This window comes from Pholcus phalangioides, unplaced genomic scaffold, assembly GCF_987345545.1.
Source record: "Pholcus phalangioides strain wild (caught in Gottingen) unplaced genomic scaffold, Ppha-v1.0 ptg000030l_1, whole genome shotgun sequence".
Taxonomy (NCBI): Eukaryota; Metazoa; Arthropoda; class Arachnida; order Araneae; family Pholcidae; genus Pholcus; species Pholcus phalangioides.
The window spans coordinates 7,673,160-7,729,119 of NW_028301620.1; the positions used below are offsets into that span (position 1 = coordinate 7,673,160).

The following is a 55,960-nucleotide window of genomic DNA, read 5'->3' on the forward strand; positions in this document are numbered from 1 at the left end:
AAATTGATAATGATAACTTACAAGGGAATAAATGAGTCTGGTTCAACCTCAGCTACAAAATACGCAAAAAAAACTTGATAACATATATGTATAAACCAAAATCGTGAACTATGAACAAATTTTTTCCCATATTATGATATTGGTCAGTCCCATACTTAACCAAATTGATAACATTATCTGTGACTCTAATAAGTAGTGTCTATTATATGTAGTATTCTAATTTTTTTTACTTCTCTTTCAAGGATTCCTTTGTGCTCGCTGATCAATAATTACCTGATTCAACTGGCTCCCAAATTTCCAGAAACAAAATTCCTAAAGAGCGTATCTGATACGTGCATCCCGAATTTCCCAGACAGGAATTTGCCTTCCATTTTCATTTATCGTGGCGGTCAAATGAAAAAACAGTTTGTCGGACCAGATGAACTTGGAGGTCTAAATCTTAAATTTGATGGTATGCGTGTGTCTTCTTTTTTGGCATACTTAAAACAATGTTTCTAAAACAATGCATGTATTTATGCCACCCCTGGGAAAAACGTTTTTAAAAATGGGACAAGGAAACAAAAATTATGAATGGTTTATTGTGAAACTTTGGTTTACAAACATAATTTGTGCCGTGAATGCAGTTTGTTTCTCGCATGGACTGATTCTTAATAACTTATCCATATATAAGAATTGCATTAAGAATCAAGCTCCGAATGGAACTATGATGCAATTCTTAAATGTAATTCTTAATTTATACAAAAATTGCCACGTTTTTAAGACAAATAAATTACACTGGTCGAATGGTCGACGCGTTTCGGCTCTTCAATGGAGAGCCAAAACTCGTCGACCATTCGAATTTATTTGTCTTAAAAACGTGGCAATTTTTGTATAAATTAAAACCAGGCAAAGTTACTCATTTTTTTGTGATAAGTAATTCTTAAGGTCACGTGGCGATGAACATGCTGAAAAATCCTTTTGGGAAATTTCGCCACTGACCAATCAATGCCCAGTTAAAAATTAACATTAGAATGACACTAGCCTGAAAAAATGGCAGAGTTTATTTAAGGAAATGTAAATGTGTGGTTAAGAAAAAATGATAAATACATACTTTTTGAGCCATGTTGCAGTAAAAATGATAACATACTTATCCAATACGATTTATAAGATTTTTCCCACTTTCACTGGGATGGAACCCTGTCACTCTCCATGAAGGAGATCATGTTATATATCTTACAGTGAAAGTGATTAAGAGCTGTTATTATGAGTAATCACCGGCCACTTGATAAATCTTGCATTTGTAGGTCATTAAGCATAATCGTCGAAGATGGTGAATGCGATAAATGAGTTATTGTTGTTATATTATGTATTTAAGTAAAGCTAGTAATACAAAACTAACAATAGTTTTTATAGTATGCTTCACATTTACTTAAATTAGTTTTCAGACGTACCAACTTTTAAAATCCAGAAATTCTCCCGAGGGGGGTCTCTCCTCCCCCCCTGTACTCATCGACTCAATCAAAAGAAACTACACAAAAAAAAATTTCATAATTTTTTTTTTTTTTTAATCAATTAGAAAAAGGTCCCCCCCCCAATGCAGGTTCTGTATTGCCCGAGCAGAATATAATTCCATGTCAGTCTTTCCATGGAGAATAGAGAAAGAAATCATCTGTGCATAAAACATAAGTGTTTCCTTTCGTGGATGCTATCAGTGATCGATAATCTTGGGCTTTTCCCTGTAGTTTGTATTTAAATAAATAAATATATGAACTCAAAAGCTTTATATAGCTTAAAGTTTTATATTTTCTTTCTGAATACATTTAATAGGAGGAAACAATTTAAAAAATTTAAAAATACAAAGCTGCTGACTTGTGTTTATCGGACGACTGCCGATGGAATACAATAAAGATTATACATGAATTTCAGCAACAAAGGTCATGCCTCTGATAAATGATTGCTGATAAACGCTACGTAAACAAAGTCATTTTGCCAGTTGCTTAAATACGGTTACCAAGACTTTTTTACAGCTGCTCTCGACGGAAATGATCACGGCTATGCTCTAGGGGTGTTTTAGCGTAGTTAGAGGATAGCCATCAAAGCTTGCGAAAAATCTAAACTTCATCGGAAGGATGAAAAATCCAGTCTCCCGCCTAAATCCGGAGAGTTGGCAGGTCTGAGTTTTTATGGTAAAATGCACATGGTACTGTACATGTATCACATAGCTGCTTCGTGGTCAAATAAAAATAATAGTAATATTAAAAATTGGCATTGCTTCTGTAATATTGGTTTTTTTTAAATATACATTGAAGTGTGTGAAAAAAACAAATGCAGCAGCAGGTTAATAATGATTTTTATATTTATGTACAATTATATTTTGGCCGATTAGATCTTTCTCACATATTTTGTGGGGGAAATTCAATTTTCTCTCAAGTTTTAAACAAACAAATTGTCAGAGCTACAAGTTCCCATAATATAAAAAAGTTGAAGCATTTACGACCCTGCAATCATATTTATGGATTGAAAATTTGAGAATCACTTGTGATGAATGTAGCAAAATTCATCAAACTTTATTGGGATGATCTAATATTTTATATCACTATTACCAACATATATGTTTGCTGTATAGACTCCAACACAATCTTCAGATATCTTTCCGATAACTTAAAAAGTTGAACAAATTCCTTATTCAACAATAAAAATGCATGTTAAATATGATTGTAAACTTTTTTATAGCACTTTCAGTATCCTATAACATTGACTCCTAGTCAAAGCAAAATGATGGTTACACAAACAATTTTTGGCCTAAACAGTACACTACAACCACAGATAATTTTCTGTTCTCACAATATAAAAATTTTTTTAAGCCTTTCACAGTCCAATCTGCCAACTCTCTTCGGCAATGCACAGCAAATTATGAAGGTTTGTAAGACTTTCAAGAATGACTCCAAGACTACTTTCAAAAGCACAGAGCAAAATGTTAAATTACAAGCTCAGAGATGTTAATTTACATCGGAGGTCAAGGTGAACTGGATGGTTTTACTGCGTTGTCATCCTTTTTTAAAGGGATTTGTTTACATTTCACTGTTCAATACCAGTGTAATCATTTTTGAAAAATGAAGCTCATTTCTAGCTTTTTGCTGAGTATTGTATACATTGTTTATGCCTCTGCACATGCCCAAAAAATACAGAAGACAATGGAATGCTATTGGGTAGTATCAGAATCATGAAACCTAGAATAGGTTTATGTATTCAACTTTGTAATGCAAACTGTTGTTTCACCTATACACAAAATGTGCACCATAATTTTGAATGACGACTACTAGTCACTGTCCAAGACCACGAAAAATAAATGCAAAGTTATTTTTCCATCCAGACAGAAGTTTGTAATGGCTACTCTACTTGTTGAACCATTAAACTAAGCAAATGAAAAATGAATAAATCAAATAGTCCACATACACCCCCAAATAACCTTGAAAACAATACAATTTCTGCTTTGGCAGAATCATTAATTGTAATCTGCAACATATCAATGATTTCCTGCTCAATTACACAAATTTTGTAGATAGGATTTGGTAAAAAAGTATGACCCCTTAAGATTGTAAACATTGCTTTTTGTATCATTTTTGAATTTTGCAGAACTTGAATGGATGTTATCAGAAGTAGGTGCAGTGAAATCGGATTTGGAAGAAAATCCGAGAAGAAAACCAAAAGATGTTCTGATGTCTTCTCTGAGACAAACCCAAGATGAGGAGGATGGCGATAATGATTGGTAGCAACATGAAAAAATAATAAAAACTTATTTTTAAAGCACCTTGTTGTTCAATTTTTGTGATATTTTCCCGCCGCCAATCACAAATGATTCCAGTTAAAAAAAAGTCTATCTCAATAAAGTTTTTCAAGCTAAAGGGTGTTGCTATTTGAACGAGTTCTTGACATTTTCTCTAATGCTAGTATATAGGTGTCTATTCCTAGACGAAAAATCTGTGGTTTGTCATGATGAAATATGCTGCCGAAGAAAACATGAGGTGAAAATTGGGATTTTTTTATGATGCATTCTTTGACCACAGTTTTCCGGGACATTACCATATTTTTAGCCAAACTTTTTAATTAAGATCTCCCGTTTTTTCAACGAAGTCTACTTGAATATTCATTCAAGGATTAACATTATGTAAATTTATAAATTATGTTTAGCACCATAATTATCTAAATTTTTTTCTCATGTTCTGAAAAGTGAGCGAAGTTATTCAATAATTAATAACTTTGCTGACATTTGGCACCATTCCCCGATTCCCCATACTTGAAATCCTAATTTCCACAGAAAAAAATGGTTAGCCTGCAGGAACCAAAAGAGTATTTTCTTCAGGGATTTTTCATTCAAGCTAAGCTTGGAGGATTTTTTAGTGGTTTATCCTCTACGACATGAAGAATCTGGTTCCAACCAGAAGATTTTATTAAAGCTAAAAAAAAAATCAAGGCTTCTGATTAAATCGGAACCATTGGCATCTATGCTGTTGCGAATTAACTTGCATTTATCACTGACAGGCCAAGTATTCTATATTGACAATGGCATCCAGAACCTGACCAGGAAATCTATGTAAGATTGCCTCTAGAAATCCTGATGCTTCTTAAATTGTGTCATAAGAAACCTGTAAAACATGAATGTTTCACAAAATTGATTTGTAAACATTAAACCTTAAAATATAGGGCCTCCCCCCCACCAAGATATCTTGCCATTATTTTGTCCCTCTATACCAGTGATTCCTAACGTGGGTATTAATGCCCCCTTGGGGGTGCTGGAATGTTCCAGGGGGGGGCAGTAGAAGCTACGCGTTAGATCGCATTGGGGGAGGGGGTGCTGGGAGAAAATTTCTGAAGGGGGCGATGAAACAAAAAAGGTTGGGAAACTATGCTCTATACCAGCGGTTCTCAACCTTTTTTAACTCGCGGAGCCTTTTTTAGTAAAAAGATTCCATGGCAGAGCCCCTAGGCCAATTTTTTCATTATCCATAAAAAATTTAATTTATTTTTACTATTTAAAAACATTTATAATTATTTTTTTTTAATTTTACTGGTTTTTTTTTTATTTCCTTCGAGCGGCCGCGGAGCCCCCAAGGGCTCCACAGAGCACCGCTGCTCTATACGGTTTCATGAGTGAAAAAATATACAGTAGATGCTCGTCATAATGACCCCCCATCATTCCATGGAAAATAGATGTTATATTCGAGAGGTTCTTGTATTGGAAAAAAACAGCACAGTCTCATATTAAAACATTTGAAACTTTTTCTACCGATCACTATAATGAACATTGACTGTAGTACACTATCTACCAATAAGTATTTGGACACCTGTGATAGAAAAGAAAAACTAACTTTATTCAAAATCAATAGTTGGTAGAGCCTCCACAAGAGGCAATTACAGCGTGAACCCTCCGGGGCATACTTTCCACAAGTCCTTGTGTGACGGCTAGTGGTATTTTCTTCCACTCGGCTTGGAGAAGACATGTCAGTTCCTTCACCGATTTTGGACGGGTAGGGCACCCCTTAATTCGGCGATCCAACTCGTCCCAGAGGTTCTCGATAGGTTCAGGTCTGGGCTCTGGGCAGGCCAGTCCATTCGATGAACCCCATTGGCACCATACAAAGCCTTGGTTAACCTCGCAGTATGACAGCTGGCATTGTCGTCCTGGAAGTAACAGGGGTCCACCCCGTAAAACTGCCACAACGTAGGAAGTACATTGTCATCCAAAACAGTGCAGTAGGCATCGGCGTTGAGCTTACCATGAATGGGGACCAAGGGTCCCAGTCCATACCAGGAGAAACACCCCCAGACCATAATTCCACCTCCGCCGAACTTGACTGTTGGCACAATGTATTCTGGCAGGAGACGTTTTCCAGGCAGACGCCAAACCCTGCCATTCGAACGGTAGAGGGTGAACCTTGATTCGTCGCTCCAAAGAACCTGTTTTCACTGATCTACGGTCCAATTTTGATGTGCTTTGCACCACATTAACCAAGCAATGCGGTTGGACTTTGTGATCAAAGGCTTATGGGCAGCAGCACGACCATGAAAACCAATCAGATGTGCTTCCTCACGGATGGTATTCATTGAAACAATACTCCCGGATGCCTGTTGAAACTCTTCGCGGATGAGGGCCATCGGTTGGGTGCGGTTCTTCCGAATTTCTCTGGACAGCACCTGTCGGTCTCTATCTCCCAGTTTCGTTGGTCTGCCAACTCGGGGCAAATTCCGACAATCACAGCTCACCTTCCACTTCTTAATAACATAGGCCACTGTCGATTTTATGTACTTCAGCTCGTTAGATATGTCCCTTAAGGATCGGTCATTTTTGTGATACCCGATAATTATACCTTTCTCGAAATCAGAGAGCTCCGAACTGCGCGGCATCTTGCATGCGACTAATGCCGATGTTGTTTCCTACACGATATATACCATAGGAGGGCGCGACGTATCTGAGGACCGCAGATATAGTCATTTGCATAGGTGTCCAAATACTTATTTTAAGATAGCGTATTACACATATATGTATATGGGGGAGAGAACAGGAAAACCTACTCCTCTCTTTTCCTAAATCATGTTAGCAGTACTACCAGTTTGAGATTTTCCCCTACTGGTACTTCAACTCTACATCGTCCAAATTTGCTGCCAAAAGCCTATTAAGGGGTTGAATTAATTATCAATTGCTTTACACAAGCTGCTTGTGTTACAGTTTGCTATCATCAAAAATTATACCAAATAAAACTTATATTTTTTTTATCAAGTATTGGTAAGTTCAGAGCACTTTGAAAACTGGAAAGATTTAGATTGCTACAGTTCAGGGCTGGACAAATCCAAAAATAATTCTAGATTTACATGAAGAAAAAGGTCTAAAATGCTTTTTTTTTTCCAGGGAGTAGTGACCCTCTAATATATTGGTAGATATACTGTTATGAATTCCAAATATTTCGCGCTGCTCTCAGTCTACAATTTAATAATTTACGTGAAAATTTTAGGTGCCAATATATCAATTTTTTTTATAGCCACAGCAACCTGGAATTTGTCCAGCCCCACTATAGTTTTAAGCAAGCAAGGAATTTCTTTATAGAAGCATTTCTGAACCTATGGTCCGCAGACTAAAAGTGGTCGTTGGAGATGGAATAAGTGGTATGTGGGAAGAATCAAAAAATTTTATTCTAACAAAATGGAAATTACTGAATTGTATGCATCTAATACTCGCATAGGACTGAACAAAGATTAACCCCACATAATATGCATCAGTGTTCCGTCTAATTTCAGTAATCCTTGGGTTCAGAAAGGTTGAGAAACACTGTTTTATAGTATCTGACCATTGGGAACTTAGCTACTTGAAAGTCTGAAGTAAAAAGGTTCAACACTGATCTAAATTCAGAGGGAAACTCAAAATCAGATTCTGGAACAACAGAGTAGAGTAACATAAATTTGAGACTTACTCACAATTGTAGGGTTACCAGCAAAACCTACTTGATCATTTTTCCAACTTCCCCATGACCCAACCAATATTCTGGCAGAAAGAAATATTCAAAATCTCAACTTCCAAATTTTTGTTTTTAAAAAAAATTTTCCCCTTTACAGAATTGTTCCTGGACTTTTATCAAATATTTGCATATTTCCCAAACTTTTGTAAAGTATTTTACATTTCCCATAATTTTCGTCATTTTTTATTCCAGACTTCTTTTCAGGTTGCTGGAAACCCTGACTGTAACCAATGCACAGGGGAAAAAAAATGCATGCTTTAACAAGGAACATGATTTATTGATCATTGCCATGCAATAGATGATATAAAAATGGTTCTAGTGATTTTTCCCGATGTAAAGTTCTTCATTCGTCAGGCAGACTCTTCTTTTTCTTTTTTTTCTTCTTTTTTTCAGTTTCCTAAAAATTATTGCAAATTGATTCATATTTATAATAGTGAAAAGATAGAACTAGAAATGAAACAAGAAAAGTATCAAACAAAACTTTATAACTATTGATTTGATTTATCACTTCCAGAAAAATTAAATGGCACTAGATTTTAAACATAATCAAACTATATTATAATGATTTCCATTGTATCGACACCTTGGCTATAACGTCAATAATTAGTGGGTGCAGCTCATTCCTATAGAGACTAATGTTAAAGAACCTTCTTTATAATGTCATTAAAAAACAATGTCCCTTCCGTTATTAAAAGACTACTTCCTTTTTACGAAATAATACAGTTGACTCTCGATAATCCACCCCGTCCAGTAGTCTGATGTTTTTAGGTGGGTTTTGTATATGAGCATTTGAGACTAAAACATGTTGCATTTCTGTGCACAAAAGTTAATATTATTAAAATGGACAACCCCTCTGTGTAAGACTCCCTGCAGTAGCAATCCTTTTCCGAGGTCACGTCACCGTTTCTGTTGTACCTCTCCGTCAGGGAAGTTTCTGGCAAAGATGAGAGGAGGATTGAACTCTTTTAACACTTTTAAACATCCTTTGGTACTTTAGGCGAGTATTTTATTGACCTGGCTATCGTGTCTATTCTGGTTCGATATGTGCTAGATTATCATAAGTCTACTGTAGTCTACTCATACAAAAGTCTACTATTCAGTATATATAGCAGTGTAAAAACAAGGAGGTAATTGTTTTCTCACCCAATCTCATGGAATCCATGAAATCTCTGAGAGTGTCTGTTTAAGACCCCCATGCCCTAAAGCATTCACAAAATTTTCACTGCAAGTGTGCTAACCATGGGTCATTTGATAATTTTTGTCACACCACTGTCATTTTCTATAAATGAGGGTTAATTAGACTGGGACCTACAGTTTATTATAGAATCTAAATGGCTCTCTCCGAGGGTAGATGTGCTAACCCCCTCTGTAAGGGACTTCCTGAAGTAGCAATGTGTTCTGTGGCCATATCAATGCTGCCCTGTGCTATCTCCAAGATGGGAAGCCAGGTGTGTCTGGTCTATCACAGCCCAAGTTTTCTGCGGTTTATCAACTTTGAGACATTAGTGAGAGCCAGTCTGATTTAAAAAAAAAAAACTTTTTGCAGAGAGCAGACAGAGCTTGCACATAATACCTCGACACAAAACAATTAGAACTCTAACAATATAATCATGTTAACACCACTCATACACACAATACGTTCTTGCATGTACCAATTCATTAGAAATCTGCAGAAGAATATGTATAAGATGCTTGTGAAATCAATAATGGTGGTCATATCAACACCATTTCTGTTATACCTTGCGTCAGGAAAGATTCTGACAAGGACAAATCTGGTATTGAACTCACATCTCATTAACATGGGCTACTGCACCCATCAAAACATATGCAAGCCTCCCAGTGTCTGCTATCATAAAAAGTTCAGCAACGGAGAGCAACAGACTTACAACAGTAGAATTATTCAATCATTGCATTTCACTAACAGAAAAATTTATGACAGCAGTACACATAAAAAGTGTCACACAGAAACAAACTTCACGCTAGGGTCACAACACGTACCAATTTGTTCGAAATTCCGCAGAGGAATGTGGACGAGTATGTGTGGTTGAGTAATAGTATTTACTATCAAGGTAGCAAAGTACTGCCACAGTATCTGCAGTTTGAAAATGATATGAATCATTCAAGCACGGGATACATTATACATTGTGACAAATTTCATACCTCTTCTGATCCTTCTGATTCGACTTTGCTTTTCTTTTTCTTCTTTTCTTTATGTTTCTTTGATGAGGAAGCAGTTTCTGTGTCTGGTGATGCTTCACTACTGTTGTCACTTGCAGTTCGCTGAATTATCAATAGACATTAAAAAATGACATTAAAAAAATGGCATTAAAACTGGGGAGAAACAATGAAAATATATTGCCAAAACAATGATTTCAATTAATTTCCTGGTGACTAACTTTTAAGAGGGTTCTTGTTTCTTCTTCAAGAGTCTGTCCAGACTTTATTTGTAAGGTACAATTTTTGTTAAAATTATTTTGTCGAAAGCAAAATAATTTAGTTAATTTATCACAAAAATGCCAATAAATCCAGAATTTTGCGAAGGGTCCGAAAATAGACCTGCATTTTCAGACCCCTGCTCTTGTGTTGTAGAAGTTTTATTTTATTTTCACTCATTAGAATACATATTTAAAATGAAACCATACTCGATACCTGACTAACAGAACTTACCAGATTCAGTAAGCATATATTGACAGCCTAGTTTAAAAAGGCAATGACTCAAACTTCCATGTTTTGAGATATCTGCATTTTAAAGATTAGTTTTGTAGGGAGCATATAAGCAAGAGTTAGGAGTTGTTACTGCTTAGTAATATGTAGAGGTATTTTTCACTGTTCTCATAGCATAATTCAAGAATGCAATTTTTCTCAGTTGTTGCTGTTTGAACTGTATCATCTATACAAACAGTGACCCCCCTCTTATGCAGACACAGATGGGATGAAAAAAATTTGGCTGAAATAAAAAAAAGTGACTTAACCCTTACAGCAGCAATTCTGAAATATTGCGTCACTTCAGCTGGTGTCTTTGTCACTTGTCGCAGGTGCTGTTCCGACTCTACGTGGAGAGTCCGTGTTTCTAATCGATGATGTAGCAGTCCCAATGATGGCATGTACCTGAATTCCAGGCTGTTTTGTTTCACAAGGTATAAGGAACTAAAGGAACCGCCATCATGGTATTGAGCTCTCATCGAACTTCTAGTATGTGTTGAGCTGACCTGACTTTTATGGACTGAGAACATCATATCAGTGGGATAAGGAGACTGATGGTGAAAATATTCTAAATATTTTGTTAAAATTTGTCATCTAAATTTGAATAATGTTAATTGAAGTAAAATAATTAGAGTTCATATTCTCGACTCTTGTTGTGTTTGCTCGTGATACTTTTTCTTGATCCCAGTTGAGACAAGGAAATCGTCACATACCACAATATGGTCACCAATTTTAACAATACATCAAACCACGAACTTCAAATAAGCTATTACAATAAAATATAATAAAACAACTCTTAAAGTACAATTCAATCAAACAAAAGAAAAATGTTGAATGATCATGAGCACATCAAGAAAACATACTTTTCTAGAAGTTTCAGATTCTTGTTTGATATTCACATCACCAAAATCTTCGCCTTCTGCTGCCAGAGGCTTCATGGGAGTGATTGAAATTCTTTCTTTCTTCACTTTTCCAGATCTACGATGAAAAAAAATATTAACAATTTGATAACACTAGATGATAAAATATTCATTTTAAAGCTAATACATAATTTTTTTTTATTATTATGGAATTGAAACAGATTTCACAGCCATTGTTAATCAATCTGAAGAAAAATTTGTGGTGCAAAAGGTTCCCACACCAGCATTAAAAGGTGTCCAAGGTGCATGACTGGATACTCAAATTGAAAGTTTTTTTGCCTCGAGCCAAAGTCCAACAAGCTACTTAACTAGCCTGTCAAAACTACTTGAATATTTGTACCATTGTAGGTCTGTTGTTCTCTGTGGCGACTTTTTAACAGGAAGATTAGCTTGCATTTGCACCTCAAAGTTCAAAGTCACAGAAAACCAACTTTAGCTCGCTCACTACTGCTGTGCTGACGGTGGGATTCGAACCCAGGTCCTTGCGATGTGAGAGAGATGGGGAGTGAAAATTTGGGGGAGAGGGCTCCCAAAAAAAGATTTGGCAGCTAATGTTGCAGGGAAAAATTTATTTGATTCAAGTTTTTTTTTCAATTTAAATATCAGCAGTGATAAACAAACATAACTAGACAAATGACAATTCAATCACATTTATGTTAGCAATTGCCAGTAATAGTCGAGGGTTCGCAGAAAAATCTCCTTGATCATTTTTTGACCAACTTGTTAACCCTAAAATACTAACTAAAAAAATTTTGATGTTAACTGCCTACGTTAAAAAACTGCATGTTAACTGCCTATACCTCCAGGTATAGGTTAGAATTTTTAGTTAGTATTCTAGGGTTAATGACCAACTGAAGAAATAAATATAATTTGAAATCTTGACCTTCCCAATTTTGAATTTTTCTTTTCAAGTTAGTTTTAGTTGTTTTTTTTCCTCCCTTTACAGAACTCCCTTTACAGGGTTTACTGGTTGTATTAAAAAAGTAACAAACCATTGAAAAGGGATTTGTTGAGGAACCATGGTAAACATTTTAAAAATCATTAGTGGGGCCAAATAACCATTGTTTCCAAACAGTTTTTTGCCCAAGTCTGAACTGTCTGAAGTCAAGAACTTTTAAAGCAACCTATCATTCAATTCAGGCCATTTGGTATTTGTGTAAAATTTGGTGATCTGCCAAAAATTGTAGATTTGTATACAGAACATACACAGAAAATCAATTTTATATAGGCCTACATATTTTCCCAACTTTTATGGCCATTTTCCATTTTTCTTTCTCAGATTTTCCAGGTTGATTGGAACCATGTAATAAATTACTTATACTTGACATCTAAAAAAATCATGAAATGAATAACACATAATACACTCACTCATCTACAGAAAACTTGGTGGCCCAGTCAAGAGGTGTACCCTCTACAGGTTTTCCGTGCTTATCTAGGAGGCCTTCTTTTATCATTTTCTTCTTCAATGTTGCCTGCAGAAAAATATTTTCAATGGTTTACTCAGACGATACGATAGTCAATTTTATAACAAGTTTGATAACACATTGCTTTCTCCAGAAATTTACAAGCCACACAAGACTAGACAAATCTCCCAATAATGTAAATGCCCAAATCAAATTTTTTTATATGCTAGTGTTAGGCAAATTGTTGAAAAAAATACGACAGGTCAATTTTTTTTTATATGCCCTGGGCATGCCAGGCCCTAGTGCAAACCATGAATATAATCACACAGAAATAAAAAAAGCAATTATAGAAATTTCAAAACTCATACCCATAATTTTCATGGAGAAAGTGAAATGACTAGTAATTTCACCAAAAATAAGGGGTTTTTCCCCTTCCAAATCCTGTTTGTTTGCATAATACTAAGATTTCTGAGTTTTCTCCATTTGCTGCTCAAAAAATGTATGAACCCTCCTTAACCCACACTGTATATCCCTAAAAGAGGGCAAGTGCGTGTAATTTTTTCCTTTGCAGGGGAGAAAAAGTTGTCAAGGGCTCAATATCAAGTGAATCAGCTTTAAATCCATGATCTTGTCTATGCAGCAGGACTTCACAGCAGTGGTTCTTGACCTTTTTTAGCCCATATGTCCCACTTCAGACCATATTTTCTTCTTGTGGACCTCCTAACTTACCCAGGGCCTCCAACCCTCATGAACGAGTGAGTCCCTTTGTAATTATTGGATCAAATTTAGAGAGAATTAAATTTATAATTTTCATATCTAATAAGTAGTTATTCGGGGGGGGGGGCACTTGTCGTGCCCTCCTTGAATATCTCAGGACTGCAAGAGGGCCATGCGGCCCCCCAGGTCGAGAACCACTGCTTTTGAGGATCATCTCATATGCATGATTTATCTTTCATTGAATCATGCCAGCAAATGGAATCATGATTCATCAAGAACTAGGGATTTAAAGGGAATCTCACAACACACAGCATCCAAAACAATTTTTTCATAACTCAGGAAATACAACTTATACCACAGATCTACTTAGAGACAAAGTTCAACTGTACTCACAATAAAACTAAGATGGAAAAAAAACCACCGAAACAATTTTGTTTTTACTCACATTAGGGCCCAATCCCCATTTACGAGGATACGTATCACGCTCCATAACTACTCTCTTCAGTTTGGCAACAATACCATGGTCACATCCAGCTATTGTAGCAGTCGTCATTAATGCTATAGCTAAAATATTAAGTGATTCATAATTATTATGTAGCTATTACAAATCTCAAATAAAAATTAAAAACCAAATTACAAATGAAAATTTGAAAATAATCAAATTCAGATGAATTTGAAATGAATTTATGACTTGTAAAAAGATGTTTTAACAAAAACGAGATTCGAAATGGTTTAGTTTCATCTCATAATTTGATACAGTTAAACTGACTAACTGAAGTGTTCAAAAACCTAACTGTTTCAACATCTGTAACATGTAAAACAGTAATTAATCTCTAGTAACTGGCACTTGACCATGTGAAGATGTTCCCAGGAATATAATTCTTGTAAGCTTCACCAATATTAATTTTATAATATTGAATTAGATTTAGATGTTTAATTAGCACGGGTGCCAATTCATCTTAAACAATAAAACAATTTGATATTTTTATAATTTGAAAACAAATAAATATACCTTCTCTCTCCCACGCCAAAAACAAGAATATGCACATTTTCACCTTTTGTTATCACCTGGTTCGATTCCTGATATAGCTATCCAAGTTTTGACAGAAACGTGAATGTGCATCTATATTGAAGCACGTTAAATATTTTAGGAAAGTAACTTACATAGAGTACCATGGGTAAAGCAAACATTCGAAAGTCATTTCCTGTGTTCTTCCCCACCCCAAGAATTTGCACATTCATGCTTCTGGCATGGGGGGTGGGGATACAGTATACAGTCGATGCTTGATTTTACTAACCTTAAAAATTTACAAACACATTTTTATGAACTAATCTTCTGGTCTCAAACAATATACTATTCCTTTCAACATCTTTCCCATTTAAGAACTTTCAATTTCACGAATTTAATTAGTTTATCCCATCTGTATGGATTCGTAAAATCGTACGTTGACTGTATTTAGAAACAAAGTTCTGTATATATATATCTCATTTAAATTTGATAAATATTCACACAATTTCAAATCAAAACAATCAGAGAAGATACAATTCAAGACAACAAAACTTATGTTCAATTTAAATTTGCATGAGTTTCCAAAGTCATCATCAAAGCGCTCCAATATACATGTTATACATTTCTTGGCAAACACTATTCAATACTGAATGTATTGCACATTTCCAATAATGAATGATTACAATACAATTTATCTCCAAATGAAAAAATATGAGCAAGCCAGAACGATTTTGGATATGAGAGAGAATCATTTTGGAAGTCAATATTTCGGTTACATCAGGTGTGCACTCCCTTCATAAAAATAGAGGAAATCGGTATCCACACAGACATCAATTATTGCAACAACAAAAAATTCAAAAGTAAGTAAAGTTGCCAATTAATCTCTTTAATTGCTGGAAAGTTCCCAGTGGCAGGAAATAGAAAGCTGCTTCAAGTCGTAATGAATTAAAATATTTAACAAAAAAAATGTGTAATTTTATAATATGCAGACGTGCCAACTTTTGGAATTCAGAAATCCGGAAATTCTTTCGAAGGGGAGTACCCCCCCCCCCCCCCACCACTCATAGACTCGATCAAAAAAAAAAAAAAAAAATCACAAAAAAAAAATTTCAAAAACATTTTTTTTAAATAAATGATGAAAAAGTTCCATTGCCCCCCCCCCCAGAAGAATATAATTCCATGTCAGTCTTTCCATGCAGAATAGAGAAATCACATTTACGTATACTGTTCATAAAACTTAAAGTTTCCTTTCGTGGATGTTATCAGTGATTGATAATCTTGAGTATATGAACTCTCAAAAGCTTTATATTTAGCTGTATATAGCTTAAAATTTTATATTTTCTTTCTGAAGACATATTTAATTGGAGGAAACAATTAAAAAATTATAAAATTATAAAACTATAAAATTATAAAATACAAAGCTGCTGACGAAAAAACTTGTGTTTACCGCATGGCTGTTAATGGAATACAATAACGATTATACAGGAATTTCGGCAACCAAGGTCATGCCCCTGATAAATGATTGCCGATAAAAGCTACTTAAAGTCTTTGCCAGTTGCTTAAATGTGGTCACCAAGACTTTTTTATACGGCTTCTCGATGGAAATGACCACGGCTGTCCTCTATGGGTGTTTTCCCTAACGACGACTACTTTCACTAATGTCACAACAACGTGAAAACTCGCGAAAATCTGGAGAAATTTTTAAAAATCCGGAGAGCGGGAGGAAGGATGAAAAATCCGGAGAGTTGGCAGGTCTGAATATGGAATTAGATTTAGATGTTTAATTAGCACGGGTGCAGATGATATGTGATAAATTGATAAATATGTGAAATTAATATACAGTAAAACGCCTCTTAACGGCTACCCCTAAGAAGCGACATATATTTTCCCCTTTAATAAAAATATGCATTTCAAACCCCTGATTAACTATCACCCCTCTTTCACAGACAATTTTTTTTGTCTCACCAATGACCACAAAAGAGGTTTTATTGTACTTATAAGTTATGAAAATAATTATCAATCGTTCCTTTGAAAAAGGAATAAAAATTAATTAAGCTTTGTCAAAAATACGGGACATTTTATAGAAAATCAGGACTGCATAACTAAAATGTCCTATAAAAGACAAGTTATATGGTCACCTTATATGAGTGGCTTCTCGAAAATATCTGTTATTTATAGAAGCAGATCTTTACCATTCAAAACAGAAAAATTTGACAGGAAACTAACTCAATTTAGATTTTTTTGACAAACGTTCTTCTTTGATATGAAGCCACTCATATATTAACCAAAGAGCGGTAAAAATATGCATGTTTGGCCTGCAAACTGAAAAAGTTGTGAATTCCTGGGTTACACGATCGAGTTATACACTTGAAGACAAATAAGTAACAATGACTTCATCCTAATATTCTTACCCAGCGCAATAGCTTCACCTTTGGTGGTTATTATAACTATTTCTTCATTCAGTTCAATGTTATTTTCATACCTGAGTACACCAGGCAGCATTACTTTTGCGCCATAACAAACTGCATTCACCTAATGAACATAAAATTTTCTATATTTTACATGTCTGCTAATAAGCTGTAAGGTAATGCAGTATATTATACCACAGTTCCTTTTATATCAGCATTGCATTTATGACATTTCAAAAGTAGAAAGTCGACAGAAGGAAAAACAGATGGGAAATATAAATTTTAAACTGTCAAAATAGTCTGTCATGCCTTTATTCTAAATATTCATAAAAGTAAACACAAAAATTTATTCAATATGTAAAAACATGCACACAGCTTTTGGTCTCGTTTCTGAATACCAGGAAAAAATAAAATTTAGAGAAAATATGATTTTGTAACATGAAGCAAAAGTCACCAAATTATAAATTCAATGAGTTTTTATTTTGATTCCTATCATCTTATTTATCAACCAAGGATGGAACAATCTGCAAAAAATGGTAATTATTCCTCATCATGCAAAGCAGAATAATCTGCTCATGCCAAAGGGCATTTTGTAGATGTTGCAGAAGGTGAAAAGAAATACTAGAAGGTTATAGTTCAACAGAGTTCAATTCTCTTCTTCGTCAAATGCTGACAAAGTCTGTCTGGTGCTAGTAGGTAAAAACCAGTTTCGTTATCTATAAATGTTGACAAAGTTCAACTGAGTAGAAAGCACCAGATTTATGAAGTGAGTAGCAGATTTAGAGCCATGAAAAATGCAAAAGACTTAGGGAGGGGCACATATTTAGATTAAAGAGTAAATTATTTAAATCAGTATCATCAAATGAAATTCCCAGATATTTACTTTGGTGGAAAAAGTTTCATATTTCTATTTTCGAACTTTCATAACTGTTTTATCTTACCGCACTGTCTTTCAAAATGATGCGTTTGTGTGACACCAGAAGAGATTCCATTGGATGAATGACTCTTCTCAAATATGATTCATCTTTATGGTTATCATACTGCCACATAGCATCCAACACATCATGCATCGTAGCTAGATCCTGCATGAAATTAAAAAATGAGATAACTCTTGTCTACATTTTATCATATAAAACTTGTTTAATATACATTGAAAAACAGTTCCTTTTATGAATTAAGAAATATGTGCAAAGACTAGTAATTCCCCCAAGATTTGATGCAAATTATAGGAGAAAGCTCATTTGTTGAGATGTCTGAAGAGACAAATTGATAAAAAATAAATGCCCTCCCCCTCTCACTGTAAAATTGCCAATGGCGGGAAATTAAGCCATACCGCAAATCCTAGTAGACAAAAAAATTATTCACTAACTAATTGTTCAAGTTTAAGAAATATGCAAAATATTTATTTTTATGGTCATTATTATCATAGTATCATTCATAAGTTATAGAAGTAATCTTAATCTTTGATTTCAGTAAAGAATAAAATCTCATGAGAGCTTCATTGAAAATACTGTGGGGGAGAAACTAATTCTTATGAAAAAAAAGTTGGGACAGCCGAAATTAAAGAAAATTTCTGTAAAAGATTGTCATACCTATAGGCCTATATAGTTATACAGGGTGCTTCAAAACAAATCAACTAACACTCTTCCTTCGACCGCCACTTCAGTGTTTGTCAAGATGGTGACTGCGCAACAGAAATTGTTTTTGTGTTCTAAGCTTCGCGAAGTGCGAGTCAGTAACAACTGTTCATTGTGCCTTTCATCGACAATACCCTTGTGTTGAAATTCCTACCGCTCAAGACAATTAGGTGATGGCATAAACAATTCTGAGACACGGGTTGTCTGTGTAAAGGGAATCTGTATGGCCTGTAAATCCACTGGCCATCCCTGCATATCAGACAAAAATGTGGAGCTCATCCGACAGTTTCGCACGTCAATCACAGAAATCCACTCACCATGCCAGTAGGGAACTTAACATTCCTGTAACATCTGCCCGGCGTGTTTTGCTATGGCATTTGTTTTTGAAACCATACAGGATTCAATTTCTGCAAACTCTTAATACAGATGAAAAAGAACAACGTGTGGAGTTTTGTGAATTCATCCTTTAGAATGGTCACAAGATGACAATTTTTTAACATGCTTAGCGTTTAGTAACGAGGCTATTTTTCATCTAAGTGGCAAGGTCAACTGTCACAATTTTAGAATATGCAGTATGGAGCAGCTGCATGAAATTGTACAGCATGAGAGAGTCTCACCCAAAGTTAGTGTTTTTTGTGCAATTTCTTGGAGAAAGGTGTATGGCCCCTTTTTTCATAGAGACCACTGTTACAGGAATCACATATCTTGATATGCTTGAAAACCGGTTTTTCCCACAGTTATAAATCGATTCGGGTGACTTCATTTTCTAACAGGACAGGGCGCCACCACACTGGAGCTTGGACGTTTGAGAATTTTTGAACAATCACGTTCCTAATTTAATTATTTCCTAAATGATGAATTGGCCATACAGGAAGAGATTCAGTTAAACATCACTGGCCTCAAAGATCGCCGGACCTCACAGTGTGCGATTTTCTCTTGTGGGGGGGGGGGAGTTTATGTGCACCCCCACTCATGCAAGATAGAGTACAGTAGACTCTCGCTAATCCTGCACATATCAGACCAGGGTATGCTGGATTATCAAAATTGCCTGATTAATGGAAATTAGTTGAAAAAGTCCATTTGAATAATATAGTAGATGATGCTTATTAGAATCATGGATAATGTAAAGATTTGGATATTATGACTTTTGCAAAGTACTGAATGGATCAATATCATAAACATGAGGGAAAAAATTTGTTTATAATTTTCAGGATTTCAGTTCTCTTTTTTTCATCAAAATTTTTTATGCATATTTGGATGGTGAGGTAGAGAAAACCTGACCTTTTTTCCCGATAAATTACCATTATCAACCTGTAAGACTATATAGGAGGTTAGAGGTGTACTCTTTCCTTATTGACAATCATTGCACTCAATTCACAATGCCCTACGTGACCTGTAAGTAGTAGTAACTATAATCCATGAACGCATGAATTTTGTTTTACAATGACCCACCTAACAATAGTTTCCAAATTGTTTTTACATGACATTTAATATAATGTAAAAACAAAATCCCCCTTCCTTCAGTTCATGGTCAGTTACAGTTACTCAGCCGATAGACTTTCTCAGAGGATCTATGGGATATATTGTATATTAAAAAAATTATCAATTCTTGAAACCAATCAGACAGTTCTATTCCACCTACTCATAATGGCTGAATAACAATAATGAATGCAGGACTTTAACTTAAAGCAAAACTATTGTTATAGAACATAGTTGGGTATATATGGAAAAGGGAAATGGCAGATTGGACATTTTGCAACCAGTTGGGTGGGAAAGAAAAAGTTTTGACACGAGTTGTCCCGTTTCCATATGCCTTGTTCAATTAAACTGGAGGTATGGTCATTGTATTTTTTTTTTCTTCAAATTTCCTTTCCTTTATTTATTTAAGATTTTTAAACACAGTAACAAAACATTTAGGGGCTAAGCAAGCTTGTGAGCCCACAAAACAATATCTGATACATATCTGTTAAACATAAATAATGAGAGAAAAAAAGAAAAAAAAACACACATACATATAACACCAAGAAATAAGTGGCAACAGGAATGGAATTGATAAACAAAAAAAATTTGCATTTAGCAGCGTATGCAAGATAAAAGAAGATTACATTACAATATCAAACAGATAATTTAAATCTTCTTGAGTTAACAACCAAGATTTTAAATTGATAAAAAAAGATGTACATGAAGATTGTTCTTTTATTAACTGAGGAAGTAAATTAAATATTTTGGGAGCTAAATACAGGAAAAAATTTTGGAAACAAGTTTTATTTGGCCTTGGTACCTGTATAGTATGACGTCGTATTTGCTCTTGGATTTTTTTTAGTAACATGTTTTCCTCTTCCATTCTCGAAAAAAAAAAAATGCTGGGTTACTGAACAGACCAGATCAGTGCAAACTGGATTATCGGGAGTCTACTGTAGTTTGAATCATTTAATTTTTTGATTGTGTCTCAAATATAAAAAAAATTCTTCAAAGCACCACCCTGAACAGAAAACAGATTTTAAGTGTTAAAATTTTAAGATTTTCAGTTTAACAAAAATCTGTTTTTTGTTAAACGTTCCACTATATTATTTTCAATGCGAGAAGAAAGAAATGACAGGTTGCTGCCAAAAAATTCAGTGATTTCTTCATTAATGCAATTAATCACATTTGCATACTCTTTATAACTTGATTTTTGAATAAAAATCCCAGTCACATTTTCTTGGCAACCCAGATTGTCTTTCACATCTTTTCTAATTTTTTTATTTTGTCTTGTATACAGGGTGTCCCATAATTCTACCACCAAAATAAGAAAGGTAATGGCACATGTAAAAACAAATTATTTTCATAATACAACCCGAGGTCACGACCCCATGACTTATTTGTCTGCAGCTTCACTATTTTTTTCAGTCAAGATAATGCAACGGATTATTACTGATAAATACAAAAGTCATAATACACAAGCTGTCCAACAAGATGGCTGAAGAAATAATTAATATCCATAACTACATGAGAAAAACAAATAAAAATTTACAACATATTTGGAACATACTAAACGAAATGGGAACTCAAGAGGGAGAAAAAAAAAAAGCACCTTTTCATCTCTGATTCCAGAACGGTTTCTTCTCAGCTCAAGCATATTACCACCAACACCGAGCGCAAGACCCAAATGAACACATATTGTACGAACATAGGTGCCTGCCTCACAGCTCACCCAGAATATGCCTGATAAAATAATAAATGCATAATCAGAAACATGCTTTCATCCTCATATGACATCAAACTCTAAATGATATACTAAAAGCAAGCGCAAGTACAGTGAAACTCCTCTAAGACGGCCACTCAGCATTCTGTAAAAAAGTGTCAGTCTGCAGAGGTGATCGCCGAATAGAGGTTGTATGGCAGGGAAAACACATTTTTAGGGGGAGGGATCTGTCTAAATAAGACTGATCCTGTTCAATAATCTGTTTCAATGTCCCAAAAAAATCTTTGCTCCATTTATTTACACTACCCAAAAAAAAAACCAGATCTTTTGTATTCGAAATTTCCCATTGTAAAGTGAAACCTCGCTACAACAATAAATTCCTCTACAATAGTTTTCAAATCTCCTCTCGATACAATATATATATATTCTTCACTATGATAAACCCCTAAAAATACTCTTTAAAAAATATAGAAACTGCCAAAACATTATTTTTATTCATTTTTTGCTCGAAATGTCCTTAAATATATTTTTAAACTCATCACATGTTTCAGTTCTTCCTAGGACGTTCAATAATATCTGTATTGGACATGACCTAATCATTGAAAGTGTTCGCTTGTGTGATACACCAAAGTATTGCGATAAACCCTTTTAAAAGAGCAATAAATCCAAAAAAATTCTTTTATCAGCTAATGAATTAAAATGTTCTATATTGAGTATTTATTCAGCGAATAAATACTCAAATGCACATTTTTTGGTGGTACTAACAATGCTGATTTAGAAAAGATGCCAACAGCAGCATAAATTTGATGGCACATGATTATAATGTTCCCTCTGCAATTATATTTTTTCTTGGCCCAGTATCATTATGATAATATTTCACTGTATTTTATGCAGAACTGGAAATACCAGATCATCCGATCAATTCCTTAATCTGTATTATCATGGATCTGTTCTTTCCTTATGGCAAGTACTGCATATGTTAAAAAAAATATTTCCTGAATGTTATGCTGAGGTGAACTCGGAAAGAAAAGTCATCTTATCTCCGCCGGGACTTAAACCAGGTCCTCTTGCATACTGGGCAAGCATGCTACCATCTACATCACTCGAGAAACAACCCTGTCCTCCTTATTTCACACACTGTGGCATGGGGCGTTGAAGTAGAGGCATTGGTAGCCTCTCTTAACTTCAAGAGATGGCCCCCAGGTGGGACAGTAGAAAGATGCTGGTGGAGACAAGATGACTTTTCTTTCTGAGAGCATAATATCTAGAAAATATTAGTTTCCTTAATATTCTAGGATGAGAAAAAAACCTGTCTATCTCACTGCATATGTTTCTTCCACCTTTTTTTTTTACACTGGCATTGTCGTTCTACTGAATCTCTGCATGCTAGAAAAAGTGAAGAAAGCATTGACAAAGCCATATCTTCTATCTATTCAATAAAGATCATAGGTTATTTGTCTGGTTTACCCTGTCACCCCAGCAGCAGATTTTTAAACTGTCTTATCAGCCAGCAGCAACCATATAGCATTAGCCTCTTTGTCATCCTATTTACAAATGTTTCCAACCTGATAGTGTCACATATGAACAGAAAATCTGATTGGTCTGAAAAGGTTTTTATGCGGATGTATAAAGATTATACAGTTATACGAAGAGAAATATCAGCTCGGAAAGCATTGGGAAGAAAAACTCATAAAAATTTGTTTTTCTTGCAGCGACCTCTACTTGAACTTTTACCGATTGCGGAAAAATGAAGACGCCGTGCTTCACATTTTCCTGGTGGAATGTTTGTTACCTAGCAACGCAAGTTGCGATAAAAATTGAATGTTTTTCTTCGCACTCGGCAAGCAACCATTGTTATGTGATGTCCTTCATTTTTATGTGTCCGCACCAAATTAAACATGTATTTATTTAAAAACCTTCTGATTGTTATTATCATTAATAATGGAGCTGAACAACCGGTCCTACAGACAGGCGCCTAAACTCTTATCTATAGAGAAGTGGTCATGGATAGGTCAACCACTGATCACACACAGAGGTAGCTGTGGAATAGGGGTGATTTTTTTTATTATGTCTATGGAGCCTATTGTCCATTCTGAGAAAAACTGGCTGCGGAATAGAGGTGGCCACCTATGGAAGATTCACTGTATTTCAATGGAAATAGAATGATTTCAATAAAAAAAAAGAATATTAAACAAGCAAAGAAAAATACTAACCAATATTCTTTTCTTTTTCAAATTGCAATAGCTTCATTTCATATATAGTTCGTACTCTAAGTTGTCTTTTCACAGCTGATATTAGCGGAGGTCGTTGGAATAAAGCACCAGTAAGAGTTTCCAGTTTCTTTAAAAGAAAAAAAAGACTAATAAGTGATAGTATTTTATGACTTAGACCGGAGATTATGATAACATCAAAGCACAGTTGTATCAGTTTTGACAGGAGCAGGGATGCAAGTGCAACTTATCCATCTTGAAGCAACAAACTTTCATTTTTGGAGCAAAATTAAAAATGGAACACAGGCTTATCCGCAATTTAAGGGGTAATTTTTCCCATAACATGCTGAAAATTTTGCCAAAAATGGTTAAAACAGATAATTCTACATAAAGTTCCTTCACAAATTAAAGTCCATTTAAAATTTTTCTGAAATTTGGTAAAACATGCATTACTGAAATGAGGATATTATTTTGATTTTTTTCCCAAAATATACACATGCATACTGGAAGCCTAGGAGCAAGAATTTACTGTTTGAATACCAAAATCTTATTCATCCTATGGCAAAAAGTGTAGAATTTAATAAGAGTTCCATGAAAATAATAATGTGTATCTCCGCCAATCCTGGGACAGCTCTTTAGGCCTTGTAGCTGCATGGGACGCTGCCAAATCCCCCAAAGCAGAATGTTTAGCACTGTTCTGCGATGAATAACTCAGCTGACTGGAAATTTACTGTGATAAAAATCCCCATATATGTAATAATCTTTTTCTTAAAATTCTTCCAAATTGTTCTGCAGTAATGCTAATTGTTCTGTGACGTACGTTGCAGATTTTGGCACATTCTGCTTTGGGGGATAAATCTAAGATAGAACGGCGATGAAAAGCTTTGCAGATCAAAAAATAACATAGTTGGGAATGGCAAAAATAAGTTTGGTGTGGGTAGTTTTTTTCTCAAGCTACTTGCCCGTCTGTAGGTGTCAAACCTGGATTTCAACAACGTGAAATTGTCACGACCAGCAACTGCCAATGATAATCACACGGCCGCATAGGGTATTTGAGCTGGAGTTTTTAGATTTCGGTGATTGGAAGTTCAACAATCTCTGAAAAATTTTGATAATTTGAACGAGTGGCACAATCACATATACAGTCGAATCCTGTTATAGCGAACTCCACGAGACCAGAGAAACCACTTCGTTATATGAAATTTCGTTATAAAGGAATTCCAAGTTTTTTCATTGTTTTTGTATAAACATATCTGAAGGATTAGAAAAATGTTCGTTGCAACAAGAATTTTGCTATAACAGTATTCATTAAAACGAGATTCGATTATGATTTTTCAAAAGGTGCATGTGCAATCTTGTGGGAAACAAAGCGAGTTTAAACCATAGATACACTGTCAGTGAACGCAGCTAGCTGCGAAAGTACCATTATTTTCAGTATAAAACTAGCTGGAGAAAAAAAACTCTCCGAAATCATAAAATTCAGTACACAGCCCTTCATTCAAGGAAGCAAGTAGATATTTCAGCCTATTCTTTGATAGCCGAAGAGGGTTATATTAATAACAGTACAGGACATTTTTTGTACTTTAAAGCAGTAAAACTACTTTCCAAGGCACTGAGTTATAGCTCAGTGTTCTAAGGTCAGGAGATAGCACGATTACGATAGATGGTGGGAAAGGGGGAAAACAATATATATATATATGTGTGTGTGTGTTTTCCCCTCCATAGTTTTCGCCTTGCCTCAGAAAAAAAGAGCATGCTCCCCACACAAAAAACTTACACACATCCTTTTCCTGCATTACAGGTAATTGACACGAACATCAGCTCTGCATACAAAATCAGAATTGGCACTAATGCGCAGGGATTCTGTGTGTCAGCGCACCATGTAGAAAGAGAACCGTTTCGGCAGTTCTTGCATCCCAGCAGGAGCAGGTGGTGGTTGGTAGTTAAAACTGGTTTCAATCTGGTCAATATTAGTTTTGACAACTTCAAGTGATCACTCAACCATTTTTTCATTTTCAGGTCACTGGGAACCAAGAGAGATGTTTTTGTTTAAAAAAAAATCAAATTTTCTAGGTGGATTATACGCGCCTGCATCTAATCTGTAGCATTTTTTTCTTCTTTTGAGAGCTAGGAACTGAAATGACCATTTCTTTAGTTTATGAAAACAATACTTTTTTTTACAAAAACATCACAAAATGATTCATTCCATAATATTTCCTTATGGATAAATGAAATTTGCATATGAAAATTATATGCAGCTGCATACTATACAATCACATTTTTTCTCGAAATTGACAAATTTGCAACTGCGGATAATACACAGAAAATTAGTGATATAAGGACAACTTCCCTTTGTAACACTGACAGCAAACTCTACAGCTGATACATCAATTTCATTCTAATTTTTATAAGGCTCGAAGACCCATTTAATCATAAAATGAATTACAAAAAATTCTTTCTAGTGATTCTTTATAAAAAATATATATATCCAAATTACTTATATATATACATATAAGAAGTAATTTGGAACAAAACCTCAGGACAATTTACCTTCTGGACTTGCTGCACATCTTCCACAGCGTTATGGAGTTTGAACACACAAACATACTCTTTTCCAGCCGATTGTTGTGATTTAACTAAGCGTGTTGCTCTCTCAATACAGACAATGAGACATCCAGACACTTTAGGATCAAGAGTCCCACTATGGCCAGTTTTTTCAACCCTTAAGATCTTTTTAATCCAAGACACTACTTCGTGGGATGAAGGATTGCAGGGTTTATCGAGGTATATAACTCCTGTTTTCAGGTATTCTTGAATATCTCTTTTTAAAGGCGAGCTTCCTGCTGGAATAGGAGTGTAATGGCACGTTCGAATGTTAAGTCTGTCAAAATACTAAAATGAAAAAAATAGTTGATACAATATAAGAACCTCCATGCATAATACATACACAGAACATAGTTATTCATGCATGTTAAAAGCAGAATTGATTTTTTGCCATAAAAATCACACTTAAAAGAGATTCCCTAAGACGTTTTGGTATTATAACATGACTTTGTATGGACTCCCACGTGACATCATACTAGCCATCCCCAACTGTTGCTCCAAACGTCAAATTACCTATCAAAACTACACTCAAAATCACAGCAATGAAAAATTTCTAATCGGCCCAAAAATGGAACAAACTAACATAAAAGAGATGCACAATCATCCAGGATATGAGATCATCTTTCCGATTTGAGTGTGGAGAGGCCAAAATGACTGGAGCTGTTTGATGAATTTATTTTCTTCAGAATTCAACACTGAAACATTTCTTTGTAATCTCTGGCATAATGGTTACAATTTACTGTGCATATGCGATGTCATTTTAGAGGCACAGGCGACAGATTTTTCCCGGGTATTCTTTGGATAAAGCATTTTTAAAATCACAATAAAAATTTTTGGAAGAATTAGAATTTCTTGGAAGTCTAGGAGATGAATGGCAGCTTATATTATACAATAGACAATTTCAAAATCGAAGTAATTTGGAACAGATGAATTTGTGTTGAAAGTTCTGATGTTACAATTAGACCTCAAACCATGCAAATAGTTGGAGATGTACTTTCTGAATGGGCAAGTAAATTTCTATTGTGTTTCTTGTATTACAAATTACATCAGATAACAGTAAAATTGCATCTGAGATAAAAATACACAATTTTCAATGGTTTTGTTCTGCTGAACACGAATATTATCACAAAAAAGTTTTATTGGCTCTCATTTTGGAGATATTAAACAGTCAACAGTTAAAAAGTGCTTTACTGGCATTATTGTATAGTGAAAAAGTGGTCAACCTTGATGACAAACTACCATTGGTCAGTCAGGGATGCTTTCTATGTTCAACACCAGTGCAAAGCAGAACAGAGTATGTGTCGGATGCCGATAAATGAACTCTAACAATTATTGCAATAATACATTTGTGTTTTTTGCATATTAATGTGTCGCCTTCATATATTGGGCAAGTTTCTGTATTTCTGTGTTGTTTTTTCTATATATTTTTGTTTTTCACATGTTTATGTTGTATTCAACATATTGTATTGCATTATTATATTATATATCTATCAAGTACGATTTCAGACGAAAAACCAAAGCATTTTTTATAGTTCAATTCATGTTCAGCAAACCAAATTACATAAATAATGGCAATTTTTACATCAGTTGCAGAAGATTTGTCAGATTTGTTGTTCAGTATTATCAATAAATGATTCACCAGCTTATAGTAAGCTCTATGTGTATTCATGCTAGCCAAAAATACAAATAAGCTGCAAATCATTTCGAAAGCGTAATGCAAATACCTAAATACCAGTTTAACTTGCCAATGGATGCCGAATGAAAGGGATCTGAAAATGTCACCCCCCCCCCCCTCTGACATTTGGCTCCGGTATATATTGCCCCAGACATTTTGGTTGTTCTAGTTGTGTAACTGACTGTGTGGGCAACCAAGTAAGTGTCTGAGTGTGAGTGACTAAGTGATTGGGTGAGTAACTGTATCAGCAAGGGTCTGTCCACTTTCTTTCTAGGGTCCTGTTTTTGTGAAAATAATCATTAATTTTGGCAAATAAGTAATTTTGTGGGCAGCAAAATAATCAAGAATTACTCTATAACAAAAGAAATGCCACATTTATGGTTTCATTCATTTTTATTTTGTTAATGGTCCATTTATCAGATCCAGAATTTAGAGAAAGTTCCAGAAAACAGACCAAAATTTTAGCCGGACAGATTACTGATGAGTGGCCATATAAGTAGATGAATGATCATTGAGGGACCGTATGATTGATCACATTAGCGACCACACTCACTTGGTCTCTCATAAAGTCACATACTGTCACTAACTCTTATGGCCACCCATTCACTCACTCACCCACTGATATAGTAACCCACTTCTTCAATTTGTCGCTTCTACGATCCTGCACGTGGTCGTTCATACGGTCACTTACTTGATCACACACGTGGACGGGACAGAAAAATGTACTAGGGATGAAACATTGGGATGCAAGAGGCAAAATCTATGTAAGCCTGAATGAAATGAGATGGAAAAAGAAAAAATTCAAAACTTACTTTCAATAAAAGTGGCCAGTCTTCTGTGCCAAGATTTGGAAAATCATCTGATGGCTCAAGGGCAAATGTTTTCTCTGCTTGGATATCCTACAAATAAAATATAAATTTTTATTCAAAATCATTATTAAAAACCTCACTTCCACAACTCTTTTGCAGTCACAGGTTAGATAAAAAGATTTGTCCATAAAACAAGGGTGACCATTAATCAAGGGTTTGAAAATTTAAATGCATACTTTCATTATACAACGAGAAATTATTATTAGACCATAAAAAACAAGTGGCTGCATATGAGGGGTGTCCGTTAATAAAGGTTTTACTGCATATGAATCACAGTTTTCAAACCAATTTCAAAAATTAAGAAAATTATTCAGTTGTGATACATTACATACAACTCATTTACATTACATGCATCCCCCATTACTATTTTTTGAACATACACCCATCCACTTAGATTAATATTACTATTCGTCATAAGAGTGGCTTTATCTCATACTCATAGGTGCTAATGCTTTTGGTTTATCCAGAAGCCTTCAATTTTTCAGCCTTATTGAAATCTTCCAGTAGGAAACCAAATTCTTTTGGTTTTTTCTTGTATCTTTATAGGAAAACCCCTGAAAATCCTCAAATACCACTTTGCTTGAATGAAAAATCCCTAAAGTAAACTCTTCCATTCTTTGCAATTCCCGGCTGTTCATGTTTCTCAGGAAAAAATATGGGAAATAAGGATTCCTATGTACAGAAAATCTAACTTTTACCAAATATAAAGCAAAAATTAAACAGTTGCCAATTATTGCTAAAAAAATCGGGACAGCAAAAAAAATATGGGAGCATTGCAAGAAATGAATCATATGGTCACCCAAAACACTGTAAAAATCTTTACTTTTCCCTTTTATTTGCATAGGTTTTCTTTGGTGCGATCAAAGTATTTCATCACATAAAAAACTTAGAGATTCTTCAATATTTGGCTCTGCTACGTTGACGATACATTCGTTGTTTGGGGGCATGGTGAAGAAAATTTACACCGATTCTTGGACCATCTCAACAGAATCCATCCGAACATCAAGTTCACTATGGAAATATAGAAAGAAGGACAGATCCCGTTCTTGGACGTTCTGGTCAGCCGTCAAGGTCAACGTTTAGGCCACAGCATTTATCGTAAGCCTACTCACACCAACAGATATGTGCATAAGCTCTCCAATCATCATCCTCACCAAAAACGAGGCGTACTGAAAACCTTGATCGAGAGGGCAAGAAGACTATGTGAAGGAAAAGATCTAGGTAAAGAGATTGAGCACTTAAAATCAGTTTTCCGCTCTAATGGGTACACGAAAGACGACATCAAGAAAGCCTTACGCTCCATCAAGGAATCACCAACGGAAAATGAGCAGTCACAATCAATTGGAAAAGCTGTGCTGCCTTTTATCCCCGGAGTGACGGCAAGAATCAGCAAGGTCATGAAAAAACATCGTATAAAGACCATTTTCAAACCAACCAGAAAAATATGTGAAATGCTGCGATCAGCAAAAGACCACCGTGACCCTCTATCAACACCGGGGATCTACCGAATACCGTGCACCTGTGGTCAGGTATATATTGGAACCACAAAAAGATCTGTGGCCACGAGAATAAAAGAGCACGAACGATGCTGCAGAATGGGCCAAACAGAAAAGTCGGCGGTGGCAGAGCATGCGCTTTACGACAACCACAGTGTACAGTTCAGCAAAACACAGGTAATAGCTAATGTTGACCACTTCTTCCCACGAATCTACAGAGAGGCTATTGAAATATACAAGCACAAAAACAGCTATAATAGAAGAGAAGAAACTTTGAAATTGAGCAGATCCTGGACACCAGCTCTCAGAAGAACAAGAACCTTCCCCTTCAAGGTCCAGCAACAGAATGATGACAACAGCCAATCAGATAACTCCACATCTCTCGGCCAATCAGGTTCTACCAGCATAACAACTGTTTACAATACGCTGTTAGCCATAGAATCAACTGACCAATCGCAAAACAATAGTGTAGTTCAAGCCACTTATGTGCATAAATACAACCTGAGACTCCGGAAAACTTGACTTTTTTAAGTCCAGTTTATCAATTTTCCTGATGATGCCAACCACTAGTGTTGGGGAAACGTTGAGAACAAACTCAAACGGACGACGGTCTTCGAACCCGAAAAAACAATTTTTATCAAATGATGGCCGCGAAAACCTTATAGACTATTCTTCAATATTTCGGAATTTCGGTATCATATTTGACAACAATTGCTGATTTCCCTTCCTTAAAAAAATTCTAATTTTCCCATGTTTTTCCTGAGAATACCTTTAGAGACCTAAATAATATTTTCTTTACATATTTTTCATTCAAGAGAAGCACACTTTATTGGATTTTTAGGGATTTCTTTTTTTTTATAAAAAGATGAAAAAATAATGTAAGAATCTGATTTCAGACCAGAAGAAAATTGGAAGCATTAGGACCCACGTTACTGCATAGCTGCCAACTTGGCAGAATTAGAGTTAACGTGGTCTTCATGCTGATCTAAATTCTGTGTCAAAGTAAATTTTTTAGAGATTTTCAAAAAACACAATATATAGAGGTTTTCATAAATTATAAAATTGTAAGGATTTTTCCCCTTTGCAAAAATGTGACATTATGAACACCATCACTGATCAATGCAAACTCACCACAAACACGATGGTTAAATCATCTGTCATTACCACCATAGGTGGAGATAGACTTGAAAGTCTGGGGGGCACGATGATTATGTGAATTCATATATATGCAAATACATTAGATCAGTCGGCTTTACCTTCGATGCTGGGGGGGGGGGGGCACCCATGATTACTACTCAAAAAATCAAATCATGCCAACAAAAAAAATTTGCAATTAGACCCTAAACGGGACAAACAGAATTAATCAGGCATATGGTCCAAGTAGATGCAAATCATCTTATCGATTTTTGATGTAGAAATACCAAATGAACGCTGGCTGTTTGCCCCCCTCCCCCACCACTATCACATAAAAATGAAATACTTTGTTTTATGACACAATGATGACAATTTATATAACACTCGTGACATCATTTTATGGATTAAAAACGAGAGAAACACTATTTTTAGATAAATTCTTTGAGAATAATTTTTTCCCTAAAATTATGAACTTTTTTTTTACTGTACTGTTACAGTAGAACCTTTCATAACTGATACTCTCTGTTAGCGGACACCTCCGGCTGATGGGCCTTGATGTATTTTACTATACATTAATGGACACTCCTAGTTAGTGGACAAGATTTTGTCCCATGGATGTCTGTTATAGAGGTTCTACTGTGTTATTACTGTGTTCCAAAAGCTTATTTCGAAAGAACGAAAAATTTTTCTCACTCCTAGTGATCTGGATTTCTTCTTCTTCTTTTTCTCTTTCTTTGACTCTTCTGAATCTGAAATAAATAAGATGAAGGTAATCTGAAAAAAGTAACTTTAGTTATACAGCAAACTAGAGAGAAATATATATTTGACATCTTCTAAAATACTTTAAAAAATCCCTAAAACCGAAGACTTAGTGGCCAACTTTGGAGAATGAGCATTGGAGGATTTTTGCCTGTATCAAATTCCGTATGAAAATAAATATAAAAGGGATTTTCAGAAAAGAATGTAAGCAGTTTACATCAACAAGAATAAAATAGAATTGCCAGATGGCCGCGGATGGGGAAAATTGCTGCAGCTCTTGACGAATGGATGGAAGGTTTCGACAGGTGTTCGAACACCCCGAAAGTAGAATGTGCCAAAATCTGCGACGTAGGTCGCAGAACAATTAACACTACTGCAGAACAATCTAAAAGAATTTTGAGAAAAAGTGCAAAACACACTATTACATGTATGGGGATTTTTACCACAGAACATTTCCAGTCAGCTGAGGGCTCGTCGCAGAACAGCGCTAAACTTTCTGCTTTGGGACCAACCCCCCCTCCATAGCCCCAATCAAACGTTTTTTTTTCATTTTTGTGAATTTTTTACAATCAATTAAAGAAAAATACCTTCCCCTTTCCCCAGGTAGGTCCTGTGGACTTTCCTGAGCAGAATATAATAATGCGAAACATTTGTCGCTGAATTTTTATGCTATCTGGAATGTCCCTAGTTTTTTATTTTCAATACAACCATACCATTCAAACTTTTTCCATGCGATCGGCACACGACACTGACCATGCAGAGCTGATTCCAAAGAGTTTAACTGCAGCCTTGTGGGAAAACTCATGAATTTCTGGGAAGTTTCAAGAGTTTTTCGAGGTTTGAACAAAAGAATAATTTAGCGGTTATTTTTTATGTAAGTGTAGAATTGTAAGAAGAAAAAAACATTGCTCCCTATACGTCACCCCCGCCCCATTCCAGAATTTTTTTCTTCTTTTCTTATATAACTCAAGACAACCCTGTAGGATCCTGTATTACAATCATAGTTCCTATCCTCTTTAGGCTGTATAATACAGTGGTCCACCCAGACACATCCAGAGGGCCTCATAATAAGTAGGCCTAAAATACAATTTTAGTGGCCATGGACCTCACTGAAATGTTGAATGTGGCGAACATTGTGTGAACGGACGAAGGTGCCTGGTGTTAAGGGATAGATCCATGGGCCCCAGAATTTACAGCACTCTTAGGCCGGTCCCTTCTATGGTGAATATTTATATAACATGCAAAACACAAAAAATGACTAGAACTGTCCAGAGACAATGTCAGCCCCACCCCTTGTGGGGGACATGGATATATTGCTACGCTAGATCTCTACAATGCAGCATATTTTTGGGGGGAATTAAGGCCAATAGATAAATGGTCCCCCGAATTTCGGAGGGGCTCAGGGACTCGCTTGGACAGGGGGGCATTGAGTTGACATTTCAATTTTCCACACTAGATACTTACATATGTTCAACCCACGGCCAAATGTAGCCCAAAACTTAAAACACTTTGTAAAAATCAAGTCATCTCTATCTGTCCCACCTAGTCGAGTGACCTATCCCACAGTTCCAGAGCACTTAAGCACACACACACGCACAACCAGTGGCCCATTTACAGATCACTTAAGTGACCCGTGGCACTGTTCCAAATCGCCCAAGTGGCCCGCGACATATTTACAGATCACTTAAGTGACACATAGAACTTAGTTGCCCGCGGCACAGTTCGACATCGCTCGAGTGACATGTTTTCAAATAAATGAAGTGGCACGCACGTTCCTGAAGGTTGAGTATCTTTGCTCTATACATTATATTACCCCATTAGGAGGGGGGGGGACCCGTGAAATTTCCCGGTCGTGGCTGGGGGTCCGGAAGTAACACTGAAAGCATATAAATTGATTTTCAACAACTTCACGGGACATACACGTGCTCAATTGTATGCTAATGAAAGTTATATCTTGTATAAAGGAGAGACAAACACAATATTTACTTAAGATTTATCAACGACTCCATACTAATTAACGAGTAACGTTTCAACAAAAATTAATGATATCAAGTAGCGGTGTAAATAAAAATTGACACCTCGTTGAACACCGTGATTAATTAACAATGTTTATTCGGTGAAAGATATGAATAAAATAACCCATACCATCCCGCAGGACGAACTCTTCAGCTTCAGCCATGTCTGCTAAACAATGTTTCAAAAAAAACCACGTGTGTTGCCGTTTGCGGCGTTACTCGATGTTTTTCTTGGGCATTGCGCACACTCCGGGGTCCTTTCCTCCACACCAACGATTTCAAGGGAAACAGATTAATTAATTTTTCGATTTTTTTAATTATATTTTTTTGGAGTTATTTTCATGAAAAACTTTAATTTTTAGATATACAATTTTTTTTTCATCATCATTCCATTGAGTTTCATCTCATTGGACTCTGGTCATTTTTCGCTAATACCTTTTTTTTTTTTTTTTTTTATGTATGACCATATGACACGCAATGTCAAGCAGAATACTGAAATTTTTGTGGACACTGACATTTTTATTTAAAAAAATTTCCGTGTATTTGAACTAAAATTTTGATTTTCTCACAAATTCAGGATTCAAATTTTTTCCTATCGTATAAATGAGGGTCTTGGGATCACGTAAATAATTGGAATAAACTAGTTAACCCATAGGTGGAGATAGACTTGGAAGTCCCGGGGGGGGGGCACAATGATTAATGTGAATTCATATATGCATGTATTTATTAGGCCGGGATTACACTATAAAAGTTCGTTTATAAAACTCGAAAAATGCAACCAATAGGCGGATCAGTTAAGTTCGCTCGAATGTAACATGTGTTTATTGGTTACATTTTTCAAGTTTTATAAAAGAATTTTTATCAAAGTTTTATAATGTAATACCAGCCTTAGATCAGTCAACTTCACCTTTGACACTGGGGGACAATGCCTTCTCCTTTAGGAGTTGGCAATGCCCCCTCCCTCCCGTATCTCCGCCTGAGTCAACCCTTGGTTTACGAACGTCTTGGTTTCGTACAACAAAAATAATTGATTCGGTTTATGAACACAAAAGTCGGTGGGTGGGGGGGAGAATTGGACCAAATCCTAACCAAAATTAGCGAAATGGGGAAGTTACGTCCACACGCGTGCAGATTTTTTTCCCCCCAAGTTCTTTTCTCCAAATAAGACGACTCCTATTCAGCCCATAGATTAGCTTAACCTCATTTCACACACATACAAACTTTGAGAAAGTTTACATCAAAGAAATGTTTAAGTGATGCAGAGTCGGTCCCAGAAATTTTGCCGCCTGAGGCCAATATTTTGCCACCATTAAGATACAACAATCTGAAAAGAGCTTTCTTTCTTCACCTCTATTACCTTCATACAGTGGTTCCCAAAGGTGGTTGAGTGACGGACTCGCTTAGCGAGGACCCGGTTCAAACCCAACGGTCGCCACAGTGGTAGTCGGCTGAAGCTGGTTTTCTGTAGTTCCTAACTTTGAGGCGCGAATGCATGACGATATTCCCGTTAAAAAGTCTCGTCACAGAGAGCAACAGACCCACACACACGCAACGGTAAAATCTTCAACCAGATAACTTTCACTTCACTCATGGTTAGAAAAATTGAGGGCAGATGGCAGCACCACTACACGTAACAAGCATTACACAGAAACAAACTTTACGTTATGTTCACAACACGGACAAGCACATTCCAACATTCACCGAGGTGTCTGAATGTTGGTCATGACACCCCGTTTTGTCGGTGGTGGGTGTAACGAACACCCACCACCCATTTAAGATGTCGCGAGAGAATTTCCTAAATAGAAACATCCTGATGAGCAAATATATCAAATCAATGTGACTCTTCTTTGAAGGGTACGGGGTTTCATATTGGGTGCACCTGCTAGATTCTTTTATACGAATTTTGGAAAAATGTCTGCCCTTCAAAGGGTGTATGAGCTATTTAGCACATATACCGTATTTTAACGTGCGCGAGGAACTCTCATGAATGGAACCCTCAGAGGAGAAATATAGAACCAGTTTCTATTTCCGAGGGGAAGGGGAGTTCTATTCAAGATAGAACTCCCTGATATTTTGGACTTAAAATTTGGAAAAAAGTTATATATATCTATACACGTATAAGAACAATCCCTCCTATTTTTGGCAAAACCCATTTGACCCAATTTTTGGCAAAAGGGGAGTTCCTCATACACATTAAAATTCCACATAAAATTTACTAAAAATAATTTGAAGAAAAAGCTTTACTCAATCAAGTATTACAAATGTGCATTTATATATATATGAGAAAAACTGAATGAATTAATATTTATTCTATCAATCTAAAGAAAAAATTTATTTATTTAAAATCCAAGAATCGTTTTCATTTTCTAGTTTTTAAAATCGTGATTCTCCGAGTTATGTTGCCTACACACGCATAGCATAGAGATAACAGTTTTTCTTACCTTTTTATTTATAAATGCGAAAGATGCGAAATTTTCTAGCGAAGTGATATTCCCGAGTTCATACATTTGTGACCAGAGGCGTACGTAGGGGAGAACATAGGAGGCCCCGTGCTCTCTCCAACACGATCAAGAAATTAAAAATATTTTCAAACACTAAAAAATTAAAATATCGAAAGAATACCTTAATACTGCATCTTTTTTTTTTTCATTTCTTTTAATTTAAAATTATTTTTGAAGATTAGTAGCTCAAAATTTCTCTAGGATAGATTCCTTGTGCTCTCCTATAAAGGCAACACCACACTAGAAATATCTTTAGTGTGGTGTTGATAAATGTCGATCTTGCGTACGCCAATGCTCGTAACCAGGGTAATGTGGTAGGCCTTCCCGTGGTGCAACAAAGCTGCATTAACTTTCAAGTGGCTTTGGGGTGCAAACTGGGTGACGCAAATTCTACTACCAGTCATTGTTTGGCGCAGCATAACCTTGTTTTTTATTGGTGCAAGGACCATCAAACTCCAATCCAATCCGAAGGTGAATATGCACCCTCGAATGGTTGATAGCACATATCGCAGTAAAAATCCGTCGAAAAAAATACGAAATTGACACGGCGACAAACTTGTACAGCTACGAAGTGGAGCTGCGACGAATTTGTATCGCGACGAATTGACACTGCGACAAATTTGTGCCGCGATGAATTGACACTGCGGAAAATTTGTACCGCGATGAATTGACACTGCGACAAACTTGTACCGCGACGAATTGACACTGCTACAAATTTGTATTGCGACGAATTGACACTGCGACAAATTTGTATCACGACGAATTGGAGCTGCGACAAATTTGTATCACGACGAATTGGAGCTGCGACAAATTTGTACCGCGAGCGACGAATTGGCACTGCGACGAATTTGTACCGCGACAAATTGAGGCGCGACAAGTTGAGTGCGACAAATTGACCGGCTACGAGTTCAGGGCCGACTCAATGTTACGAATTCGGTCGGCTGGCGCTGAGCGGTATCAATAAATTTCAAACAAAATTGATAACCACCGTAATAACAACAATCCAAAAAAAAACTCATTACGCAAAATCAAAGTTGTTACACGTTTGTACAAATTTGGAAAAATATGCTTTGAAACTGAAAACGAGTAAACATTAAAAATGAGGAACATTTTGAATAAATGATTCGCATTCCTCTATTACTATGGTAACGCGAGACGCTAAGACGTTTCCACATGCTTTTCAATCAATACACGTCATATTTTCTCTAAAGATTTCAATAAGTTCAGGGTCAACTCAAATTTTGCTTCTCTTTTTTTTTTTAATTTTTGGTTTTATCTTGAACTAAAAAAAACACCACCACCAGTTTTTTTGATGGAAATGAAAGAAATGGAGGTCGAAGATGTCTTTGAGTAAGTATTCAAAACTTTCTCACTCGTAATTTACTTAAATTTCTTCCATAATTCAGCATTTTTCTTTTAAATTAAAAATTCTCTCAAATTTTCTCTCTTTTCATTCCAAATTAAGCGTTTTTAGGAAGCTAACTCAATTAGCTGTTGACATAGGTGGAGGGAAAATGTACAATTTAGTGTAGCGACTAGATGCTGGTTACCCGGGGCAAAAACGCATTTTGGCGCCCCCTTGTAATGTTGAGGGGAGAGGTTAAAGGGTGAAATTTGCGACCCTTTAACCTCTCCTTTAACTCGGGGCACCAGACCCGCCTGCTCTACCCCTACTTGCGCCCCTGTACTTAAGTAATGAAGGTTTACAGACTGTCTGTTTCCAAACGAATTCTTTATAATTATTTAGATCATTCAGAATTATAAAAGAAAGAAAAAAAGCAAAGGCTTCATAATAATATGTTAAATTCCTTCTCTTCAAGCTTGTCTAAATACCAGCCAAAATGCTGCACAGAGCATAGATCGATTTGGATCAGAAAGCATTTTTTAGACACAAGTCGATGGCAATTTCCAAAGGTTGAAGAAGAACAGAAAATTGATTCCAAGTATTTATCTCCGAGTGTCTTCAGAAAGCTGGAAGCATCGAAAAGGGTAAATGAACAGCTGGAGGAAATACGACAACAAGACTTCAGTAATATGATCAAGTCATGCCTAACACCAGAGGTTTTTATAATTTTTGCTTTTTCCTCCTTTCTTTCAAAATTTTGAGTATTACAAATGAATCACATCATAATGTAATAAAAGAAAGATGATAAATTCTTGTTCATGAAAAGTTACGATTATTGTTACATAATTTTCACCTTTATGCTCAATGAGAATTCAGGTCTTGGTTTAAAATCAGAACATTTGATTTTCAGCACTTTCATCAATAAAAATATCAGTCATACACTCCATGTCAGTAAATGAGGGAAGAAACTGTAGAGTGTTGATAACTCAAAGGCCACTTAGGGATACTTATAATCAATCAGGACCCGGATGTTGATGACATCTGCATTTGTTTGCATCTTTCAGCTTATTCTCACTGTTAGGGTATTTTTTCACTTTTGAAGTTTTTGACAATTGGAAGGATTAAAAAAAAAATATGAGTACTGATTGCATCGAGCACTTGTAAAAAAATATGTTTGAATTTATTGGAAAATAAAATAAAAGATGCTTTTTTACCTTCCTACTATGGGAAATATATAGGATTTTCTCAGAGGAGAAGGGGAGGTTTCATTTTTTTACTGCAAAAACCCTGATCCCTCCTCGTCTAGCAACAGAACAAGAACAGGGTTCTTCTCTGCGAGAATCTCCACAAGCCTTTCAATCTTAATGGGTAATTTCTAGTGAAAAAAAAAAATAGAATTGTTTCAGCAAGCCCCCCAGAGGCCACAGCTCTCTCTTGTTTACCTTCGTGGGATCACAATGTCAGTGTTCCTAACACTGATTCATGAATTATAACTCATTTATTAGGAAAACTAATTTTTTATCATTTTGGTCGCATCACAGTCATTTTCCGCACACGAGGGCTAATTGGACTGGGACCTACAATTTATTGCTGATTCCAAACATATGGCAGCCTTTTTCATACTCATAGAGAGGTTGGTATACTAACCCCTAAGTGTGGGACTCCCTGCGGTAGCAATCTTTTTCTGTGGGCGCTGTATCTGTTGTACCGTGTCAAAAAAGTTTGACAAGGATGAATCGGGTATCAAATTCGCGACACCTCTAAACATCCTTTGGTACTTTAGGTGAATATCCTATCGACCTGGGCTACCGCGCCTGGCAATTTTTGATGAAATCTAAGTATTGAGGGAAAAAATTTACATATGATTTTGACGCAGTAAAAACTTTTTTTTTACTTTCGAACATAACTTTTTCAAGAGAACTTTGTTTTATTATTTTGATTTTTTTCTTCTAATTATAAGAGAATTTTTTAGTAATTTTTCAAGATTTTTTACAGCAACAGCATCTTGGCCTTGCTTATATTACCAATGAAACCATAATGTACACCCAATCAGGAACTTCAAAATTTTTATACATCATAGACAGTTAGTTGGGAGTCACAGGCAGCAAAGGCTAAAGAAAGCCTCCCAACAGCAAATCAGCGATGATACCTCCTGGTGCTGTCTCGAGGTGAAATTTACAGAATAGTTCAAGTTGGGTGATGTGAGGGTCACTTTGTAGCAGTGATTCTCCAAACTTTTGCCACCTGCTGCTCCCTTGCCATGACATTTACTCACAGCTTCATAAAGCAATCTAAAAAAAGAACTGCTTCAAAGCACTAAATGCAATAATCAATGTCAACAGCTAGCTCACACCACAACACCCTTGATAAAGGTTAGTGACGCGCCTGAGGAGCCCCAATATACATTTCGAGAAACACTGCTTTACTGGATAATGATTCTGTACCCAAAGCTGAAGCACTGGCTGGTGACCTCAGATTTGCTTAAGTGGCTAGAATCTGTATCTAGCAGAAAGACATCTAATAATATAATGATACACAATTCACATCTATCCTCTGTTACATAGATGGAGATAGACAAGAAAGTCTGGGGGGGTGAGCACAGTTATAGAAGCTGAGGGGGCATGATGATGATGTTAATTCATATACATGCTTATATGAGCTCCGTCATTGATGCCGGGCTAGGGGGGGAATTGCCCCTCATGACACCATGTAGCTCACCTGGCTTCTTCAATTTTGTCAACATTGCAGTGCCTGTAGTATGGGCATCATGCTCGACTCCCATTATTTGGATCCATAATTTAATTCTGCTGATGGCTGGTCAAAGTCAGTTACCTGTGGTTTTCCAAATTTGAGGCTCAAATGTGAACCACTACTACTACCAAACCGTACATGCACCTCCTACATATTCCTCTACAGAATTTCTAAAAAATTGGCACATGCCGGAATGTGTGTTCTGAGTGTATGTTCGGCCCTATCGTATTTATGTTGCAGAGTTGTGCTTGTTTTGTGTTCTTGCTGCCATCTGTCTTCCATTTTCTGAAGTAAAGATGGAAATGATGGAATTTTCATGTTTTGTCAGTATCGGTGTTGTAGGTCCGCCTGCTCTCTGTGGAGAGACCTTTTATATGGGAGACTGGCTCGCATTCGCGCTTTGAAGCTGAAAACTGCATAAAATCAGCTTCAGCCGACTACCACTGTGCTGTCAACAGGGTTCAAACCTTGATCCTAAGGACGAGAGTCCAGCACGATGCTCACACAACTGCACAGCAGCTCAAATGTAAACTGGTCACCCATTTGAAAGCCATACATGCACCTTGAAAACATTCCTAAAGGAAATTTCTAATGAATTGATGAATGCAGGAATGTGTAAATGCATGGCTCTAACATATTTATGTTATAGGAATCATACTATACTGGTGCTCCCATCTGTCTTCCATGTTTTGAAGTGAAAATTACAATGCCTGAATTTTCATGTTATGTTATGCAAGTATAGTTTTATTGAGGGTCTTCTTTCTCTCTCTCAGGACAGATTCTTTGAAATGGGTGACCAGTTCATAAATGGTCAAATGTGAACTGGACATCCATTTGAAAGAGTTGTTTTCGAGGTGCATGTATTGCTAAGTAGTAGCTTATGAAAGAATACCCACATGGTTGATAAACATAGTCCGGGAGCCTCAAGAGAAGAGGGCCTCACAAAAATGAGAACTAGTTCAAATTCTCGAGACTTTGCCATGTAGGGATTCGAAAAATCAGTTGGCTTGGGGGCCCACAATGCTCTTAAGACGGCCCTGTAAGCATGGTCGAAGGAGTGGGATGAGAAGATTGCTAAACACTATTTTGAAAATTATTGGACATGAAAGTGTAAAATTAGATTATTAAATTAGACTTTTGAAAGAATAGAAAGCATCCTATAAAAGTTTGTTTAATTCGTTTGCTTATCATTTGATCATTTTGATCCTTTTTGTCGCACCACGGTCGTTTTCTGCACACGAGGGCTAATTAGACCGGGACCTACAATTTATTGCCGATTCCGAATGGCAGGCTTGTTTTTTATACTCATCGAGAGGTTGGTGCGCTAACCCCTCAATGGGGGACTCTCTGCGGTAGTAATTTTTTGCTGTGGTCAAGTCGCCATTTTTTGTTGTACCCCTGTGTCAGGAAAGTTTTCTGACAAGGACGAACCAGGTATTGAACTCGTGACACCTCTAAACACCTTTTGGTACTTTAGGCGAGCATCGTATCAACCGGGCCCCGTTTGCTCATCATCTCTTCACTTCAAAGCTAGATCCAAACGTCCATAAGACATCAATAAAGAAGTTGATTACATAAGTCATTAAGCCAACAATGCAGGCACTATGATATTGTCGTGAAAAATATATTATACATAAAAATTTATCCACAGTAAACATGACCTGAACTAAAATTAAAAATATGATGAAAATTCACAGCTGAATATATCATATATACATATATATATATAAGGGTCTTTGATATTTTCAGTGTCTCTGATGACCACTATTTATACCCACCATACAAATGAGAGCACCTATATGACAACTATGATAATATACCAGAACTACAACTAGCAGAATGTGAATGCCTCAATGAAACTCTTTTTAAATATAAGATTGCTTTTTGTTGAATGTAAAATGATTGAATACCAAAATGGTGGCGTTTTTTTTTTTAAATCATCATTGTTATTCTATTTTACAGACAGCTAAGAATGTGGCACAAGTTTTGAAAATCTCTCTTGAAACTGAACAGACAGAGAGCAGAAAAGTACATACAGTAAAATCAACGAGAGAAGGAGACATTTCAGGATTGGGAAAAAGAATAATGTAAGCTATAATCAAATTTCATTCAAAATAATAATAATAATAAATAAAATAGAGATTCTACAATAAGTTTACTTTGAAGAAGAAAAAACCTGAAAAATCATCACAAATAGTTTCTGATTTGGCTCGTCAAAACAAAGCTATGAACATCACAAAATAACACAGCAAAAGAATGCTAAAAGTAAAGGTACTATTTAGTGTGAATTTGGTGTTTATGGTCAAAATCTTATGGAATGAGTGCCTTGACTTGCAAGTAATTCAAGTTTCAAGCAAAAATATTAGCTAAAAATGCTTCAACTTACGGGCTTGAAACATAAGATAAAAAACTCATTTCACAGAAGAAAAATCAGTTGCTTTTGACGAGTCAAAGTCAACAGCGATCATTGGACTGTACTATATAGGGTAGTCTGGAATTCCAAACACACACTTCAAAGGGTGATGAGACACATCAAGGCAAACTATTTTTGAAATGGAACTTAGGTTGAAATACAATTTTTTTAGTCTGAATCGACATTTACGATGGAAAATCCACCAAGTAAGCAGCAACATATCAAGGGCAGTGGATTGGTCATAGTAGAATGTGGGCATTTGAAATCATTAGTCTATGACACATCATACACATGCACTCAGTGCAAAAATGTATTACTGCTGACAAGATTAACTCGACATCAGGCCTGTGAGTAGTTGTGCCATTCCTTCATTTGATGGTGTGATGTCAGTTGTGCAACAGTATCCTCAGATGCCACTTTGAGCAGTTACTGTGAGTGCTTGCATAGCTTGTCACACTATGTTTCATTTTCTCTGATATCAGTGACCTGCAGCTGTTTTTGTAATGGCAGCAAGAACATAAAAGAAGCACAATATTGCCAATATGAAATTAGGGCCACACATACACTCAGAAAACATATTCCAACATATATATGGATTCGTTAGAAATTCTGTAGAGGAATGTGTACGAGGTGCATGTATGGTTAATCAGTAATAGCTGTTTCGGTATTTAGTTCTCTGATGGAATAAGTGTATTTTGACACCCAAGGATCCAATGCAAAAGTTATTTACCTTGATGTGTAATGATCATTCCTGGAAGTTTATTGTGGAGTTACGCCGCCCCCCTACTTTGTTTTTCAAATCAATCAATATTTTTAGGATATGGAAAAAATCAAAAGTGTCACCAATATTTTTAATGTGAAGGTTTCATTAAGAGTTTCAGGTGACACAAGTCACCTTCGGGGAATGAATTCAATTTGTAATTTCATGTAAAGTGGAATGTCCAAAACGAACACTCCCCGTTAGCGAACATCTTCTGTACTTGAAAACTAAGGAACGGGGGCCTAAATGTACGTAGCCATATATTAACAGACTCCCCCATTAGCAGACAAAAAATGCCAGTCCCATGGTGTCTGTTATCAAGAGGTCTGTATCAAGACTGTATCACTGTAGTGTACACTGAAGTGCCAGAAATACTACTATTGAACCACATATGCACCTGGTCCATATTCCTCTGTGGAACTTCTAACGAACTGGTACATGTTGGAATGTGTGTGTACGTGTAGTGAAACCTGGTGTGAAGTTTGTTTCTGTGTAACGCTTGTTATGTGTAGTGCTGCCATCTGCCACCAGTTTTTCTAAGTATGAGTGAAGTGTAATGATTGAATGATTTATCATTGTAGGCCTGTTGCTCTCTATGGCGAGAATTTTTAATGGACAGATCGGCTCGCATATTTGTGCATCAAAGTTGGGAACCACAGGAAATCAACTTCAGCCGACCACCACTGTGGTGATGGTGGGGTCCGAACCCGGCACCCCTTGCGATGCGAGTCCATCACTATGACCACTCGACCACCACAGGGACTGCCAGAAACACTGGTACACCCACCTAATATCATTTAGTCCTCCCTCCTCGAGCAATGAGAATGTGGCATGAACTCCACTAATGTGTGAAGGCATTATAAAGGCAATTCATCCCATGGTTCTCTTAAGGCAGTCCGCAATTCTATAATGGTGCAAGTTGATTTTGTACAGCATGTTGCAAGGTATCCCATATGTGCTCAATACTGCTCATGTTTGGGAATTTAAATGGCCTACAGAGGAGCCAGAAGTCTGAAGAGTGTTTCTGGAGCCACCTTAATGTGTGTGGCATGGCATTGTCCTATTGGAATAGTCCAAGCTCATCAGAATGCATACAGGATATAAATGGGTGTTAGTGATCAGAAAGGATGTTTATGAACTGGACAACAATCAGAGTCCTCTGCAGCCTTATCAGGGGGTCCAATATCATGCCAACTACACACGTCCCATACCATGACAGAGCCTCTATCAGCTTGAACAGTCTCCTGCTGACATGCGAGGTCAATGGTTTTATGGGGGTTTCTCCATACCTGTACATGCCCATCAGCCCAGGCAACTTATTTCCAGGCATCAACAGTCTAATGACAGTGCTCGCAAGGAGCATAGTTGTGTGCCTTGCAGTCATCCAAGATACTCAAGTGGGCCTTTCTGAAAGCCCATAGCAAGGAGAGACTGTTGAACAGTTCACATGCTGACACTTGTTGATGCCCCAACATTGAAATGTGTAGAGATTTGATGCAGTGTTGCACGCCTATCTCATGAAACGATTCTTGTCAGCTATCCGTGGTCCTGTTCCTTCTGGGTCTTTTGCTACCAACACCTTCATCAGAGATTTGATGTTATCAGGATTAGTTATATCCATGGTTTGCTTCCATGATGGTTGTGCGTGAAAATCCAAATTTCATCTCTATCTTGGAAATGCTGTGACCCATGTTACGAATGTCAACCACTATATATATAAGCCATATTAAAAGTCGCCTAAATTGTGATAACCTTTTGGGGGGGGGGAGGGGGGGGGGGAAAGGTCAGATGGTCAAATTTGTCAGCCTACCTCCTTGAGGTACCCTTGGCATCTTAGCCCTAACATTAGTCTGAATTGGAGTATGTGAGATTGCTTTACAGGGATGGTGATGTGGGATCAACAAGGACTAAATGCTGACAGTCTGTTTCTGGTTGAAGGTGTTGGTGTATTAGCGGCCAACACAAAAGCCGATATGAGATAAAGCAAGAGGGGTGGCACATCCCTCAGCCCTGGCTCCACCGGTACTTGATTCAAGATTAATTTCTATCTTGCCCTGCTGGAGTTTGTATCAAATGGGATGGTGGCATCAGACCTACAAATAAGCCTGTATGGCCTTATGGGGTGGTACAGAGGTGTCTCGATGTCTTGACCCATCATTTTAGCAGCAGAAACCAATTTATCAGCTTCCATAGCTACCTGTTGTCTTATATAGGCACTGCTGACTGCATCAAATTACGTTGATTATGAGCATTTCTCCTTTATTTGCCAACCCCCAACTTGTCCCAATTTTTCTGGCACTTCAGTGTATTTTATAAAATGAAATAAATCAAACTTAAATATACTTAAACTTTAATAATATGAATACTGAAATAATTTTGGTGAAAAAATGTTCAATGTGTTTATATGCCGCTTGGTGGTCGAGTGGTTATAGTGACGGACTCGCGATGCGAGGATGTGGGTTCGAATTCATAAAATTAGTATTGCTACTGAATTCTGTGATCCAAATTAATAGCAAAAGATTGTGGATTATAATTTAACTTTTGATATGTCATGCTTTATCTTTATAAACTTTAAACTTTATATACGTAAACTAAATACGTATACGTTTATATACGTATATATTCTTCTCTTCTCATATTTCTTTTATAACTCTAAAAAAGTGGGGGGGGGGATGCACAAGGCTATCCTATATTATTCATATATGCTTTACGAAGTTGTGAATAATATATTCCTCATAATTGTTTGAATGAATTATGTGAAGCAAAATGATCTGAAAAAGATTGAATTTCACATTTTTCTCTAAGTGCTGACGAAGTTCCAGATTTAAATTATGCACTTGAAGATGTTGATTCTGATGAAACTACCGAGAACATATATCTCAACCTCCTGGAAAGCATGGAAAAATCTGAGAGGGAGCAGAAGAAGTCAGATCCTGAGAAATTACAATACAAACTTGTCGTGAGTGGAGTGTGTTTATCTTAGCCACCTCAATTATAAAAAATGTTGTGAATTGAATAGAACACAACTTTAAAAGGAAATATTTGAATCACAAAAGTAATTTTTCATTAAGAAATTCAATTTTCAAACAATTCATACAAATTCAATTAATTCATTGCTTGTTTCTTAACTCAAGAACAATCATTTTTAGCTCAGTATGTAGTGCCATTATAGACAGAAATGCACTTCAATTTAAAAAACAGCTACCACATCTTATAACGATTCTTAAAGTTTTTAAACCTGCACAATAAAAAAAACTATTTACTCTATGAATGAGTTAATTGCATGATATAATTATGTACTTGGTTCAACAATTGTTTTAAATTCTTAAAGTAATTGTTTATAAAACATAAAATAGTTTTCCTTTTTACAAAATTGTTTATGTATTACAGTGGGATACACAGATTTCGATTTATTTCTATCAGCTTCTATAAAAATATCTACATCCCGGCTGTCATATGACGACTATTAAATAAGTGCCAATGTTCCCAATTTACCCCGGAAGCCTTCAGATTTTTTAGATTAAGATCCACCTTAAGAGCAATATCAGATTTTATTATAATCTTTCTGTCAGAAACCAGATTCTTCTGATTTTTTGTATATTTATAGTAAAATCCTTAAAATCTGCAACTTGTGGCTTCATGTGAATTAAAAATCACAAAAATCCCTCAGGCCTTTCAATATTGGGTTGACCAGGCTTCCTCGAGAGAAAGACAGGAAATTGGGATTCTAAATGAGTATGGGAAATCTCTAACCATCACCAAATACGATACCAAAAGTAACGAAGTTGCCAATTAATGCTAAATTAGCCAAAAAAAATCGCTAATGGTAGGAAAAAAGTGCTTAAAATTAATTCTATGAAAAAAAAAAATGTGTGAAATGATAAATATGTGAGAAAAATATTCCTCATAGGCGAATTATCATAGCATAACTTATAAGTTGGCAAAATAATTTTAACCCTTGATTTCAGTGAGGAATAAAAACTTAAGAGACTACAGTGAAAATGCATGCATTTTCATTTAAAAAAGTCGCGACAGCCAAAATTATTCAAAGGAACAGAAATATATTGGGAAAACATGTTTTATAAACACACTACACAATCTTTGATTTTTCCCTTTTATTTGTTTGATGTTTTTTCAACAGCGAAATATTTTGATACATGACAATCTACATATTTTTCAAGCTTGGCAATTGGTTATCCAAGGTGTCCAAAAAATACCAAAAGCAAAATTCAGTGACATTTTGGAAACTTTTTCTCATTCGACAAAATGAATCATGCTGGACTGTTTTCTGATATCAGTGGTTCCCAAACTATGAGTAGCAACCACCTAAGGGGTTTGGGTTGATATGGGGGGGGGGGCCCTTAATGAAAGGGAGAACGTGAGTGAATTTACAAAAAAAACCCAATTTTTCAAAAAATTTTAAAAACTTTTAAATTTAAAGTTGATTTAAACACAACACCCATAGCACATATGGCACCCATAGCATATACAACACGCAGAATTTTCTCAAGGGGGGTTTCAAATTTTTTTTTCTTCTCAAGGGGAGGGGGGTTACGTCTTTTCCTGCAAAATAACGCTATAATCTCGCTTGAGGGGGGTTAGAACCCCAAACCCCCCTTTTTGTGTACGCCAATGACAACACCCCATAGGAACTGGACCCTAAGGACTTAAGCTACATAACCCCACCCCCATCCTGCAAAAGCATAAGTGGATACAGGTAGTTTCTTGAATGGGGGGGGGGGGACAAATGTCCACCTTCTGCTCTTCCCTGCCTATGGCAATAATTTTTTTAATCATGGGGGGGAGGCCGATCATCCCTATCACCCCGCCTCATATCCTCACCCATGAATTTAGTCAACTTTGCGAGGTCACCTAAGCCCTCAGTAGATGAACATTCAATGCAATCCATCCTTGCATACACTCTTGCGGGTCGTATATACGGACGTCTGGCAACCCCAGACCCTTACAAATGTTTTTGCCATATCGGAGTTCCTTCGGCACCTACAATGAACTTTCCAAAACAAGCTTTGCGGGTGCGGCTGCGCACGTTGAAAATGTGTCCTGTAAAACTATTGAACACACTATTGATCAATATTAAGCCGTGTGCACAACAAGCGCTGGGAGGCATACCAATAGTGGGCTCAAAACAAAGCAAAAGAGCCGAACAACGTTGAACGGAGCGAGGTGTAAGTAATCAAGCAGTTTGTTCAAAAAATCGAAAAAAATATCTCCTGAGAATCAAAAAAATTTGTAACTTTCACTCAAATTTTGTGACTTTTTTGAGACTTCTGTGACCGTTTTCTCATTCCGTGACTTTTCTGGGACTTCCGTGACTTTTCCATGATGATAGACACCATGCTATCTATACTATTACCAATTAATGACTTCCACACCAATATGAAATTGATAACTTTTTGTTGCACAAAGATAATTTTCTACATAAAATGTGCTTTGCTGGCTGTGTCTTGATGGCTGATTTTGTTGTATCTCTTTTGTTAGGGGAAAGATTCTGACGATGTCTGAGCTAGTATCAAATCATGCCTGTAAACACGTTTTGATACTGTAGATAAATGTCTAAATGACCTACACACATCATACAAATAAACTAGTTACCGAAAGTTAACTGCGGTGGCTCATATAATAGATAATGACATAATTTTAATCATTTACCCCTGGACAATTAGTGGAACACAAACATGTGGTACTCAGGTAGACAATCCTTTCACATGGAGCCTTTGGCCCACAGAACTGGCAGATATTGTTTTGCCTAGTGATGACGTAGCCACAAATGTTGTGGAGATCACTTGTCGATACTGCTTGGCTATTATAACAATGTACTGATCATCCGAGGGGATGGAAACTCTTGGTTGACTGCAGAGGTGACTCCAGGAAAAATTTATACCCATGTGGGACAAATTTTTGGCATCCCCTGCTTAAGTTTTCTTTATTGACAAAGCTTTTTTTTTGTAGCTGCACAGGTCACAGGGCCCAAGAGCCTCCCCTGGTCGACTAGGCACTGGTCTCCAGACAGCAGTTTGACTTGTTTGGAATTATTTTTCATAATCAGTATATTGCAATAGAAGCCAAGCGGAATTGACAAGTGACCCCCACAACTGTTACATCCACGGTTGCAGTGTCACTTGGAGAGACAATATCTGCCAGTAATGTGCTCCAAAGGCTCCATATGAAAGAGCTGTATGCCCAAGTACCACATGTTTGTGTTCCACCAACTGCCCGATCCAGAGGGACATGATCAACCCTTTATTTGGCAGTGTTGCTCCCAAAAAAGCAACATGTTTTTCCTATATTTTTTCATATAATGGCATTCTATATTTTGAGCTTGTTTTGGCATTGATGCTTCTAAGCAACTCCTAAACATTCAATTTTTACTAGTGAGCTGTTCATGAAGTTTCTATAATTACCAGCAGAATGGCTCAAAGGTATGCACTCCTCTTGTTTCTTAACAAGCCAAGTGAAAATGATTTCTAACACTTGTATTTTAGAGGGAAATATCATGTGTGGAAGATACATATTGCTGTGCATTCTTCAACAGTAATAGAAAAATGAGTGTTGCAAACAATAAATGTCATTTTTATATTACTGAAATTTATGTAAATCATATGGATACAGTGCGTTTCCTGAAGTACAACATCCCGTAAATTTTTAAATAGTGACAATTTTTTTTCATCATGTAATATCATTTCACAGCATACCTCATTTCCTTAACATATAACCTCTCAAAAATGTTCTCCTCTGGATATTTCAATGCTTGCCAATTAAAGGGTTGAAATGGTGACATTATGTTGTATAACCTGTTACGTGATTAATTTTTGGAAGAGCCAAAAAAAGGTTAGGTTATTTTTTGAAACTTTCCAAAGCTGAGCGCAGCTAAAATCAGAAAAGTCGCAAAAAAAGAAAAAAAAATCATATTAGGTGAGCAGTTGAAGAGAAAAGATCAAACAAAAGAGTAACAGAAAGAGAAAAGTACATTTTATATTAACGGTCAATGCAAGAACCATATTACAAAATGTTGTCAGGACCTTGCAAATCTTAGAGTAGTAGATGAGCTCATTGTAAGTTTTTAAAATAAAGAAACACTTGTTTTATATATAACCACTAATGGTTACGAGTAGGTTAACTCTTGACAGTTTTTAATGATTTGTCAAAATAAACTTTTGTTAGGTATAAATTTGACAATTGCAGTAAACAATGTTGTCATAAAAAATAAAGATGAAATTTTTGAAGAAGCAGAACTGGTTTTACATTTTGCATATGTTTTTCTGGGCAGATATGTTCCCAAAGTCCATAAAACTGACTAGTCAGTTTAAATACTTCTTGTTTCTTTGAAATATATTTAAGAAATCACACGATCACATTTATTGTATATGAAGTGTAATGAAAATATTTTTAAAATTACAAAATTCACCATATTTTACAACACACATACCTCGTTTTTGATTATCATGTGTTAATGGATTCCAATCTACTTCAGGCAAAAAGACTCCCCAATTTCTTAACGAGACATCTTTATACAGTCAATGCCTTATTCCACAGAAAATGTACATTATATTAAAATGTAGTTACATCAAAGAATTGAAAATGAGAAAATTTCTTCTTAAGAGAATTCGTATTTGAACGGAATAAAAAATTGTTATTCCTTTTGTTACAATATAAGCAGCTGTAACAAAAATGTATCAGATTTTAGAAAATAATAAAATTGTAATAATTTTTTTTAACGGGGAAAAAATTTCTGACTTATTGCACTGGTTGCTATAATAGAATGGTCTCAATAACGAACATCACACAATCATATATATATATTTTTTTTCAATTCCTAAAAGTGTACCACTTACTAAAGTTAGATTAGTTTTAATTCTATAGTGAATGTCGAAAGACATATTTTTCAAAATTAAGCGATCTGGCACCTGTCCGGTCCTGGTGATAATGAAAAAAATTATATCATAGTGAAAGAAAAGAGTGTTCAAAAATTATATCATTAATTATTTTGGATCAAATACACTGCTTTCCATTTTAGGAGCACAAATTAGATGAAACAGCCGAAGAATTTTGCAACTGGGTCTCAGACCTCCTGAAGGAAGAGGATGAATCTGATTCTAGACAATTAAAAAGAAATGATACAGTTGTAAAGCCTACAAAAGTCAGAGACCTATTTCGTAATGAACTCACTCAATCTAGACTCTGCCCATTTGTTCCAGTTACCATCCAAGAAGCAAAAGATAGACTTAAACACGCTGCTGTTACACAAAAAACCAAGAAACCAGTGAGTAATATTTCAGGATGATTTTTTAAATTGATAACCTTATTCTTTTATCTCTAATTATACACAAAGATAGGCACCAATATCATTGTAATACTACCTCTTAATAGTATAAAAAAAAGGTCAATTTTTCTCATTTTTGTATAGCACTCTTTATAATCCAGCCGTGTGCTAATCTGGTATTTTCAGGCATGCTTCCTGGCAAATGTAGAATGGGAGAACATGTCACTGCATATCTGTGCACAAAAGTTTACGCTTTTTGAATTGGTTTCTCCAACTACCTCCCATAATCTAGCAATTTAGGTAATCCGGCACATCGTGATCTGAGACTTGCTGGATTACTAAGCGTCTATTGTATAGGTTTTTTCTCATGAAGATACATCACTAGAAGCCAGAAGTTTAAAATAAGAAGACTCACATTCGTGCCTCAAAGTTGGGAATCACAGAAAACCAACTTCAGCCGACCACCATGGCAATGGTGTGGGGGCTATAGAATATATATAGTATTGACACTAGAATATGTTGGTATTCTGAGATCAGAAGCAGAGTATGTGTTGCTCTCTATATTTATATATCTTCATTTTTTTTTTCAACCTTAGGTAACCACGATTAAAGCGGCAGAACCAAAATGGAAAATATCATACTTTACACCTCCTTCAAAATGGTTTGACATACGGCATAAGGTGGACACATTTTACCTGACTAATCAGGCAAGTATTTTTTGTTTAATTAGATAACAATCTTGGAAACGTTAATAAAATATTATAGTAATGTACATTAAAATGAATTTTGTTTTTCAAAATAGAAAAATATTGGTTTGATGCAGGGTGTGCAAAAAGTCCGCAGAAACTTTAAAAATTCATAAAAACCAGAAAAATAGGCAAAATAAAAAAACGGTTTGCAGGGTTAGCATCGCTAGGTCACAGGAATTTTTTCAAGACAGGAAAAAAAGTAATTAAAAAACAGCTGATAGGTGGCGCTGACATACACAAGTCAAAGAAAATATATGAAAATAACGAACAGAATGCCTTTAAATTGTTTATTGCAGCAGTATATATTCCACATGACCACCACATGGGGATAACACATTGCAAGCGAGTCACAAATCCAGCAATGGCAGAGTGCAGCAGGTCCAGATGTATACATGACACCTCTCAGCAGATCGCATCTATCAGTTCCAACAGATTGGGTGGACCGGATCAATATATCCAGGACAGTACCACTGAAACTAGCGCCACCTATTGGCTGTTTTTTGCACTTTTTCCCTGTCTTAAAAAAATTTCAGTGACCTAGCAATTTTAACCCTGCAAACTGTTTTTTACTTTGGTTATTTTTCCGGTTTTTATGAATTTTTACTTTCTACAGATTTTTTGATCACCCTCTATTATTAAGTTAATATGAAATAACTGTAAAATTCATTATCTTTCCATGATGAAAATTTTAGGAAGAAGATATGATGAAATCTTTCGGATACCAAAAGTTCATGCACTACTTGAAAGAGAAAGGAGAGCCTGTACCAAGGGTGATTTTCTTAGTTTTCATTATGGTGCAATAGAATGTACAGGGTGAACGTGACCTAATCTGCTTAACGAAAAGGTCTGATAGACGATTCCAAGCGGAACATAAAACATCCTACCAACCTTGACTTTTCTGGAACCATTTGAGTCACACTGTGAATAACAGATTATAGAAGAAAAATGGGTCAAGTCTGAGAAAACCTGAATTTGTTAAGTTTTAAGAAGAACTACATCAAAACTAAGCATATATATATATGGAAAGAGCAAAAAAATCCTGCAAGAAACATCATTCTCATAAAAATATCGGAATTGATTGCAAACAAAAGGCGAAAGTTCTAGAATAAAACACAATTATGGTTCATTGTAGACGTTTTGAAAGCTGATGCAATAGACAAGTTTTTGGTAAATTTGACCAATTGTAGCTAGAATAGTGTTTGCAGAATTGGCAATTACAGAATTAGGCGACAATTTCATTTTGAACTTCGCCAATCTTTCAGTGTCCTTGTAGCTTGCCAATAAATCCTGATATTCTATTCAAAAGATGTTAGCGCATAGGAATTTTTTTTTTCTCTTTCAAAATATGTGCCTAGTTTGCTTTCAGGTCTTTCACAAGCTTTGGAAACAAATTTGGATTTTTTCAGACTTCACACATTTTTCTTCCATAATCCACTATAACTTGAAAACAGAGATAGGACAGGGTTGCTATGGCTTTTTATGTTCCACACACACTTGGACTCGCCCTCCATACTTATGTTTGGCAGATTACGTCATGTTCACCCTGTATTTATCAAACAGACGTTTTGAAAGAATACCAAATGAATAATGTGCTAAATTTCATGTAAAATAAATGGAAAATTAAGTGAGAAATCTATTTTTTTAAATGTCCAGAATGAAAAAAAATGTCACAACATTATTTGTACTTAATGTTTTGAGCACACACTGAAACTGACCACAAAAAAACTAGTGTTTTGGCTTTAAATTTTAGTAAAGTTTACTAAACATTGAAGTGTTTAGAGCGCATAAATATACTATTGCAACAGAAGAAGGAAAAATGACCAAAATAATTCTGAATTAGATAATTTTGATATTCTTAGGATGTCCAGGCTAGTTGTCCAAAAGAAATGGCTTATAGTGACAGAACCACCCTTGATTAGGCCTACTTATAAATTTAGGTTTCATTAAAGACAGTGTGAGAGATTTGTTACCATGAATAAGGGGCAAGAAGTTGCCCAAAGTGGGGGCATTGGGTGTCAACCCTGGATGAATAGAAAAGAAAAAGAAGAGAGGAACATAAGAGGTGTTGAGAGAGAAACTTTTAAGTGGACTGGAGGCAAGTGACTAGCCCAGAAAGAAAAGGGCAGATCCCTTAAGCAGCATATGCTAAAATCTGTGATACATATAGCAGAACAATTATAGTACTAACATTACTACTTTATCATACATGCACCTCCTACACATTTCTTAATACTCAATTTCTCTTACACAATTAGCACTACTGCAGAACAATCTAGAAGAATTTAAAGAAAAAGTAGAAAACACTATTACGGGGAAATTGAATTTTCTGGATGTCATGCCGAAACTGATATTTAAAAACAAAAGTGATTTGCTTCCTCCGGGAATCGAACCTGGGTCCCCTTGCATACCGGGCAAGTGTGCTAACCAATATACCAGACTCCCTTAACTACAGCAATTTTCACCCGAGTTGGCGTTTTGTATGAAGAGGAATTGAAAAGTGTCTCTGGTATATAGGTCAGTGCACTTGCCCGGTATGCAAGGGGGACCCAGGTTTGATTCCCGGAGGAGGCAAATTACTTTTCTTTCCAAATATCAGTTTCGGCATAACATCCAGAAAATTCAATTTCTCAGTATATTTCAGGCCAAAAAAATACCATATCTTCATACTATTATGGGGATCTTTACCACAGGACATTTCAAGTTAGCAGATGGCTCGTTGTAGAACAATGCAAAGCATTCTGCTTTGGGGTAGTGGAATACTTGGTCTGCAACACCGTTATTTTATTACAATAATATTTATATAGTTTTATATGTACATCTCAGATAAATGTTTTTAATTAAGAATAAACTATGAATAACCGAAAGGCCCCTGGGTTTTGATGAGTTCTCGTCTTCCTGATGTGTCGCAATGAAGAAAACCAACGGCC

General features: G+C 36.0%; 3 protein-coding genes across 5 annotated transcripts in view; 2 read left to right on the forward strand and 1 right to left on the reverse strand.

Annotated features, from left to right (window-relative positions):
- viaf (viral IAP-associated factor) overlaps positions 1–3,789 on the forward strand; it is a 9,507-nt gene extending 5,718 nt beyond the window's left edge. For all 3 annotated transcript variants that reach the window (XM_089252670.1, XM_089252669.1, XM_089252667.1), the window contains 2 exons: positions 243–451; positions 3,616–3,789. In XM_089252670.1, the coding sequence (XP_089108796.1) occupies positions 243–451; positions 3,616–3,752 (346 nt within the window). In that variant the 3' untranslated portion in view covers positions 3,753–3,789. The remainder of the gene's footprint in view (positions 1–242; positions 452–3,615) is intronic.
- A 3,957-nt stretch (positions 3,790–7,746) lies between these two features.
- On the reverse strand, positions 7,747–34,510 carry Nop60B (dyskerin pseudouridine synthase 1 Nop60B). Its single transcript, XM_089252654.1, has 13 exons — positions 34,364–34,510; positions 32,153–32,208; positions 28,773–28,859; positions 26,232–26,573; positions 23,685–23,811; positions 21,361–21,491; positions 17,592–17,732; positions 16,654–16,774; positions 13,679–13,797; positions 12,482–12,585; positions 11,057–11,171; positions 9,651–9,770; positions 7,747–7,887 (listed from the first exon to the last, which is right to left on the reverse strand). The coding sequence occupies exons 1-13, from the start codon at positions 34,395–34,397 to the stop codon at positions 7,834–7,836; spliced, it is 1,551 nt and encodes a 516-aa protein (XP_089108780.1). The 5' UTR covers positions 34,398–34,510; the 3' UTR covers positions 7,747–7,833.
- A 4,050-nt stretch (positions 34,511–38,560) lies between these two features.
- Positions 38,561–53,102, forward strand: LOC149067525 (uncharacterized). The gene is made up of 5 exons (XM_089252582.1): positions 38,561–38,795; positions 42,793–42,917; positions 46,809–46,962; positions 52,039–52,284; positions 52,881–53,102. Exons 1-5 carry the CDS (start codon positions 38,769–38,771, stop codon positions 53,016–53,018), a joined length of 690 nt encoding a protein of 229 aa, XP_089108708.1. The 5' UTR covers positions 38,561–38,768; the 3' UTR covers positions 53,019–53,102.
- Positions 53,103–55,960: the final 2,858 nt, after the last annotated feature.

Excerpts from the sequence above, each read along its gene's own strand:
- Nop60B (XM_089252654.1), bottom strand. The coding sequence starts at position 34,397 with ATGGCTGAAGCTGAAGAGTTCGTCCTGCGGGATG. Across the intron at positions 23,812-26,231 it reads ATGTGCAGCAAGTCCAGAAG|AAACTGGAAACTCTTACTGG; the intron begins GTAAATTGTCCT and ends TTTCTTTTAAAG. Across the intron at positions 17,733-21,360 it reads CTGGAATCAGAGATGAAAAG|GATCTAGCTACGATGCATGA; the intron begins GTGCTTTTTTTT and ends AATTTCATGCAG.
- LOC149067525 (XM_089252582.1), top strand. The coding sequence starts at position 38,769 with ATGATCAAGTCATGCCTAACACCAGAG. Across the intron at positions 38,796-42,792 it reads AGTCATGCCTAACACCAGAG|ACAGCTAAGAATGTGGCACA; the intron begins GTTTTTATAATT and ends TCTATTTTACAG. Across the intron at positions 46,963-52,038 it reads AATTACAATACAAACTTGTC|GAGCACAAATTAGATGAAAC; the intron begins GTGAGTGGAGTG and ends TTTCCATTTTAG.